General features: G+C 35.4%; 3 protein-coding genes across 6 annotated transcripts; all 3 read right to left on the minus strand.

Moving 5' to 3' along the window:
* Window positions 1-24,267: 24,267 nt before the first annotated feature.
* On the minus strand, window positions 24,268-32,528 carry LOC111913083 (TMV resistance protein N). The gene is made up of 6 exons (XM_023908812.2): window positions 32,340-32,528; window positions 28,343-28,890; window positions 26,823-27,927; window positions 26,503-26,727; window positions 25,268-25,942; window positions 24,268-25,179 (listed from the first exon to the last, which is right to left on the minus strand). Exons 2-6 carry the CDS (start codon window positions 28,843-28,845, stop codon window positions 24,649-24,651), a joined length of 3,039 nt encoding a protein of 1,012 aa, XP_023764580.2. The 5' UTR covers window positions 28,846-28,890; window positions 32,340-32,528; the 3' UTR covers window positions 24,268-24,648.
* A 3,650-nt stretch (window positions 32,529-36,178) lies between these two features.
* LOC111913091 (TMV resistance protein N) lies at window positions 36,179-44,908 on the minus strand. 4 transcript variants are annotated; one of them, XR_006186405.2, is made up of 8 exons: window positions 44,727-44,908; window positions 43,441-44,057; window positions 41,065-42,169; window positions 40,761-40,979; window positions 38,935-39,639; window positions 36,993-38,850; window positions 36,739-36,772; window positions 36,179-36,646 (listed from the first exon to the last, which is right to left on the minus strand). XR_006186405.2 is itself a non-coding variant. In XM_023908820.2 (6 exons), exons 2-6 carry the CDS (start codon window positions 44,034-44,036, stop codon window positions 38,308-38,310), a joined length of 3,168 nt encoding a protein of 1,055 aa, XP_023764588.1. In that variant the 5' UTR covers window positions 44,037-44,057; window positions 44,727-44,908; the 3' UTR covers window positions 36,738-38,307. The 4 variants fall into 4 exon arrangements, 1 of the variants encoding a protein (XP_023764588.1); XR_006186404.2 differs by having other exon boundaries at window positions 36,739-36,853; XR_006186403.2 differs by lacking the exon at window positions 36,739-36,772.
* A 4,558-nt stretch (window positions 44,909-49,466) lies between these two features.
* Window positions 49,467-50,091, minus strand: LOC111913082 (uncharacterized). Its single transcript, XM_023908811.1, has 2 exons — window positions 49,782-50,091; window positions 49,467-49,684 (listed from the first exon to the last, which is right to left on the minus strand). Exons 1-2 carry the CDS (start codon window positions 50,089-50,091, stop codon window positions 49,467-49,469), a joined length of 528 nt encoding a protein of 175 aa, XP_023764579.1.
* Between the last annotated feature and the right edge of the window lie 21,998 nt (window positions 50,092-72,089).

The raw sequence follows: 72,089 nt of genomic DNA on the forward strand, positions 1-72,089 counted from the left end.
ATTATATAATGTATAATGTCATTAAAGCATTTATTGTATTTCATAAAATATGTTTTACGATTGCATAAAATGAACAACACATAATGTCAAAAAAAATGTGTAAACAATGAGCAATACAATGAATTATATTGCAAACTTTATAACAATGAACAATTTTATAAGCCATATTGTTATATCATTATGATAGAATGGTTTCGACATAATACATATTAAACATTTTTATAAGCCATATTGTTATATCATTATGATAGAATGATGAAACATCCCAAAAATACATTCCAACATTTTCGTTTTAAAATCCATTAATAAAACCATATATATCTTTATCATGTAAAAATCATAAGTAATGCATCAAAGTCACATGTCAAGATATATCAGAGTATAAACATCACATGCTAAACAAATGGTGTGTGCACTGCAATCTTCCTGAGCTCCTCTTTTGAAAATTGAAGTACCTGAAACCAAAATTGAAAACTGTAAGCACGAATCTTAGTGAGCACCCCCAAAATGCCGCATGCCATACAATAACACATATAACACATTCCGGGCCTTGCCCACTGCACCGGGCCCTGCCCGACATCGGACTGAAGTTCGGCATAACTTGGGCCCCGCCCGGCATTGGACCGAAGTCCGATATAACTGAACATAACATAGACATAAACATATAACATAATCACATATACTGCATCGAGCTTGCCCGACATCGGACCGAAGTCTGGAACATATAACACATAACATAAACATGCGTGAATCACAAAGATATCAAACTTACATAACTACTTCTTAGGATTGCCCCGACACGGACCGAAGTCCGAAAACATATAAACTGCATCGGGCTTACCCCGACATACAACAATTACATAAACGAGCCGACATTGGTGCCTTAGACTTGTTCCTACTGGAGGAAAAGTCACCTCACACTGCTGAAGTCCTGTTGACAAAACCCTAGCTGCTGGATGACAAATTCTCGAATCTGTCAACATCAAAATAACACCCAATTAATAATTAGATTCCATCACATATACCTAAGTCCATGCTTGGGGTAAAAGAATGCTTACCCCTATCTTAGCTTGATTCAAGCCCAAGGCCCAATCCAAAGGCCCAAAAGTCTAATAATGAACCAAGGCCCAACTATGGAAAATTGGGCCCAAACCCCTTACGTGGGCCTTACCCTAAGTCCATTAAATTATTCTAGTCCATTTGCTTGCTCTTGGATGGTCCATTATTATCCCAATCACCAAAGCCCAATAGGAAGGCCCAACTCAAAGTCCAAGTGAAATTAGGGTTTCACATAGAATGACAATTAGGGTTAAGTGTTTCTCACTTAACCCATTAACGACTTAATCCATTAAGTCCTTTACTCTACTAGATAAATGATATGAAGTAGTTGGGCTTAATACATAGCCCAATCCTGATGGCCCAAAAGTGGGTCCAATAAGTCCAAGGCCCACATATCTAAAATTAGGGTTTTCTAAACCCTAATTAGGGTTTCCCACCCAAAGATGGCCCAATAGGCCGAAAAATAATATTTAAGCCCATTAGGGTTTCATTAGGTTAATTAGGGTTCTCTAGTGGGGTACCACCCACTACCACCTCGGGTAGTGGCGGTCAATGGTGGCACACGACGGTGGCCACCACCTCAAAGTGGTGGTTATGATCCTTTTCATTAATCATTTCGCTAATTACAATTACAATGCTTAAATTCAAAATAACACACACTAACTATCATAAACACACACACACACACACAACCACCCTAGTGGTGGCCGGCGGTGGCACGTGGTGGCAGCCACCACCTCACGGTGGTGGTGGTGACTTCCTTAGTTTTCTAGCCACACAAAACACACACACACACACACTCCAAATTGTAGGCTATACTCTAGCCACCCACCTGGTGGCTCATGACGACGGCAACGATGATTTTACGATGGCAGCCACCACCTCACGGTGGTGGCAGTGGTTTCTTTTGGTTCCCAGTCAAGTAGCAACGACAGAATTAAGCCATTGCTTGGAAATCTGGACACAACCATCACTTGGTGGTGCGTGAAGAAGGCAACAATAATCCTAACGGCCACAGCGGTGGCTAACAATGACGGCTAACGGGAGGAGTGAAGAATAATGGTTGAGGATTCGTTGCTGAAGTGGTGGCAATGCAACAGGAAAGAAGAGGCGAAGAGGTTAAGCAACAACACTAAGAGGCGGCCACAACAACCCTAACAGTCGGCGGCGGACAATGCAACGGTCCCTAGATGGTGGCGGCGGACGTCCGTTAGTTGCAACCGGAGAAAAATGGAGAAGAACTGCGAGTTGGATCAGCAACGCTGAGAGTCATAGCGTCCAACGTCATTCCGACCGTTCGCAGCCCACACTTCGCCGTTCACAGCTCAACTCCGATCTTGATGGTTCTTGCCGCTTACAGTGTCGCCGGCAGCAGGTGGCGACCTAGTCAGATCGGGAAAATGAGAAGAAAGGAGGTGGCTACTGGGGAGTCACAAGGTGGTGGCGGCTGCTTCATCCATGTAACGCCCGTAGAACCGGGCTAGTCAATTTAGAAGAGATAAGTGTCGAAAATGACTTTTTGGTAAAAGATTATTTAGAATAAATAATCTTAACCAAGTTGTAGAGTATGTCACAAGGTTTCCGTACATATAAAGAACGCCGAAATCCGAGTTATAACGAAGAAGTTATGGCCCATCGAAGTTTTACGGCAAAACCGGCACGGCACCGGGAAGCGTAAATAGTGAATTTACGATAGAGCGAGATTTAGCCTTAGCAATCTAAACAAAATTTGTAGAATATGTTAAACTAAGAGCGTCGATAAAAAGAACGCCCAAATCTGACTTCGTATGAGGAAGTTATGATTTTTCTAAGATTCCGCTTAGCAGTGCACGGCCCGAAACTCGAATTTTAGTTTGAGCGGTTTTTGGCTTACGCGACCTAAATGAGAGTTGAAGATCTCATTAATAGGAACTCAACGGTAAAAAGATGGACGAAAACGAAGTTCGTATGAAGGAGTTACGAATTCTTCGCGGTCATTTAACAGTCTAAATGCTTCCTACTGTTAAATTTGAGATCGGTCGAGAATTAGCCAACGGAGTCTAAATGAAATTTGTAGATATTGATTTTACCTACGCGTGGATATAAAGAACGTCGAAAACGGAGCTCGTATGCGAAAGTTATGATTTTTCTAAGTTCGAGGGCTGATACGCGATAGGGGGTGACGTGGCACCACCAGAATTGGACACGTGGCACCACCAGAAGACCACCACATGGACCAACTCGGCGAGTAGGTCCCCCCTACTCGGCGAGTAGACCAGTCAGCACCCCTATAAATAGAGGTGCCGGGTTCCATTCATTCTCACACCTTCAACCTTCTTCTTTCTCTCTCTATACTCTCTCTCTAAGCTCCCTAACCCCCCTAAAAGCCTAGGTAAACCCCCTAGCACCCGAAGGAAGCCCCGAGGCTCCCGGAGTCCCGAGAAAAGAGCCTTTCGGTTCAGGAACGCTGCTCCAGCGAAGCCCAGTTTTGCGAAAAACCCGCTGTAAGTGAGCTGTACCTATCCTATCTTTAGTATAGCTTATGTTTCTGTATTAACAATGACATCCCAAACGTTTTAAAATGAAATAAATACGTTTCTTCGAAAATGTTTTAATAACGTATTTATCGTGTTTTTCTGGGAACAAATTCCGCAACATTTTTATGAAAAGAAGTACTCTGATTTTTATTAAGCATAAACAAAATCGGTCTTTTCTGGCCGTGAAAATGGGGATGTCACAGTTGGTATCAGAGCATTAGTTTAAGCGAACTAGGAATATGGATTTATTTCTAGACTTAAACTTAGAATGCTAAGCGATGATTGTGAGGTGTGAGCACTAGCTTATTTTAGGAATTGTGCCTAAAATGCTTTTATGTGCTAAATACTTGTGCCTGATATGCTGTTAGTTGTTCGGATCTATGGTCTGTTGCCGACCGAATATGGAAACCTTATGTGTTTAGGATTCTAAACGTACGACTACGATATTAGAACTAGCATATAAACGTTTCGGAGTGATAAGGATGATTTAACCGTCAATCCTAAGTAAAGATCTAGTTTCACCTTATTCGGTGTATAGATCAAGATGGCAAGAACCCGTAGCGGAAACGTGAATGCAAATGGGAACAGAAACCAACCCCCAGTGATTGAGCAAATACCGGTGATGGAAGCCGCTGCTGAGCCAGTCTCAATGGCCGGAGTGCAAGCGATGATCCAAGCGATGTTGGATCGTCAAATGGAGGAAACCAGGCATTTGCTCCAGCAAAATTGAGAGGAAGCGACCATTCAGATCGAACAGCCCGAGTTGAACAAAGGGCAGACTGAGGAGGGAAACTACAGTGGGACTGTTGGTCAAGCCAACCCACCAATAGTTAGGCAAAACCACCAGGATGGAGGAAATGATGGACGTGGATGCAAATACAAGGATTTCATGGCGTCCAAACCACCGAGTCTATCTGGAAGCCCGACGCCAGTGGAAGTCATAAACTGGATCTCCGAGATGGAGACGATGTTTGAGAGTTATGAGTGTAGCAACAGGCAAAAGACCGCTCTCGTGGTTCCTCTGTTGAAATCTGGAGTACTAAGCTGGTGGAAGCTACTAGCTGATTCGATGCCCAAAGGAGAAGCGAGCAAGAGGTCATGGGAGGATTTTCTGGTGCAGCTAAAAATGCAGTACTGCTCTGAACAGGATCTTCTGGAAATCAACAACGAGTTTCAGAATCTAAAGAAGGGAAAGATGAGTGTCATCGAGTATGCTGCAAGTTTTACGGAGAAAATGAAGCTTGTTCCTTATCTAGTTCCAACTGAACTCTCCAAGGTCAATAAGTTTGCCCACGGATTACCAGCAGACTTTGGTCCAATGGTCAAACAAGCAACCACTTTGAAAGCCGCCATCTGGGCAGCCAAGAACGTTGAGACCCAAATAAGAGAAAAGGGTCTGGAGAAAGTTGAAGTTGGTGAGAAGAGGAAGTTGGAAGGATCCTCAAGACCTGGTAATAAGGGAAAGTTCTCGAAATCTAACCTGGACGACCGAAGGAATGAAGCCAAGTGGTGTGAGAAGTGCAAGAAGAAGCACTTCGGAAGATGCGATGGTGAAGTGACGTGCTATAAGTGTGGTAGGACCGGTCACTATTCCAGAGATTGTACATTCGACAACAAGAAGTGCTACGAATGTGGAAATGATGGGCATATTTCAAAGAACTGCCCAAAGAAAAATAAAGCAGCAAGACCAGAAACGCCACCAAGGCCAAGGGCATTTCACATGATCCTCGACGAAGCAGAAAACCGTGAGAGGAATCAAGGATGAGGACTTCATATCCAAAGATCAAGTTATGCAGTAGCCATAGTATTGTATGATGTAACCTATTAGAGGCATAGCCTAGGGTGAACTTGAACACCTATGTAATCGTTTCAAGAAATAATATAAAACCTTCGTTTTGTTATCTGATGAGTTGAATATTGTATGATTTGCTGCATGGTGACTTGGGAAACTGCGAGACAATACTTGGAACGAGTATGAGTAGGTGTGAATGGTAGTAGAGGCCTATACTACCGGAAGCACAAGACTCACACTTGGATCAGGGAAAGTCACAAGGTTACCAAGAAGCTAGTAATTGATTTCGTTTTATTCAAGTATGTCGTTACCATTGTTTCGGTAATGACTAAGAAGATTGTTGATATTCCGACCCTAGTGGTCATATCAAATTGAGTCCGACTACGCTAAGTATGATATGTGGTTTAGAAAATCAAGATCGATGTAGCGTCCAACTTAAACCAAACGATTGAAATCAAAGCGATCAATAGAAATATCGCGCTCGTTGTTAAAGACGTTGATAGCTAGAAATGCTTAATGTTAAAGTGTGATTATATCACATTAGAACATGAAGGAATGCATAGTCTGTTTTAGAGTCCAACTCTAAGAGACCTAAGTCTAAGTGTTGCAACGTACGATGATAGGTCATTAGTATATGACACATCGATCCATAGTAGTAGTAAAAGAAATCATCTCAAGTTCGTATCAAGTAAGGATTGAGATTGTGACTTGAAGGTCAGAATTGGGAGTCTAGCCTGAGGTAGAGAGCAGGTGCACGATCGAGTACTCTTACAGCCTATGAGTTTAAGAGATAGACTTGAAGGAATGTAGAAGTTATAATTATTACCTAGGATGAAGAGATGACGTATGGAGTCATTATACGACCTTGTTTCGTTGATGATTCCGGGACGTAATCATCCTAAGGGGGAGATAATTGTAACGCCCGTAGAACCGGGCTAGTCAATTTAGAAGAGATAAGTGTCGAAAATGACTTTTCGGAAAAAGATTATTTAGAATAAATAATCTTAACCAAGTTGTATAGTATGTCACAAGGTTTCCGTACATATAAAGAACGTCGAAATCCGAGTTATAATGAAGAAGTTATGGCCCGTTGAAGTTTTACGGCAAAACCGGCACGGCACCGGGAAGCGTAAATAGTGAATTTACGATAGAGCGAGATTTAGCCTTAGCAATCTAAACAAAAGTTGTAGAATATGTTAAACTAAGAGCGTCGATAAAAAGAACGCCCAAATCTGACTTCGTATGAGGAAGTTATGATTTTTCTAAGATTCCGCTTAGCAGTGCACGGCCCGAAACTCGAATTTTAGTTCGAGCGGTTTTTGGCTTACACGACCTAAATGAGAGTTGAAGATCTCATTAATAGAAACTCAACGGTAAAAAGATGGACGAAAACGAAGTTCGTATGAAGGAGTTACGAATTCTTCGCGGTCATTTAACAGTCTAAACGCCTCCTACTGTTAAATTTGAGATCAGTCGAGAATTAGCCAACGGAGTCTAAATGAAAGTTGTAGATATTGATTTTACCTACGCGTGGATATAAAGAACGTCGAAAACAGAGCTCGTATGCGAAAGTTATGATTTTTCTAAGTTCGAGGGCTGATACGCGATAGGGGGTGACGTGGCACCACCAGAATTGGACACGTGGCACCACCAGAAGACCACCACATGGACCAACTCGGCGAGTAGGTCCCCCCTACTCGGCGAGTAGACCAGTCAGCACCCCTATAAATAGAGGTGCCGGGTTCCATTCATTCTCACACCTTCAACCTTCTTCTTTCTCTCTCTATACTCTCTCTCTAAGCTCCCTAACCCCCCTAAAAGCCTAGGTAAACCCCCTCGCACCCGAAGGAAGCCCCGAGGCTCCCGGAGTCCCGAGAAAAGAGCCTTTCAGTTCGGGAACGCTGCTCCAGCGAAGCCCAGTTTTGCGAAAAACCCGCTGTAAGTGAGCTGTACCTATCCTATCTTTAGTATAGCTTATGTTTCTGTATTAACAATGACATCCCAAACGTTTTAAAATGAAATAAATACGTTTCTTCGAAAATGTTTTAATAACGTATTTATCGTGTTTTTCTGGGAACAAATTCCGCAACATTTTTATGAAAAGAAGTACTCTGATTTTTATAAAGCATAAACAAAATCGGTCTTTTCTGGCCGTGAAAATGGGGATGTCACAATCCAAGAGTAGGGTTAGGGTTTTGATGGGTGCATGTGGGTTATGAGGCATAAATATGGAGGCTGACAGGTTCACCCGTATCCCATTTAAACTTATGCCCAAATATCCACTTCTGGTCCCTCCCTATCAATTCTTTTCAACTGAAATCCAAAACTTACACTTTAGCCCCTGCCCCTATAATATCTTTTCAACTTTAATCCAATATTTACCATTCAACCCCTTGCTTCATGATTTTATTTCAATTTAAATCCAGAATTTACCAAACCACCCTCAACCTCCAAAATTCTTTACAAACTAATCTGGGAATTACATTTTAACCCCCACACTCTCAGTTATAACTTTTTAGCCCCCAAAACTAACTCCTTGCTACACTATTCCGCATTTAGGCTATTATTCATTTACTAATTTGTTTCTTTATTTATTAAATAAACGGGGTATTACAACTCTCTCCCACTTAAATTAGATTTCACCCTCGAAATCATCCCTTACCATACCTTACATGCCAAACCACTCAAGTAACATGGCCAAAATCCCAAGCAACCGTAACCAATCCTCGTAGGGTTCTAAAACCTAATGATGAACAAATTCCTTGCAACATGATCACATCCATCCAGTCTGAAATCTGCAGTCTTAAGATGGTTTGACTCCTTGACAGACCGCCCATACCGAATCATTACCGTTGAATCCAGTCCACTTGTCTCTCAACGGACTACTCAACTTCTGATAACTCGTGGTTCCCACTGGAAAACAAAACCACATATCCAATTATCCCTGCAGATCACTCATACTTGGCCTAGGCTCAGCTAATCCAGCTGTGAGTGACTTAGCATTACTCAACAATCTGTTATGCTTACCATACATGAAATCCTAAAATACCATTACTGCTTAAGACCCAAAAACTGTCTGAAGCACTGATCTGCCTTAAACACTGAACTGCCTGAAACAGTATGCAGCCACATGGCTGCTTCCCAAAATCCACCGAAACCTCCCTGGTCCCAGCTTATCTGAAATGTTGAGGTCCTGCCCGGTTGCTGAGCCAAGAACTGTTGGGTTTTGAGCATTCTAACACTCCTAAGTGTACATGCAACCCTAAATACCTTCGATCTATGTTTTCTCTATTATACATGCAAATAAGAACTTCCAAGGTATTATCCTAATGTAGCATACAAATCAATGATGTAACAAGATAGAATACATACCTTTTGATGTAGCTTGATGTCTTCAAGCTTTAAGAGCTTAGCCCCAATAGTGTGGAAGCCTCAAGTGGAATCACAAATCACCAAAAACACCTTGGAAGACTTTAGAGAATATGGATACTTGGTTCTCTCTAGTGAAATTGGCTAGCCCTTCTTAGTGTACCACACTAGTGCCAATTTCACCAACCAAGGACATCTTTATATAGTGTGGAGGATTAGGGTTAAACCCTAATACCCATGACCTTTCATTTCCTAGGATCCATGGGCTAAACACTCCATGGACTATCCATGAAAGCTTAGCCCAACCTAAATGAACTTGGCCCATTCCATATATATATATAAGAGTCCATATTTAATTAGTTCCTTTTGATCACTTAATTAATTATGAATTAATTCTTGATCAATACTAATTAAATAATATGAATCCATAATAATATATTAGAACTTATAATATATTAATATTAATCATAAACATACTATTCTCAAAAGATTATCCATATAAATTGTGTCGGTGAAGTGCAACCCAAATGGACCATGTCGGGTCAGGTCAAGTACATACCAAATATAGTTATGAACTTAGACATTAATCCAACAGTCTCCCACTTGGATAAGTCTAAAACTATTATTGCGTATGACTTCAGACCTAACTGACAATCGTAGCTCTTAAAGCCGCTGTCGAACTCTGATCTTGTCAACGAACTTGTCCATTAGATAAGGGATCATATATTTCTCCATTCTAGATATCATATGGACTGAGACATGGATTATAATCATTCTCTCTGTCCATTTGTTGTTTCCCGATTTCCGATTTATGACGACTGACTAATTGAACAAATCAAATCAGTCCTGGCCCGGCCGAGCACTTCCATTTGTCATCATCAAATCATCGAGGGGCCCACAGATATCGCTTTTATCCCAAAGGTAAAAGGAATGGATAAACTTCGACTCATATGGCTTGTTCTACTACTTGTTGAATCATACACAAAGGCACGTTTTATAGCACCGAGTTACCAAATGTGTTTTCGTGCAATCAATGTACAACCAACTCATAGTAACAACTCATATCTCTAGGTTTGAAGAATATAAGATATTATCGTCTCATGATCACTCGTGATAAAATCCATGAAGTGATTCCAATAAGCGCTGGTTGAATCTAATACTCAGAACTTATGAGCACTCATGAGTGTTGTAGCCCTTTGTCCAATACCTTAGACCTCTGCAAGCCAACCCATGACAGTCTTAATTCATATCTACTTCCAACATATGACCGACTGTGGATGGTTTGAATAACTTAGTCATTCCGGAAGAATAACCTAGTTTATTCGGGAAGTCAAAACATGCAAAGTGAAACACAATAATAATTGAATCCAATATGGTCTCAGAACTTATGAATATAAATAAAACACCTTTTATTTATCACCATATGATTACACATTATTCATTGTATACTGTTTCAGCTATCAACTTTATTCTTGAATTTAAAACAATAGTTGTCCCATGCTCCAAGCATGTACACTATGTTTTCTAAACACTAGTCATGCCATACACCAAGTATGCATACTATGTTTGTCTATGATCTTTACTTTGTGAACTAGATCAATTGAACATAACTTCAATGATTCTCTTTTCACAGTCCCAAATCCTTACTGCAAATGCAAGAATTCCAAATTCATGCCATTTACTGAAATCTGTTAGATTCTAAACTTATATGCATTGATCCTCTTGTAATGATTATGCACAAAGTCATAAAGACTTGACAACAAACATTACAGAGCATTCCAAAGGAGATCAACTCCTTGGAAACATCCTTCTTGCATTAAGTTTCCTTAATCTTACACAGATTGAAAATTCTAACCTTGAAACATTCCCAAATTCCATTTTGACTATCACTTCTAAACAAGAGTTGCCTCCTTACAGATTATGTCAATATGGTCCTTCCAGAATTATCACTATACTTCCAACTGTCCTTGAGCAACCAATCTTTGGTAAACCTTAGATTGTCCTCGACAATTGTTTAATCCTTTTAGTCATATCAAGTTCTAAACCTTTTTCCTTCTTAATGCCCTAGGCATTTGGAAAATTTTAGAAAGGATGAATATAGCACATGTAATCGATCCTATATCCGAAGCATATGGGACACGATTCATGATGTCTCACATAAAGACTAAACCAGTCTTTTGCTATAACATTTCCATTTCAATTTGCCAAGTTCTCATAATTCAGATTATGAAAAGGGATGCCGTAATCATAATCGAATTTTAGAATGCAAATAATGGACCCATATACAGAATTTCCTTATGTTGAGCCACTCCAACATGAAATTCATATATATATATACATATATATATATATATATATATATATATATATATATATATATATATATATATATATTTATTTATATGTCCTTGACTAAATGATTAAAACCTCACGATCTAAGCTTATAGATTTGAGATGAAGTATAATTTCCTCTCCCTTAATTATAGGAAAACAACTCTTTCCCAATTGAAACTCTTATTTTCTATAATTAACATTGCTAGCTTGCAATACTTATCATAATTATCATGCTCCCACTAACATGATGATTATTAGCATAACACTTATGCTCCCACTAGCTTTGACATGTACTCAGAAATCAGCTGACTTTCTTACCAAAGTTCAGATTTCTGATACTAGATTGTTTTGATAAGACTTTATCAAAATCATACACCTTCCCTTAGATAGCACACTTGTGTGTCTAAACAATTATGAAGAGGGATGCCATAATCATAATGGTTAGACCTTTTTGCCACTTCTCACAAGTCCAGGTTAGTGTGTCGGTAAACCACACACGCTCCACTAACGACTTTGAGAATGCAAACATCACAATTGCTATCTAGCTAAAATCTACTTAGTGAAAGTGTTTCCTCACCATCATTTTCATGAATCGAAGAGAAACCTTATGACACTTAGATTTAATGGTGTATGTGTTCTTATCCCTGTGAATTGTCAAAACCCTAGTCACAAGACAAGGATAACGACAAATCCAAACTCATATGGACTGAACTCAATCTTAATTTCTTGCCACCTGGCAGCTCAAGGGCCTGCCATTGCTTCCAAGTTGTTGTGCAACAAATTGAGAACTCTAAGAGCTCATATGCAAAGCCAACTGGAATGGGCACAGAATATGTCAACACAATAGGTTATAAACCTCAAGTCGTGTTCTAGAGAAGAACTTCAGGTTTATTCTTGATTAGTTCTTGAGACTTTCAAGACCTTTAAGACTCCCACTGTCCTCTTGACCTATAAGACTCCCTTGTCAAATATCCAAGAGATAGTGCGGATTCTAATCAAGACAAACACTTCACACAATTGGCCTTAGTTGGTCTTTGTTTTATCCAAAACATCACAACTTACCAATTTCAAATGTACAAGAGTAGGGAACTTTTACTCTTACATTTGACAAGTGTTTTAAACCTTCTTTAAGACATGTCACTCAAGTTACAATCTTGGAGTATGACTCTAAGACTTGTATTGGAACGAAGTATGACTCATCTTCTTGATTTAACCATTTCAACAATTCAAGTTCCTCTTCTTAGTCATAAGAATGCACTAAGATTTCCTTAGAGAACTAATTTTGATATGGTTTACTAATCATTAAGATGATCACAAAAACTGATACTAAAGTACTCTCCCATCTTTTCAGATTTGAGAAACTTTTATCCTTCTGCCTAGATTGATTCTTCTTATTCGCTCTATCATACATTGGAACCTTTTTCCAATGTCTCAGAGTTACACTTAAGCTTTTAAGTATAATCATATTTACTGAGCTTTAGTAAACTATGACGAATAGTCTTATCGATCTTATGTGGTGGACTTAATCAGTGCACAAGAATGTGTACTTGATCCCTTAGTCCATTACTTGACTCACACATCCATGTGAACAAGTAATTAGTCTTAATTTCCAATACTTGAAAGTTCTCATTCATCATGCCATACAACTTGCATGATTCCAAGTTCTGGTCTAATTGAAACTTGGGTGATGAGAATCTTTCCTTATTTGGTAAGTTTAGACATTACCACAAATGAAAGAATCAATTTCATATTTCCACTCTTGCTCTTAATGGAATCTTTATACGCAACAATTTTTCCTCAAATGCCATTGTAAGGATATTTTAAAATAAATAAAATCAAAAATTTTCTTTTATTTTAAAACTTTGCGGAAAAACTTATCCTTACAATCCACATGAAAACTTGTTGTTATCTATTCCTAAGCAATATCTCATAACTCCTAAGAAGTAGCTCAAGAATCCAATCTTCAAACTTTGCGATAGAAATCCATCTACGCGATCAGATTCAGCATATTCTTTCTTTAACTTTCTTCACTTTTCTTTGATTCTTAAACATCACCATGTGACCCAGTCACATCATGTATCAAGAATCTCAGAATAGAAACTTAACAGAGTTAGATAGTGGACTTTACCTGAAGTAGAGTCAAACTTATTGACTTTAACATCCTTAGGTAAATTTGGCAGCTTCGCAACCAATGCCACTTCCTTTGGCAATATAAACATATGGACCCTTTGATAATGGTACACGAGACTATCACAGACTTAGCTTTTCTCTTTACCATTTGGTCAACCGAGTTGACTATGGCCGATCCCTTTCCATTGGGAAGAGAGAGCTTTACTAGATATCCAATGTCATCATTGTCAATGTCCATAAAGTTTTAGGAAGTTGATCTTAGCAAATAGATAAGATCATTAAGGGTCTTGTCATAATCTGTTTCATAGGTGTTCCAAAAGAACTCACTATGTGACTTAGAAAGTAGTTGAACCACCAACTTTCTCAAGACTTTGACACCCAACTCTCCCGGCTTGTCAATATGTGACTATATCTCCAAGATGTGATCACACCTAGACCTTGCCTTGCCAATAGGGCTTGAGTGACCTTAAACTTTTCAAGAACTTGTGGGTTGGGGAGAATAATTGGAGGAGGAGAAAGAAGTATGATATCCATGGGACATCATCTTCATTAGGAAAGCTTGTTTCAAGAGATTTGGGAAGATCATAAATGTCTAAACCAGACATGTTTTGGGAGATATTGAAGATAGTTGATTTAAAGTCCTTAAAATGACACCCAATATGAAATATTAATGCTAGGACCCAACAAACTATTTTATAACTTAGAAGATGGATGCCGTAATCCAAGCTATAAAGTATTTGAAGGTAGGTGAATGACGATTCACCAATTTCCACCAAGATAAACGAAATGTATTATTAGGTTTTAATTGGTTTGAAACTCCTAGATCTTTGAGATTCATTGAACTGTTCAATGGCATGTTTCAATCTCGAGTGTCCCTTCAGGTTTTGTGACTGGGATGCCGAGGATCACAAAACAAGGTGTGAAGTAACCATGCAAATCACTTGGTACCCTTAATAAATTACCCCTCAATCGATGTACCGGTTAACCACACATGCTCCATCGATACTATGATAAATATTAAGTCACCCTTTACCTACCTTGTTAAATACGAGTTAGTGTGCCGGTTAACCACACACGCTCCACTAACCGACTTAAACAAAGTGCAAAGTGTAATTTCATGGATTAACACCTTATTCGCATTTTTCCTAAGTAACTAAGATTGGGAATTATTAAGAGTTTAGTTACTTAGTATTTATCATTAATACTTTTAATGAAGGGAGAACTATAGTCCTGTCAAACCCGTTCGGCTAACGACCCTCCACCAGTCAAGCAAGCGGTGGGTGAGAGTGGACACCCATTAAGTTGCCATTTTATAGGCAACAACCTTATACCCACCTTATAGACCGGCTTCGTGAATGAGGCGTACTAGCGGTAAGACTGACTTTACTCTTATACATACATATATATATATATATATATATATATATATATATATATATATATATATATATTATTAACTTATAATATTATAAAGTATAAGGGTTGAATTTTAACTTTTAAAATTCTAAGGGCTAACTTGGAATTAAAGTGTTCATAAGTGAAAACTTTTCAAATTCCAAAACTTGAGGTCAAGTTTTGAAACTATTCAAAACTGATTAATTCCATAACTTATGTGTTTAAAGTAGTTTTAATCCAAAAACTCTTCAAGTTCCATAACTTGAGGACAAGTTATGGAAGACTTTAAACTAATAAAAGAATTAACTTTTCTTTATTTTATAACTTATGGAATTAATTAAGGTTACACTTTATTTATTTATTTATTAATGAAGTGACTCTTGAACCTCCATAACTTAAGGACAAGACTCTTTATCTTTTGTAACCATTGCCTACTTTTATGAGTTTTATGAAACTTAAATGTGACTTTTCATATAACTTGAGGACAAGTTACAAAAACACATTTTAGAATCAACTCTTAGATTAATTTGGATTGAAAACAACTATTTCACTCAACTTTTCAATTAATCTAAGTAACTCATAAGAACAAGATAATTCAAATCAAACTTTTTCATGTAATTAGTCTAAACCTTAAACTAATACAAAACATGAATCTATTGACAATTATCTTTGAAATTGGATTAGCATGGACATTACCACTTCAAAAACAAGTTTATAAGTTCAAAAACATCTTAGGGTAATGTTCCTAGTCCAATTCCACCCAAAAAAGTCGAATTTATGTTGTTTGGGGGTCCAACTCGTCGAGTGCATGAACCAACTCCGCGAGTTGGATCGATTTGATCAATTTTTAGGCATGGACTCTCCGAGTCTCCTGATGGACTCGCCGAGTCTGATGATCAGACAGCAACAAATTCATTTTTTTAAGCAGTTTTGCAAGAATAACAAGAAAACAAGCCTAGGCTTTGATACCACTGTTGGGTTTTGAGCATTCTAACACTCCTAAGTGTACATGCAACCCTAAATACCTTCGATCTATGTTTTCTCTATTATACATGCAAATAAGAACTTCCAAGGTATTATCCTAATGTAGCATACAAATCAATGATGTAACAAGATAGAATACATACCTTTTGATGTAGCTTGATGTCTTCAAGCTTTAAGAGCTTATCCCCAATAGTGTGGAAGCCTCAAGTGGAATCACAAATCACCAAAAACACCTTGGAAGACTTTAGAGAATATGGATACTTGGTTCTCTCTAGTGAAATTGGCTAGCCCTTCTTAGTGTACCACACTAGTGCCAATTTCACCAACCAAGGACATCTTTATATAGTGTGGAGGATTAGGGTTAAACCCTAATACCCATGACCTTTCATTTCCTAGGATCCATGGGCTAAACACTCCATGGACTATCCATGAAAGCTTAGCCCAACCTAAATGAACTTGGCCCATTCCATATATATATAAGAGTCCATATTTAATTAGTTCCTTTTGATCACTTAATTAATTATGAATTAATTCTTGATCAATACTAATTAAATAATATGAATCCATAATAATATATTAGAACTTATAATATATTAATATTAATCATAAACATACTATTCTCAAAAGATTATCCATATAAATTGTGTCGGTGAAGTGCAACCCAAATGGACCATGCCGGGTCGGGTCAAGTACATACCAAATATAGTTATGGACTTAGACATTAATCCAACAAGAACAATATCACAGTCACCCCATGCAACTTCCGAACGAAATCCTTGTGTGTCAACAGTTGCCACTAATTATCTTGCCACTGTGGCTCTAACGACCATCTGATCTAACTGATCGAGTCCATGCGTCGAGCCATGAAGTCACCAAACCCCAGGCTAGACACGTTTGCTACCTGACCAGTGGTAGCCTTATATCACAACAACCCTAAGCAGTCTATTACTTCCCTGATCTCATAAATGTAGTGGTGTTCCTACAGCCTTATCACTGGCTCAAACATGTCTAATTCATCTGGGGAAAACCATAAACCAATATGTGGATTTGCCACGCCCTCACTGCTGCATCCGAACTGGTGGGTACTGTTGGAACTTTGACTACAAAATTACAATGTGGGACTTATCCCACATTGGTGGAAGAGAAAACCTTCTCCCACCTTATATGTCTAGTCCCACTTATTTAATTAAATGGGTCAAGTAATGGGTTAAGCATATTGGGCTTGGGTTGTGGTGTTGGATTAGCCTAATTGGACTCAAAATAGGCTAATATCAAGAGAATATTTAATGGTCAAAAGATGGGCCTTGGGCCTTGGGGCTCTTGGAGTCTTCCTGATTAATTAAATAATTTTTAATTGCGAAATTAATTTTTATTCTTTATTTTTATTAAATTCGTAATTACTGAATGACAGGTTTTGACAGTTATTTTCGGTTTTGACAGTTTCCAACTGTCATAACTAATACCTATAAATACCTGTTTCATTCATCTGTGAGGGGTTACATAAATTATTTTTCACACCACAAAATTCTCTTTCAAATTCGTTCTTCCAAAAGATGAAGGGAACATAGAAATTTTGTCAGATTCAAGATCACTTCTTGGATTGATTGTTGTATCCTCTTGATAGATCTCTACCAGGGAAATTTCTGTCTTAGGACACTGCATAGCAGGCCTCAATCTGTGCAATTTCCTGATTATATCTCCTGTGTAATCTTAATACAAGTATGTTTTTTTGTATATTGATTCTTATATTTTAGATATATTTGAATTTCGTTTGTTTTATTTCAATTAGAATTGTTGATTGTATACTTCTGTCATAACAATCTAAGACATAAATCAAAAAGTGGAAGAATGGATCAACAATCCATCATCAAAACACATGTGGAAAAGCTTGAGAAATTCAAAGGCTCAGATTTTCGGAGATGGCAACAGAAGATGTTGTTTTATCTGACAACTCTTCATGTTTCCAATGTTCTCACTGATGATTCTCCCTCTCCTCCTATTGGTATAACCACTGCAGAAGGAACAACACCACCCAGTGAAGCCCAAATGGCAGAACATCAAAGGGCTATGGAAACTTGGAACACAAATGAATATAATTGTAGAAATTATATTCTGAATGCCCTGGATGATTTTCTCTATGATATCTACTCTACCATGACTACTGCAAGAGAGATATGGGAATCACTGGAAAAGAAATACAAAACAGAAGTGGCATGCTCCAAGAAATTCGTGATTGGAAAGTTCATGAATTTCAAGATGGTGAATACCAAATCTGTCCTCAAACAAATGGAGGAAATTCAAGTCATTGCACATGATCTTGAAGTTGAAGGTATGGGTATAAACTCTAACTTTCTTATTGGTTCAACCATTGAAAAACTTCCTCCTTCTTGGAAGAATTTCAAATTATATCTTAAGCACTTGTGTTGAGAATTCGTGTGGAAGAAGATAACAGATTGAATGAGAAGGCATATGCAAATTTCTTGGAACCAAGTGCAAACTTTGTTGGAGAAGCAAGTACTTCAAGGACAAAGCACAACAACAAGAAAGGGAAGCAAGGCTCCAAAAACTCTTCCAAAGATGGCAAAAATCATGGCCCTAACAAGAAGAATTCCGGTCCATGCTGTGTTTGTGGCAAAATTGGACACAAGGCCAAAGATTGCAGATTCAGGAGGGGTCAAGGAGGAAACAATGGAGGAAATAATAGAGGAAACAATGGAGGAAACAATGGAAACAATGGTGGTAATTCTGGTGGAGGAAATTTTGGTCAAGCCAACATGGTTAGCAATTGTGTGGATTGGTGGATTGATACTGGAGCCACAAGGCACATTTGCAACTCCCATACCATGTTTTCCACATACCAGAAAGTCTCGGATTCTGAACCAATGTTTATGGGGAATGGCTCTACTGCAAAAGTTGAAGGAAAGGGAAAAGTGAAGCTACAACTGACTTTTGAAAAAGAACTTGTTTTAAGTGATGTCTTGCATGTTCCTGAAATTACTAAGAATTTGATTTCTGGTCCTATTCTTAGTAACAAAGGTTTCAAACTTGTATTTGAGTCTGATAAGTTTGTTCTCACCAAGGGTGGGGTGTATGTTGGAAAGGGATACCTTAGTGAGGGTCTCTTCAAAGTCAGTGTATTACCTTTGTACTATGGTGTTGAAACACCAAACAATGATGTAACCAATGTTAATGCTAATGCAATAATGGGCACTACTAGCCCCTCTTCTATGTATATGCATGATCCTTCATTTTTGTGGCATTCTTGATTGGGACATGTCAAATTTTAGCTCTATTCAAAGAATGGCAAAACTTGGCATGTTACCAAAATGTTCATTAGATAAAACCATAAAATGTGAGGTTTGTGTAGAATCAAAATTTTCACAACATCCTCATAAATCAGTTGAAAATCTAATGAAATACTTGGCTTAATCCACTCTGATTTATGTGACTTTAGAACAACACCTACAAGAGGAGGAAAAAACTATTATATTTCCTTTATTGATGATTGTAGCAAGTATTGTTATATTAATTTGTTAAATACCAAGGATGAAGCCTTGAATTATTTTAAGAACTACAAGGCTGAAGTTGAAAATCAACTTGATAAAAAGATCAAAATTATAAGGTCTGATCGAGGAGGAGAATATGAATCCAAAGACTTTTCTAAATTTTGTTCTTTAAATGGTATTATACATCAAACAACTGCTCCATATACTCCACAACAAAATGGAGTTGCTGAAAGGAAGAATAGAACATTGAAAAACATGATAAATTCAATGTTAATAACTTCTAGAGCACCCCATAATTTGTGGGGAGAAGCATGTCTTGCAGCAAACTCAATACTTAATAGAATTCCTCATAAAAAGAGTGACAAATCACCCTATCATATGTGGAAAGGGAGATTACCCTCTTACAAAAGGATGGAAGCGTGGGGTTGCCTGGCTAAGGTATAAGTACCTCTTCCAAAGAGGACTAAACTTGGACCAAAAACCATAGATTGCATCTATCTTGGCCCTGCCATGAATAGTGCAACCTATAGGTTTCTTGTGTATAAATCACATGTTGATGAGATCCATAACCAAACCATCATGGAATCAGCAGAGGCTGAATTCTTTGAAAATATTTTTCCGTTTAAGGATAAAGGGAAAGAGGTTACCTGCTCTAGGAAAAGACCTCTAGATGATGGACTGAATGATACCATTCCAGAAAAAGTTTACAATCAAATGAAGAGAATTCTTCAAAGGTTCAAGAAGAGGACTTAGAACCTAGAAGAAGCAAACGGGGCAAAATAGCCAAAGACTTTGGACCTGATTACATGACCTATGTAGTGAATAAAGAACCACAAACTTATAAAGAAGCTATGGACTCCTCTGAAGCTCCTTATTGGAAAGAGGCAATCAAAAGTAAGATTGACTCCATTGTGCAAAATAACACCTGGAAATTGGTAGATTTGCCACCTGGGCAAAAACCAATTGGGCACAAATGGATATTCAAGAAGAAGTTTAGACCCGATGGTACCATTAAGAAGTACAAAGCTCGTTTAGTAGCTAAAGGGTATCGTCAAAAAGAGGGTCAAGACTTCTTTGACACCTATTCACCTGTTACAAGAATTACATCAATTCGCACATTAGTAGCAATTGCAGCCATTCACAATTTGGAAATACACCAAATGGATGTGAAAACTGCCTTCTTATATGGTGAACTAGATGAAGAGATATCTATGAATCAACCTGAAGGGTTTGTGGTTAAAGGTCAAGAAAACAAAGTCTGTAAGTTAGTTAGATCACTTTATGGACTAAAACAGGCTCCAAAGCAATGGCATGAGAAGTTTGACAACACATTACTCTCTAATGGATTTAGAATTAATGAATGTGATAAATGTGTTTATGTCAAACAATACAAGAATGCTTGTGTCATCATATGCTTGTATGTGGATGATATGCTTATAATGGGTACTAATTTGGATGTGATCAATCAAACCAAGTGGATATGTGTTCACTCTTGGTGGAGCTGCTATCTCTTGGAAATCATCTAAGCAAACTGTGAATACTCGTTCTACAATGGAAGCAGAGTTTGTTGCTTTAGACAAAGCTGCTGAAGAAGTTGAATGGCTTAAAAGCTTCCTAGAAGGTATTCCTCTGTGGCCTCAACCTGTTACTGCCATTGGCATACATTGTGATAGTATGGCTGCTCTTACTAGAGCACAAAGTTAGATATACAATGGCAAGTCGAGACACATTAGGCGCATACATATTACAATAAGAGACTTGCTGAAGAATGGAATCATTTCCATTAGTTACATAAAGTCAAAGGAAAATATAGCTGATCCCTTGACAAAAGGCCTTAGTAGAGAGCAAGTTCTCTTCACATCGAGGGGAATGGGCTTAAAGCCAACACAATGAGTCACCACCTGGCGGAAACCTAACCTAGCAACATTGGAGATCCCATGGTCTAGGTTCAATAGGACAACTAGTTGGGGAAGACTCAAAGAAGCACTAACACAAAGGTATGCTCACTCCTATGATATTTATTTTGTGTTTTTCCGTTGATGTTATAGGGATGAATTCTTTATTCTTAATAATGTTGATGGCTTTTATAGTGGAATAAGTAAAGATTGTTCCAGATTAGCATTACCTATGTGAGATGGATGTGAGGTCGCATCTTTGGGAGCTGATATGGCTAAGCTCTCTAAAAGTCTCATGAAGAAAGAATCGTTCATGACCGAAATGAACACAACGGTAATAAATGATCTATGCTTAGATATGATATGTGTGATACTTCTTGTTTTTATTCTACTATAAAAAGTGATTAGTTCAAGACTCTAGTTCACTACCCACAAAGTAGATCCAAGTAGTACTCACTATGAAAGGTTCAAGTTTTACAACACCTATTCAGATGCATGTCATATCTTACTTCCCTTCTTTGAATATCAAAGTTCACTTATTTTCTATTCAAATGTGGGGTATTCTTGGAGTTTGAATAGAAAATGTGGGGTATTGTTGGAACTTTGACTACAAAATTACAATGTGGGACTTATCCCACATTGGTGGAAGAGAAAACCTTCTCCCACCTTATATGTCTAGTCCTACTCATTTAATTAAATGGGTCAAGTAATGGGTTAAGCATATTGGGCTTGAGTTGTGGTGTTGAATTAGCCTAATTGGACTCAAAATAGGCTAATATCAAGAGAATATTTAATGGTCAAAAGATGGGCCTTGGGCCTTGGGGCTCTTGGGGTCTTCCTGATTAGTTAAATAATTTTTAATTACGAAATTAATTTTTATTCTTTATTTTTATTAAATTTGTAATTACTGAATGATAGGTTTTGGCAGTTATTTTCGGTTTTGACAGTTTCCAACTGTCATAACTAATACCTATAAATACATGTTTCATTCATCTATGAGGGGTTGCAAAAATTATTTTTCACACCACAAAATTCTCTTTCAAATTCGTTCTTCCAAAAGATGAAGGGAACATAAAAATTTTGTCAGATTCAAGATCACTTCTTGGATTGATTGTTGTATCCTCTTGATAGATCTCTACCAGGGAAATTTCTGTCTTAGGACACTGCATAGCAGGCCTCAATCTGTGCAATTTCCTGATTATATCTCCTGTGTAATCTTAATACAAGTATGTTTTCTGTATATTGATTCTTATATTTTAGAAATATTTGAATTTCGTTTGTTTTATTTCAATTAGAATTGTTGATTGTATACTTCTGTCATAACAGGTACTAATGTTCCTTACGCAATCTAACAACACTCTCATGTTATCTACCAACCTAGTGAATGTTATGGCTATACCCACAGTCTTACCACACTCTAGCAGTATCTGGCTGCTAGTGAATGTTACGGCTACACCCACAGACTTACAACACTTTCCATATTGGGTGGAACATGCGCTTGACCTAACACTCAACTGAACTCATGTCCTGACTGGAATCCCCAACTTGATTCCCTAAGGCCTGCTATCACGTGACCCCGCTGCATCAGTACCACACCCATGCCCGTGATTGAAGCATCACAGTAAACCACGAAATCCTCTACAACATTCAAGCATCCAGTGTGCCTTAATGAACTAAAGGAAACATATCCTACATGTGTCTGATTATAGTGACTCTTCAGTACAGTTTCATTAGAATCATGGGCAAGCTCACATTGAAAATTTTCATGCAAACCCAACTTGATGGTTATGTTAGGGACGCAATCAAATTTCTTGTTGTTTTGGAAGAACATCAAAATTCCAGAAAAATAATTATACCAATCATGTGGAACAACATATTATAAGTCTTCACCCAGTCGACCCAAAATGCACGAAGTGCAGATGCCCCCCTCCAAATGTCAATGCCTGAAAGGCCGAAATTGATAAAGTAAGCTTTTGGCGTTTCCCTGCCACAAAACAAACACAATCGTTATGATTCACCTGTATTCTTCTTATGTATGCACAAACACACATAATGAAAAATAAAAAGCCAAACCTGGATCATAGAGTTAGTAAAATGTCACCACCAAGTGTACCAAGTTTGTTCTTCGCAAGAAGTGAGAGTTTCCACATCCATTTACAGTTTGAAATATCTCCAAAGCTTTCAAGTGACCAACACTGATCCGCTATAACTAAAAGACGTGTCCAATATTAAAACAGATCCAAACATATATAATACAAGGTGGGTAAACCTAGACTATTTAGGACATATTTACAGAAAGCTACCTTCACAAATACAAAGATAATGTAGGCTTCCTTATAAATTATAATAATATTATAACAGACTAATACACCCTCTCGGTCGGAACATAAGGATTGTTGATGTTGAGACTGGACTTGATATCTTCAAATAGAATCCACGGTAGGCCTTTTGTAAATATATCAGCAATTTGCAATATGAAGGGTATATGAAAAAGCGTAGTTCACCTCTAGCCACCTTTTCTCGGACGAAATGAATATCGATCTCGATGTGCTTTGTTCTTTGATGTTGCACCAGATCAGTTGAAAGATATACTGTGCTAATGTTGTCGCAATATACAAGAGTGGATTTATGAGGTGGGTGGTGCAATTCACACAGCAGGTTACGTAACCAACAAGACTCAGAGACCACATTTGCAACCCCGCGGTATTCAACTTCGGCACCTGATCATGAAATTGTTGGTTGCCTTTTGGAAGACCATGAAAGTAAATTATTACCCATGAACATACAATACCCAGATGTTGATCTGCGGGTGTCTGGCCCAATCAACATTAATGTAGGATAGAAAAGAAGTAGTAGAAGTCTGTGTGAGGGACAAACCATGATCAACGGTCCTTTTAATGTATCGTAATATGCGTTTCATGGTAGTGAAATGGGTGGTGCGTGGAGCATGCATGGGCATGCAAAATTGTTGGACATCATAACTAATGTCCAGTCGGGTAAAAGTTAAGTGTTGAGGTATGAAGTTTCTGATGTTAGAGATCATCAGAATTGGATGAAGTTTTTCTGCCATAGGAGAAGAGAGGGAGAGAATTGTTGGTTAAGAAGAGAGGGGAAGGAAAGATGACGACAACAACATAGTAGGTCACTTGATGTTGCTCTGATACCATAAAAGAGGTTTTTGAATCTTCCGTGCCCTCTATTGAAACGGATCGATCCAAACATATATAATACAAGGTGGGTAACCCTAGACTATTTAGGACATATTTACACAAAGCTACGTTCACAAATACAAAGATAATGTCGGCTATCCTATAAATTATAATAATATTATAACAGAGGTCTCCATAAAATCTTATTAGAGGAGTTTGAATCATGTTCTATGGTAAATGTCTTTCCATACATATCTTTCTTATCCCAAAATTCTGAGGAATCTATTGTGACTTTTGTTGTTTGCATCGGATCATCTTTAGGAATGAGTACAACCCTAAACCTACAGTTATCTCCATACAAAGACCCATCTTCTGAGGAAAACGAAATGAAATTGTATTATGATTTCAAGCATGTGATGTGCCTCAATGAACTAAAGGAAACATATCCTACCAACTTATGATTATGTTCAGGGAAAACTGGTTGGTGGTTGAACAACCTCTGGGAATTTGTCAACCAACTTATGGTTTCCATACAATCTTGATAGAGGATTTTGAATCATGTTTTACGATAAATGTCTTTCTGCTATCATCCCAAAATTCTGAGGAATCTGTTGCCCCTTCTGTTGTTTGCATCGGATCACCTTTGGGAACGAGTACAGCTCTAAACCATCGCCCATCTTCATACAAATACTGATTGTAGGAAAACGAAATGAAACTGTATGTTGAATTCAGGCATCCTGCTTGCCTCAATGAATTAAAGGAAACATATCCTACGTATGTGTCATGAGTATTAGTCTCAAGTGTTTCATTAGACTTCTGACCAAGCTCACATTGAATATCTTCATGTACACCTAGCTTGATGGTTATTTTAGGGATGCCAGAAAATTTCTTGTTTTGGAAGAACATCAAAATCCCAGAAAAATGATTGTACCAATCATGTGGAAGCAGCATATTATATGGCTCCACCCACTTGACCGAAAGTGCAGATGCCCCCCACCAAATGCCAATGCCTGAAAGGCCGATACTGATAAAGTAATCTTTGGCGTTTCCCTGCCACAAAACAAACACATTCATTATGATTAACCTTATGTTTGGGTTTATATATATATACAAAAAGTATGAAAATGAAAAGCCAAACCTGGAGCATGGAGTTTAGTAATATGTCACTACCAAGTGGACCAAGTTTGTTATCCCCCCAAAGTGAGACTTTCCACAACCATTTACAGTTTGAAATATCTCCAAAGCTTTCAAGTGACCTACACCAATCCGCCTTAACAACAGCTATAGTTAATGGCAGCTCCAACAATTCTACAAGGTAATAGCAGTGCGAAACATCCAGCCATTTGAGCTGAGGAAGTTGCAAGAGACTAAAATCCAACCGGATAAACCAATTTGATGACAGATTGAGTTCTTTCAAGTTGGGTAACGCCCAACCAGCAGCAGATCTGATGTTTTTATCTGTCAAATAGCAAACGCTGAGATCCAGCTTTCCTAAGCATCCACTAAAAAACCATCCTTCTGTGTGCATCACGGTGTTAGGTAGAAAATTAGAAAATGAACCGCAGTTTGAGAATACAAGAGTCTCGAGTTTCTTCGACCGGTTAATGGATGAAAATAGCTGAAGGTTTTGACAATCTTGTATCTCTACACAAACAAGCTTTTCCAAATGTCCAAATGATGGATGATCAATCTCTTCTAAAAGCCGCATTCCATAAACATGAAATCTTTCAAGGTTCGGAATCCCATAAAAATCTGGTGTCTTCATCAGGTTTGTCAAGAAATGAAATTTGATAATTCTCAAGTTTGGTAAAAACTGTATACACAAGTGCACGCATAAGACAAATTAACGTTTGCCAACAGTTAGTTCATAGAAAATGGGTGTATATATACATTCATTTCCACAAACAATATGATGAACCATATTATATTTTATAATGTTTGTAAACATGATTGGTTTAAAAAGATTATGTATATATATAAAACCACTTATGACTTAAAAAAAGTGATGGTCAGAAACCATCACAATGGAAAAGAAAATTTGACTTCACGAAAGTAATTAATTTTTTATGATTACAAAGTTATCATTCAAAATTGGTATCTTACAAAATGTGAATTATAAAACAAGTAATGCTGATAATAAAATCATCAATACCCGCTTCACAAATATTATAAGCAAAAACAATAAACTTTTAGTATATGATATATTCGTTCTAACAAGAGCCTTTCAATTTAGGATTACCGAGAGACATTAAAATCTAGCATTTTATGCACACATGTGCTCCTTATTGAGAGAGAGAGAAAGAGATAGGAAGCAACTTAAATTATTAATTTAGTCTTTCACTTTCCTTTCATCCATTAAACAATAAGAATTACCTTGTAACCCTCCCAAAGTTGTTTTACAGTGAGGTTGTGCAATGTTAGACAACAAAGCTCCCTTGGTGGAAAATTTTCTGGCATTATAACCAATTCAGCTTCTGCCTGATGAAAGTTCAAATCAATCCACCGAAGTTTCTTCATGTTTGCAACGACCTGAAGTACTCGTTGTGGTTGGTCAGCCATAGCAGACTCAACATATATAACTTCAATCTTGTCAAGATTCTGGGATGGAGGAACAAAATGGTGTCAGGATTGAGTTAAAAGTGTTTCTTTAAGCATATTTTTATCATGAAATTAAAAGCTAGCTTAACCATTACCATCGTTGCATCCATAGCACATATTTGTAGAACATCCTCCTTCTTCCAAACTCTACTATGTTTTTCAGGATTCTTAGGGTGTCCCCCTCTAACAATGTAGTATGCCATTTCTTCTACCAAATCATGCATACCAAACTCACCATCTTCTGAGACAGTTATGAGAGCCTTTTGTACCAACACCTTTATGCCTATAACAGGGTGAAAGCCACAAGCTTCAAGTATCTCCATTGTCCATTTTTTGTTCTCCCTCCTAAAGATACATGCAATATCAAGGAACAACTGTTTCTCCACAGTCTTGAGTCCATCAAAGCTGATCTTTAGCTTTTCCAAGATATCAGCATCTGGAGTTTCTTTCAATCTATCCAAGGCACTCCTCCACTCATTCATCTCTTTGTCACATAGAAAACGACCGAGAATCCTAAGGGCTAACGGGAGCCCACCAGCATATGAAACCACATCTTTTGAAAGAAGCTCGTAACCTTCTATAGGATTGTGACCTTGGGGTGCATGCTTGCAAAAGAGCTTCATAGCCTCATTATTGTTTAATAAACTAATATTGTGTATCACATCTACTTTGTGTCCGGTTAATATATGTTCATCTCTAGTTGTGATTAGTATTCGGCTTCCTTCACCAAACCAATCACGTGATCCAGCTAACTGTTCTAGCTGCTCAAGGTTGTTGACATCATCAAGGACAATCAAGACCTTTCTATGGTGTAACCTATCCTTTATCATGCGCCTTCCTTCTTCAACTCTCCCTACCTCCATTTGCTTTTGTTTCAAAACACCACACAGAATTTTTTCTTGCAAATTTTCTAGACCATTCTTATCACTGGATTCTTCCCGGACATTTTTTAGAAAGCAGCAACCATCAAACTTGCTAGAGATTTCATAATAAACAGAAGAGGCAAGAGTTGTCTTACCACCACCCCCAACCCCCCATATTCCAATCATAAGCACACCACCAAACCCAATGTGTAACTTTGATATCAAATGTTGCATGCGAGCCTCTACTCCAACCAGGTTGTCATCCCCACTTGAAGTTATTGGCTGCAACCTTTGTGAAATTGTGTCAACAATTTCTTTAATGCACTTAGACTCATGCCTGAAAATTGAATATATATGGATCATTAACACATGCTCACATTGACAAATAGCCTTATCATAAACTTCTACCCTAGAGAATTCTACCATGTGAGTTCTTAGCATATGTTAATCTCCCGCAGAAGTGATTACTATATGGGTTTTATCAAGTGATCTAGTTAAAGCCTATGAAAGCCTAATTAATATCATGCATCTTCCTTCGTAATTACGAAAGCCTAAAACATAGACGTTATTAGATTATTGCATAGCACAAGTATAACTAATTTCATCATTTTACATGACTAGTGTTCTCTAAAAACATGTATTTTATCATCATGAATTTAGCATCATATCTTAATCATAAAAAGTGTAAATGTCTTGTAGTAGAGCATACATATCTTAAACATAAAAAGTTCTCAAATAAAGAAGAGAATTACCCGTTGGCAACGTGCTTGGTTTCCCATCCAGAAATGTTACTTGCACCCACAAGTGCTTTTCTCCATGATTCAACCTTTTTGTTGTTCTCCAACTCATGTTTCACAAATGCTTCTCCGTATCTGAGTTTTTGTTTTCGAACTTCAGAAGGATCAACATCATAAAATATGGGCATCACAATTTGACCTCTTGTATCCTTGCATTTCATGATATGTGAAAGTTCATCTAAGCACCATGAAGAATCTGCGTAGTTTTTAGAAAATATGATGATGGCTATCGGTGATTCTTCGATAGCCGTCACAAGAGATGGGCCAATTGATTCGCCCCGGGGAAGTGTTTCATCATCTTTGTAAGTAAAGATCCCTTGTTGTTCAAGAGCTGTGTAGAGATGATCCACAAACGTCTTACGAGTATCTTCTCCTCTAAAACTAAGAAAAACATGGTACTTCCACACCTCAGAAGAAAAGCCCATAGCGGAAAGAGATGAAGATGAAGAAGATGCCATTGACTTGTTGATTTGTTGAGATAGAATGTATGTGGTTTGAGCACCCTAATGAAACAAGAATTTATTAAGATCTTGTTATTACCTTTAATATGACTGTTCATAACTTCTTACATACCATGGATACAGGTTCGCATTGCACAAACGGAATTTAACTATCACTCCCTCAATAATAAGATACTTTAACTTTCTCATCACCCCTATGATACATCGTCTCAGACTCTTTACCACCATTCTTAATTACTAGGTTCATCATACTACCTTGTCACAAAATGGTGACAAACAATCATATTATAATTTCAAGCCCAATTAATCATACTTAACTCATTATACAGTCACATCAGCAGTTCAAATCCTACAGGGGAGACACATCTGTTACGCCGGGATCTAGATCTCGTAACAGGACATGTACTTGTGCTTCCTACAGCCGTGAGTATTACTAACACCTAATCTCCTATGAGAGGAGACTAGGTTAAACTATTCTAAGAGATTAAAAGCAATTGACTTCAAGCATAATTTTTTCATGAACAACTACCCTTTAAATAGGGGATAAACAAAAGACTCTAACAAGGAAACAAAGATCACCCAAATCGACTCATATACTAAATGATCCTAATTACCAAATTCAAAAACTGAAACAAGATAATTTCCTAAAATAAGATACTTTTTTTTTGAAAGAGCTAAAATAAGATACTTTGCAGAAATTAAAAATACTTATTATCTGTATGATTCATAACATTACTCCCCTCCTCCACATTGAGCTTGTCCTCAAGCTCAATAGTCACCCATTAGCGTCATCTCCCTCATTGTCCATCATGATGCAAAAGAGCTTGGCACATTTATGCCCAATCGAGAATATTTCATCACAGTTGAAGCACAAGCCTTTTGCCCGCCTCTTTGCCATTTCTGCAGACGTTAGTTTTTTCCAGGCCGGATTTAGTGTTTTAGTTTTGTAGTTTCCAACTCCTGCTTTTCCTGCTGACTCTCGTTTTGGCTTGCAGTCGAGGTTTGGTTTCCTGTGGGCCCGACACCTATTGGTTGTCCTGCTTCCGCCACCCTTAGCTCAATTTGTCTGGCTTGATTCATGGCATAGTATAGAGTTATGGGTCTCGCAAATTCAACCTCATATCTTATCATGTTTATTAGCCCCGCACAAAAGTGCCAAATGCTTTGCTCCAGTGTGACCCCCGTCGTCCTACCCAACAACAATTCGAAGCTTTCACAATAGTCTTCTACTGTCCCAACTTGTCGAAGCCGAGTTAATTCCCCTAAGGGATTCAAGCTCATAGGCGGGCCGAAATGGATTTTGCATTCTTCCGAAAACTCGAACCAATTCAAACAATTTTTCATCCTTCTCAGGTTTCGGTACCACCCGCTTGCCCGGCCCTATAGGGCGAAAGTTGCTTGGCGGACCCAAGCCTCCGGCGGTGTTTGTTGTTCTTCGAAGAAGTCCTCACACTTCTGTAACCATTCGAGTGGGTCACCCTTGCCCTCTTACATTGGAGACTCCATCTTGGCGAATCTAGGCACCCGATCGCCACGGTAACCTCCTTCACCAAATTCATCCCAACTTTTATGCATCCGTTCTTGTTCAATATGCCGATTGTGTCCTGATCCTTCGGCTTTGTGGAAATCCCAGCGGTGTTTAAATGATTGTGGTTCTGCATTGCGCCAAGAATCACACCCCTTCCCTAATCCCCGTCCTATTCCCAAGGGGTTTGATCCAAATGACCCCCTGCCTCGACCTAACACCGTGAAGGAACTCGTCATCTTGCCTCCTCCTGGTGCGTTGCCAGTGACGATGCCCTTGCCCCTTCCTTGGCCTAGCTCGCTGCTATCTCCAAATTGCTGGTCCATCTCTTCTTCTTCGTCGCTTGCTTCAGACCCTTGTTTGTTGACCTTGTTTTGGGATTGTGGTAAACTCTCTTCCAGCGCCGCATGCTTGGCCTGCAAGGCTTCGACTTCGATTGCCTCTTCAGTTCAAGGGTAGTTCAAGGCTACTCTGAGTTTGCTGGACCATGAATGCTTCTAGCTTCTTCATCAATTCTTCCTGTTGAGTAGACATCACGAGCGACTCTGATACCAAATTTGTTACGCCCCGGGATCTAGATCTTGTGACAGGACCTGTACTTGTGCTTCCTATAGCCGTGAGTATTACTAACACCTAATCTCCTATGAGAGGAGACTAGGTTAAACCATTCTAAGAGATTAAAAACAATTGAATTCAAGCATAATTTTATTTCATGTACAACTACCCTTTACATAAGGGATAAACAAAAGACTCCAATAAGGAAACAAAGATCACCCAAATCGACTCAAATACTAAATGATCCTAATTACCAAATTTAAAAACTGAAACAAGATAATTTCCTAAAATAAGATACTTTCCAGAAATTAAAAATACTTATTATCCGTATGATTAATAACAATATCATAACAAGTATATACACAACTTATCAAATAGCAACATGCCAACTCTTAGGCATTACTCAACTCATTAGACTTCTCATTTCAATCCTCAACTGTGTTACACTGACACTTATCATTACATTAACAGACACATGTATCATTTAAGACTAGCACATAGGGGTTTTTAAGATAGTTGGCCCAAACTTATTTTTTTATTGCAATGAATATCCATATTCTCAATGGGAAATAAGAATATGTAGCCTGAATCACAAACATGAAAGCATAACCTCCACTGTAAACATAAACATACATAATAGTCAAATAGCCATTAAAGATATAGTTGTAACTAGTAAATGGATCACCTGTAGTTATTAAAGATATAGTTGTAACTTCCAAGATAAATTTAATTACATAGCGCCTCCATGGGAATATGTATCATACTCCTCAAAACAGTAAAATAGCCATGACCTTCATATGTTATATGTTTTATTATGAGGACTACCTCCATGGTATTTCAAGTTAGAACACCGTAGCATTCATCATATGATAACACCAATCTATCTTGTGTCAATGCTTAGACAATAATTATGTTATAGGTGGGCCTCTGTTTACACCAAACGAGCATTTCCAATCACTATCCGGACTCATTTTGAAACAATTAAATACCACAATTGATAATCGATTAGCTTATATAATGCCATACTGCTCAATAAAGTGATAAACACAGCAGCGCACACTGAGGACCAATCCCCTCTCAAAGCATCGTTTTAATTAATGTCTCCACCCCCCTGCTCGATTTTCTTTTTGTATCCACAGCACATATGCACATCATTAGACTCATTTCCTTCTAATTACATTCGTTTATAACACACACACAACATCATATTAACTTCAAAAAGTGATTAACTTACTATAATAATTCAAAAACTTCACAACTTTGACTAAATTAGGTCAAGATACGTTTCTGACATTCCTGATCGACATTGCTCTCAGCTTATCGATAAAATTTACTCAATAACTTGTATAAATCTTCAATTTAAATTATTGATAACTTATACTTTATCAATTTATCATTTTGAGGAACATACCTCAAATTTCCAGCAGCACCCAACTTAAGCAGAGTCCATTTTGCGATCAAGTTACTTTTGTAAGATTATACTTCAATTTCGTCGTTAATTTCTTCTTTCAACTTGGACCGATTTGAGTAGATGAGTACTTTCCTCCTTCTATCTATCTGCCAAGTGTCAACCAGGGTGCGAAGATAATGAGGAAGTAATCTATAAATCGTTTATGTATTTCCTCAGGTATTGGCGTTTCAAACATTAGCCACCACACTTCTATATTTTACATTCTCCCCTCTAAAGTAGAAAAAAATAGGATGTTTTTTTTTATCGTGGAAAATTGTTTTTATTTTTTTAAAAAGTGCTTTTAGAAAATAGTATTGGTTTTCACTTTTAGTTTTTAGAAAATATGTTTAGTTGAAATCGGTGGAGATTTTATTTTTTATCTTAAATTTTTTAAATATTATAAAAATCACTTTTCTAATTTATATACAACTATCAGGGCCGGTCCAATGATAAAGTGAACCCAGATTGAAAAGAAAAAATGGACTGCCAAAACCATAAGTATAATAAAAAATAAATAAATAATAGACACAACGTTATAAAATTCACTATTAATATTAAAAAACAAAAAAATTGTCAAATCATTACAAAAACAACGAAGTTAAAGAAAAATATTTGTCATAACATTTTTAGATAAGTTAGTTTTTTTTATATAATTATACAATATACTCTATGAATTTTGGGCCCCTTAGAGACGTGGACCCTGAACGACTGCCTGGGTTACCCATCGTCAGGACCGGACCCGACAACCAGTAGAGAACCCATACTTTGCATGGGGTAAAATTGTAACTACACAAACATAAGGATTAAAAGTGGCAACAAACCAAACACCATTGTGGCCAAAATCCAAAGTGAAAAAAATTACTGTTAAAATGTTGTTCCACTTTTAATATATATATATATATATATATATATATATATATATATATATATATATATATATATATATATATATATATATATATATATATATATATATATATATATATATATATATATAACACACTAGTTTATAACCCATGGAACCATGGTTATAAAATTAGTTAAATTTTTATAGTAAAATTTTATAATTATTAATCAACTATTTTAAAGAAATAAGTTAAAAAATATTATTAATTAAGAGATGTACCAAAATTTTAAAGTTAGCTATAACTTCAAATTTAACATATAATTACAAAAAATAAATGTTTCTATAAAAAAAAATTTAATTCCATTAATTAAAACCTTCAAGTCATTAACTGTAATTGTTATTTACCTAATATATTTCATAATATTAATGAGATGTTGTATTAGAGTGAGACATGACAAAAATAGATTAAAATCATTCATTTATTAATATATATATATATATATATATATATATATATATATATATATATATATATATATATATATATATATATATATATTAATTTGAAAAAGTAAAAATTTTCATTTTCTTAGAAAACTTTGAAAAACTTAACGAACTAAATCCATTTTCAAAATTTTCGTTTTCTTGGAAAAAATTTCTTAAAAACTAAAAATATTTCTACAACCAAACGCTTCCTTAATAATATTTCTCAAAATTATATTTAATTATTTTTGTTAATTTGACAAATAATTTATACTTATATTTTTATACCCCCAAAATATATTATCTAACTCAGAATGGCAAAAAAAACTTTGCATAACTTCTACTAAAATAAAATTGTGACTAGTAAAAGAAATAGATTAACTCCAAATAGTCGGTAACCTTAGATTTACCGGTTATAAATCATATGTGGCTTAATTGTTTATGGAAAAAAAACACAAGCTATCATGGTCTTTTTATTAGTATTTTTGCATTGATGCAAAACGAAAACAAGAACAAGAATTATTCAAAAAAAGATAACAATTATTGACTCCAAGATGTTAGTGAAAGACAAATTTTTTTACATAAAAGGAGCTAAATTTGCAGGTATTACCAAATTTTAGAAAACTAAAATCGACAATTATATCCTTTAAAGTATACTCCTCAATAAATGCAGGAAATTCATAAAGTAATGAATTTTTTTTTTTATTAAAACATAATAAAACAAAAATTGAAATTGCATAAAATTCGGAGGAAACCGGAAATATCGATGCTTAAACCATCTCCAACCTATCTCTATTTCCCCCTATAAATGAAGTAAATAATAGGATAAATAGTCTTTCATCTCCAACCCTATTTTATTTTCTACCTCATTTTTTATCCCAAAAAATATATTCCAATAATATTCCATATTTCCATTTTTATAACTTATATATATATTGTTAAATACACACATTTACTAGTTAGGTTTTAACAAATATATATTATATTTTTTTATTACAAAAATATTACAAGAGAAATTAAATATTCTCCTACTTTTTGTTCCTATAAATCTTCCTACCCAATTAAATAGTGACATGTGTAACATTTAATGCTCATTTAATGATATTTTAATATACTAATATGACACATGTCACTATTTAATTGGATAGAAGGATTTGTAGGAACAAAAGTAAGAGAATATTTAATTTCCCATATTACAAATATATTAACTTAAACAAAATGTTTATATATAATAAATTTAAATTAATTATTACTTTATTATAAGCATTTAATGTCTTCTTAAAAGCTTTGGATATGAAATTTAATTCCATCCGTTGCAAAAATATTTCCGTCGGGGATCGGTTACTAATTATTGACGGAAAATTCATCGCTAAAGTTTGACGTAACCGTTGGAAATCCGTTAAAAACAATTACCAACAAAAATATGCCGACGCATTTTGGTCTGTTGTCACTCTGTCGGTAATGCTTATTAGCGAAAGATTACCGACATATTTTAATGAAAGATTACTCACGGTTTTGGTTGTCGGTAATGCTATTATTTGTAGGGATGTGTGTTCCATTCAATAGAAACACCATATTTTAAAATCTACAATCAAAGCCCAAGAGACACAATATGGGCTTCCCAGGGCCTACACATCTCACATCCTTCCCAAATCAAGTTTGTGTTATCAAAACCAAGGGCCTAATAAGATAAGGTTGCAAAGAAAAAAGCCAAACTTCTTAGCCTACCACACTCAAATAAAACTACCATCATTTTTTCCAAAAAGTGCTGTCAGGTTAACTCACGCTAACTTATCATTTTTCTCTGATATTGCAGATACTTAGGTGGAAGGTGTGTTGAATAGTCTTATTATTTAAGCAAATGAGCATATTTGAGTCTCATTCTGACTTCTTTACTTTTGTTCCCAAAATTCCCCATGATTGTATCCTTTTCAAGCTGTGAAAGCTCAAAAATCTTGATCACTTTTGTTCTCAAAATTTCTCTTGATTGCATCCTGTGTATTTTGATTGCTTTAGTCAGGGCCGGTCCATTGTTTTTTACTACCCAGGGCGAGATAAAAAAATTATGCCCTTATATATGTATCGTACGATAAAGAAAAAGTACATATAAAAGAATTACAAAACAAAAAATGCAATAAATTTTATAATCAAGCAAAATAATACAAACAAAAACCTATAAAAATCACTTAAAACATTTTTTGAAACGAAAACATCTCTTATTTTACAATAATCAACACTTAAAATTGTTAACCCATTCAATCTTTCTTAAGTTATGGCACTTCAGAGATGAGAGATATGATTTCAAAAAGTTCAATTTTAAAAAACTTTTTTATATAGAAGCAACCGTAACCAACATGTTCAACAATATCCAATATGCAACCAACACATTAGGGAATATATCCACTTTTCATCCAACAAATTTTTCTGCCATATTTGTAAATCAATAAATAAGTCAATTCCATCAATATCATATTCTTCACCATTTGTTAAATTGAACTCAAGTTTTAAAAAAAACATTTTTTCATTTCATCACCTAATGAAACTAATTTGGAACAATCAAACAAAAAAAACAAATATATATTCAAAATATTGCATTTGTTCAAATATACTTTTCAATTGAAAAAGAGCCATATCTACAAGAATGACATTTCTCCTGCTTCACATCACATAAACAATAAAACACAAGTTTAGACAAGATGTTTAGACAGCAAATATTGAACATAAACAGATTTCAAAATTAAACTCACCAAAATCTTAAAATTTGATTTTTGAATCAGCATATACAAATTTGATTGTTGAAACAGTTGAGAAATCAAAAACAAATATGATTTCAGAGCTCACACTAGGAGAAAACATTAGAGAAATTACCCAAATATGATCTCAAAAACAATGGAGAAATCAGATACAAAATTGATTTTGGAGCTCAAACTTTTTTTTCCTGTAATCAAATAGAGAAGAGATCAGATAATTAAGAAATAAATTAGATTTATGAAACAAACCTAAATAAACACATATATCAAATGAGCTCACCTAAATCTAATTTCTGAAACAACCAAACCCAAATCTGATTTATGAAACAATAAAGAAATCAGATACAAAAATGAAAAATCAAATAAGAGTTTGAGCCACGATTCACTCTTTTTCCCTATAATAAAATAGATGTAATCACATAGAAGGCTTTCACTGGAACACCCAACAAGTAAAAATCTTAATTCTAAAACAAATAACAAAAACACAAAACATAAATCACTTATGAAATTAAAATGAGAACAATGAAAACTCACCCAAAATCAGAATGACGCCCAAATCACTGAATCAGAATCGTTGTATCAGAAATCAGAAGACTTGAACCACGATTTTGTGTGAACCACCGAACCAAATTAGAGAAATAAATCATAGAAAAATAAATCGACTGAAAGAGAAAAAAATCATTAGAGATTGGGTGCTTTAGAGAAAACAATGAAAAGGATATCAGTGAAAGAAATTGGGAGGTATGTATTATCGAATATTGACTATAGATAACGGCTCTTCAACAGATGGCAACAAGTTTCAAAGCATTAGACATTTCGATTTTCAATGCGTTGATGAACGATCGATGGTTGTTTGACGTTCAAGTGTTTTCGTTGCCCTCTTCACGTCTGAAATCAAATCACAAATATATGGGATATTTTTTTTGGGCCACTGATATATATAATATAAACATTGTTGGACTTATTTTATGCCCCAATAAATTTGATGCCCTTGGTCTAAGCCCAAGCCACCCAAGTATTGGGCCGGCCTTGGCTTTAGTTTTTGTTGGTTAATAGTTGTTGTGTCAAAATGATGTTGGTACTTGTAATGGCATTGTACTTTATTGTTGTCTATAGCCAATGTAAAAAAAGTTGTATTCCAATGTGGGTTGTTGGGCAATTCCAGTTGTGGTTTTTGACCGTACATATACATTTGCGTACATACATATAAAACATTATATGTATTAAATGTTTTTTTTAACATTTTTTTTTTTTTTTTTGCATTCCAGTTTTGACCAAATCTATAGATATATGACAAATGTATGTATCCTATTTTTTATTCCAAATCCAAGTTACATACATATGCAATAGCATATATTCTATTTCAACCAAATAATTTGCCTACATAGTATGCATGACAAATATATGTAGGATGGATAGGAAATGCTGATATACATGCATATGTATATGACCTATATACATACATATACATATGACATGATATGCATGCTAGATACATACATTTCATATTACCAAATTTGCATTCCGGTTTGAAGTTCCATATGACAAGTCGCCCATGGTTCAGATGTATCATATGAGAAACACAAACATTTTACCATATCATTCTTGATCTAATTATCAGTTTGTGTGTAATCCTTTTTAACAAAAACAACAGCTATGATCAATAAACAAAAACTAAGAATCTGAGACTAAAGTGACTCTTGACTCTTGAGTATGTTTCTCAGCAAAAACTTTGGTTGTCAGTAACCAAATTCATGAAAGTAAAACTGTTACCACAGATTAATGGCCATGCAAAAGATCATTTAGAGGGGAAAAGTGGTAGGTAGTCAAATGACCTCTGGGAATATATCTAGTAAATCAGAGGTCTCCATAAAATCTTGATAGAGGCGTTTGAATCATGTTCTATGGTAAATGTCTTTCCATTAATGTCTTTCTTATCCCAAAATTCTGAGGAATCTATTGTGACTTTTGTTGTTTGCATCGGATCATCTTTAGGAATGAGTACAACCCTAAACCTACAGCTATCTGCATACATAGACCCATCTTCTGAGGAAAACGAAATGAAATTGTATGTTGATTTCAAGCATGTGATGTGCATTAATGAACTAAAGGAAACATATCCTACATATGTTGTCTCTTCAGAATGCGCCTCAAGTGTTTCATTAGACTCAGATTGAAAAATGTCGTGTACACCCAAGTTGATGGTTATGTGAGGGTTCCCATTAAATCTCTTGTTTTGGAAGAACATCAAAATCCCAGAAAAGTGATCGTACCAATCATGTGGAAGCAGCATATTATAAGTCTTCACCCATTTGACCCAAACTACAGATGGTCCCCTCCAAATGTCCATGCAATTAAGTTTGACATTGATAAAGTAATATTTGGCGTTTCCCTGCCACAAAACAAACACGTTCAATCATATATATGATCAATTACCTTTATTCTTCTTATAAAGAATGAAAACGAACAGACAAACCTGGAGCATGGAGTTTAGCAATATGTCACCATCAAGTGGACCAAGTTTGTTATCCCCCCAAAGTGCGACTTTCCACAACCATTTACAGTTTGAAATGTCTCCAAATGTTTCAAGTGACATACAACCATCCGCTAGAACAGCAGCAATACTTGATGGCAGCTCCAATAATTCTACAAGATTGAAGCAGTATGACACATCGAGCCATTTGAGCCGAGGAAGTTGCAAGAGACTAAAATTCAACTGTACAAATCTATTTCCTTTTAGATCGAGTTTTTCCAAGTTGGGTAACTCCCAAACAGCAGTAGATCTGATCATGTGTCCATCTGCCAAATTGCACCAGCCTAGATCCAGCTTTTTTAACCATCCGCAAGAAAACCATAGTCCTATGTGGTTCATGTTGTCAGGTACAAAATTCTCCATATTTTGTTCCATCTTTGAATGGTTAAAAACTATTTCGCACTTTGAGAGAACAATGGTCTCGAGTTTCTTCGACCGGGTAATGTGTGGAAGCATCTTAAGATTGTAACAACCTTCTATTGCTACATAAACAAGCTTTTCCAAATGTCCAAATGATGGATGAATCTCTTCTAAAAGCGCAGATCCGTCAACCATGAATCTTTCAAGGTTCGGAAGCCCCTCAAAATCAGGTGTCTTCATAAGGTTCCTCATGAAAGTAAGACCGATAATCTTCAAATTTGGTAGATACTGTATACACAAGAGGACATAGTCAAAAGTTTGCCTTAAAACACTCATGTGACGAAAGTGTAGGGACAAAACATGGCTATATATTGTGGGAGACGTTATCTGCAAATTTTCTATTAGGTACGAACTATTTTTGTAACTTTTTTAAACACATGGACCGTTTCTGTAAAAAATTGCACAAGGACCTTTTTCGTAATTTATTTTCTACACATGAGCCAAACCTGCCAACATACAAAAATCTTAAACGTAGATACTGTTTTTGAAAAAACAAACTGATAGGGACCTTTTCTGTAAATTACAATTTTATAGGGCCTAAATATGCCAATATTGAAAACATTTTATATAAGGACTAAATGTGCCAATATCGAAAACATTTGTGGCAAAAATCTGAAATGCATAAAGCTTACTATTAATTTCCACAAAATTATAGGGACTAAATGTGCCAATATTGAAAACATCTTATATAAGGACTAAATGTGTCAAAATTGAAAACATTTTATATAAGGAGTAAATGTGCCATTATTGAAAACATTTGTAGCAAAAATCTGCAATGCATAAAGTTTACTATTCATTTCTCATTTGCTTTTATTTTAGTTCTCACAATAATATATATATATATATATATATATATATATATATATATATATATATATTATTGTGAGAACTAAAAAAAATGTGTGAACTTGCGAACTCATAATCAGTTCATAATTTTTCAACACCAAAAACACCATCTTCTCCAAATGGTGCTCATCAGCAGTCATAAAAAAACCAAAAATAAAAAATGAAAAATCATGAAAGCTCTTTTTTGAGCCTAAATATGGCTTAGACGCACAATTTGAAGAAGATTGGTGTTTTGGTGTTGAAAAATGATGACCTCACAAATCTTTTGGTTCTCAAAAGAACCAGACTCTCTCTCTCTCTCTCTCTCTCTCTCTCTCTCTCTCTATATATATATATATATATATATATATATATATATATATATATATATATATATATATATATATATATAGAAGTAAATAATCAAACAATAAAATCGAAAAATGAGCTGATTTAAATAGTTACAGTTTCAGCTTTAAACATGTTTACTACTTTGTTTTCATGTATTAAACAATAATAATTACCTTGTAGCCCTCCCAAAGTTGTTTTGCATTGAAGCCATGTAATGATAGACAACAAAGCTCCCTCCGTGGAAAACTATCTGACATTAAAAATGTTCTCTCATCCGATCCTGGAGGGTTTCCCAAAATAATCCACCTCAGTTTGTTCATGCTTGCAGCAACCTCAAGAACTCGTTGTGCTTTGTTAGTCCTAGAATATATAGCTTCAATCTTGTCAAGGTTCTGGGAGAACAAAATGGTGTCAGGATTGAGTTCAATTTTTCTTTTTTTATAAATAAATATCTTGAAAATCTAGCTTAACCATTACCGTTGTTGCATCCACATCACATATTGTTGCAACATCTTCCTCCTTCCAAACTCTGCTATGTTTTTCTGGATTCTTAGGGTGTTTCCCTCTAACAATGTAGTGTGCCATTTCTTCTACCAGATCATGCATATCAAAAGCCCCATATTCTGAAATAGTTACAAGAGCCTTTTGTACCAACACCTTTATGCCTATAACAGGGTAATAACCACAAGCATCAAGTACCATCATTACCTCTTCATTGTTAGGCTCGCCTCTAAAGAAACATGCGATGTCTAGGAACAACTCTTTTTCTAGGAGAGTAAGTCCATCAAAGCTGATTTTTAGCTTTTCCAAAATATTAGCATCTGGAATTTCTTTCAATCTAGCCAAGGCACTCCTCCACTCATCCATCTCTTTGTCACATAGAAACCGACCAAGAACTCTAAGTGCCAATGGGAGTCCTCCAGCATAAGAAACCACATCTCTTGAAAGCTGCTCATACTCTTCTAAACGTATGTGTCCCTGGGGTGCATGCTTGCAGAAGAGCTTCATAGCCTCATCATTACTTAACAACCTAATATTGTGTACCACATCTACTTTGTGTCCGGTTAATACATGCTCATCTCTTGTTGTGATTAATATCCGGCTTCCTTCACCGAACCAATCACGTGATCCAGCTAAATCTTCTAGGTGTTCAAGGTTGTCGACATCATCAAGAACAATCAACACCTTTCGATGTTGTAACCTATCCTTTATCATGCGCCTTCCTTCTTCAACTCTTCGTACCTCCACTTGCTTCTGTTTCAAAACGTCTGAAAGAATTTTTTGTTGCAAGTTTTCCAAACCGTTATTTTTACTTGATTCACCCCTGACATTTTTTAGAAAGCAGCAACCATCAAACTTGCTAGAGATTTCATCAAAAATAGAAGAGGCAAGAGTAGTCTTGCCACCGCCCCCAACTCCCCATATTCCAATCATCCTTTTACCACCAAACTCTATCTGCAACTTTGATATCAAATCTTGCATGCGAGCCTTCATTCCAATCAGGTTGTCATCCTCAACTGATGTTGGATGCAACCTTTGTGAAATTGTCTCAACAATTTCTTCAATGGCCTTCGACTCATCCCTGCACATAGTGGATATAGAAGGATAAGTAACACGCCTTGACACAGACAAAATGTGGTCTTGTCCAATCTTCCATGTTCCATGAAATAAGGGAAATTAAGGAGTCCTAAGTATTTCTTAATCACATTTCAAATTTCAATAGAACTTGTAAAGTCAGTATCATAAGTATTCCTAACAAGTTTCATGAGAAAGACCAAATAGATCCATGCACAGGAAAATGCAAAAGAGATATAGTGGGCTTGTCGTTAGAAGTGTCAGTGAGATGATAAGTATTAACTTAATATTACAATTGAGTGAAGTCCATCATAAAACTTAGTTTGAGCTTTATATATAATCCTATGACTTAGGATATCTTTAATTTGGCAAAGGCAACAATCCACTAATTATTATCTTTGACATATATGCTAATGAGAGCCGATAGCACAAGAATTTATATTCAGTGAAGCCGTGAAAACATCTCACAATCTTTTATATATGGTACTCCCTCCGTCTCATATTAACAGTCCATGTTTCCTTTTTGGTTTGTCCCAAAATAATAGCCTACTTCTAAAAATAAATGTCTTTTACCATAATACCCCTCATTATCAATTAAATTACCATGAATTAAATGCAACTACCATTGAATTATATTCAACAAAAGGGTAACAATGTCATTTCATTTAATAAAGTTAATGATAATTAATGTTTCCTTAATTTGTGTGTTTTTTGTCTGTGGACAATTATTTTGGGACAGAAGGAGTACTTAATTATATCCCCTATGCATGTGGGAAATTCTTTTCAGATGGATGAATTTTTATCAAAAAATATAAATTAAAACTTATGTCGTATATGCAAAAGATAACTAATACATTTAAAACAAAAAATCCATATAAAATTTTGAGAGTTATATTGAAGGAAAGAAAATAAGGAAAAACAAGATAAAAAGAGTACAAGATACTATACGAGAAGCAAATTTTAAGTTTATACACAAATCAAAAGAATTTGAATAAAATTCAATAAATTATATAACTTGATTTGTTAGTGGTGATGTTATCTGCAGCATGGATAGTAACACCATATTTTCTTTTAGCAAATAATATATTTGTAAGATAACTGTTATGAAAATAACTACAAATATATTGTACATGTAAATGTAAATCATAATCATCACAACTTCAATAATAAAAGGAATGCTCTAATAATCTTTAAAATGCTCAATCCAATACAAGTCTTCACCTACTTTCTTATTTCCAAAGAACATTTAAAAAAAAATAGTAAAATAAAGATATTTACCTGTTGGCAATAAACCATCCAGATATGTTACTTGCATCCACGATTGCTTTTCTCCATGATTCAACCTTTGTCTTAATCTCTGAGTGCTGTTTGGTATATTCTTCATCGTATTCCCTTTTTCGTTCAAACGGTGCAAAGAACCACCCACAAGGGTCAATTATAAATGCCTGAACCAAAGATTTGATTTTGTCAGTGTTCTTGAGCTCGTGTTTGGCAAATGCTTCTCCATATTTTTCTTTTTGATTTCGCACATAAGACGGATCCACGTCATAAAATATAGGCATAACGATTTGGCCTCTCGTTTCCTTGCATTCCATAATATGTGAAAGTTCCTCTAAACACCACGATGAATCTGCATAATTTTCAGAGAATACGATGACAGCAAGTTGTGATCCTTCAATAGCCTTCATAAGGGCTGGACTGATTGATTCCCCCCGAGGAAGTGTTTCATCATCCTTGTAAGTGTAGACCCCTTTTTCTACAAGAGCTTTGTAGAGATGGCCCACAAGATTCTGACGAGTATCTTCTCCTCTAAAACTAAGGAAAACATGGTACTCCCATGGCTGAGATGATGATGATGATGATGAAGATGCCATTGATGTAAAGAAGATATTTACCTGTTATATTTTACAACTTTACAATTATATTATGTATAAAAACAATCCCGTGATCCCAAAGCCCCCTATCATTCCCTTATAATATGATATGCGACTTTAACTTTCTCTCAGACTCTTTACCACCATTCTCAATTACTAGGTTCATCATACTTTGTTGTCAAACAATGGTGACAAACAATCATTAATTCATTCTAATCTCAAGCCCAATTAATCATACTTAACTCATTATACACATATCATAACGTAGCAATATATTAATTCAAAATAGTGTCAACTACTCAATAAACACAGCAGCGCACACTGGGGATCAATCCCCTCTCAAAGCATCGTTTAAATTAAAGTCCCCATCCACCTGTTCGGTTTGCTTTTTGTATCCACAATACAATACACATCATTACACTCATTTACCCCTAATTACATTCGTTTATAACATACACAACAGCATATTAACTTCAAAAAGTTATTAACTTACTCAATTTAACTATACTTATTCAAAAACTTCACAACTTTGATTAAATTAGGTCAACATACGTTTCTGAAATTCCAGATCGACATTTCTCTTAGATTATTGATAAGATTTACTCAATAACTGGTATAAATCTTCATTAACATTTCAATTTCTTTATTGATAACTTATACTTTATCAATTTATCAGTTTGAGGAACATACCTCAAATTTCCAACAGCACCGAAATTAAGCAGAGTTCACTTTGCAATTAACTTATTTTGCAAGATTATACTTCAATTACTTCCTTAATTTCTTCTTTCAACGTGGATCGATTTGAGTTCATGGATAGTTTCCTCCTTCTCTTTAAATGTTAACCAGGGAGCGAAGATAATGAGGAAGTAAGTATAAATCCTTTCAGAGATACGTAATATATTTTTTGATCTGAACAACTTATTAAACAGTACACATTTAGTCCTTATGATCGCTGCTCCAAGTTAGTCGGCTACTCTAAGTTAGCCGGTAAAAATGACTTAATAGGATAATATATTTCTTATTTTGTACACATTTAGTCCTTAATATTTTTTTTGTTGCAAAATAAATTATTTTTGTTTTTGTATTCATTCGGTACATATAAATGATTTATTTAGGTTTTTTTTCACAACGTATTACGTGGGATAGCCATATGGTGGCGGGATAGGTTGAAACGGTCCTGTTATATGTTTTAGGCTAAGAAACCCGATGCAGGCCGGCTGTAAGCCGTAGACACGGAGGCTCGAGAAGAGCGGTTGGGTTAAGGCGGCATGCCGACAAACCATGGGTATTCCAATCTGATGATTGATTGGACCTGTTGCGTGTTGACATTCTAGTCGGATGACTGATTGGTCCAAAGTATTCCAATCTGATGAGTGTGGGCCCGTTATGCATGATAATACGTTTCTTGTATCGGGTATTTTGGGAGAAACTCACTAAACTTTGTGTTTACCTAGTTGTTTATGTTTTTAGGTTCTATCGTCGATCATGGGAAAGCGAATGTAACGTCCCAAAAGTACCGGTTAAAAATTTCATTTTTAATTTAGGTTAATACATAGAAACATCATTACAAAACATTCATAACAATAATCCATGTCTACAAACCTGTAATATCATAGTAATAATTCAGAGTACATCCCAGAAATCCATAGTGCGGAAAACAAGAGTGTGTGTGATATGCCGCTACCGTGCCGGCTCCTTTCCCCTAGCTGAAGAGGTACCTGAAACAACAACTGAAAAACGTAAGCACAAAGCTTAGTGAGTTCCCCCATCGTACCATATACCATACAAACACATAACATACATACTGCCAGACTATTCTGGGGTGCCTGACTACCCGGTACGGCCATTCTGGGGTGTCGACTACCTGTGCGGCCATTCTGGGGTGCCGTCTACCCGTGTCAAGCTATTCTGGGGTGCTGACTACCCTTCGGTCCTGACAACCGATCCTCGGGGACTATTTCACCCCCTACTGCTACTTACGCATATATCATAACATAACAAATTATCAGACATATCTGGGGTGTCTGAACTACCCTTCGGTCATAACAACCGAACTCTACTTCTAACACATATAGCATATCATGCTCGCATATAACATATCATGTAGTAGCAAACCTAGATGATATCACGAAGACATTCATCTAACGTACAACCCCTACTGGTGGGCTGACATTGTGGCCGTAGACCCGCCGCTACTGGAAGGTAACTCACCTCAAAGTAGCTGCTGATCTGATCGGGAACTGACTGTCTATTGCTGCTGCTCCGGACGTCCTCCGGCTATAATTCCCACAAAACGATCAGTCAAACACTACTAGATGTACTTAGGGTAAAATGACCCCTTTACCCTTGACCAAGTCGAAATCCAAGTCAAAGTCAACTTCCAGTTGACTGGACTCGCCGAGTCCGCGAGCAACTTGCCGAGTCCTTCCCTTACTAATCCAGTCCCACTCGCCAAGTCCCTCTCCCCACTCACTGAGTCACCCTTGACTCACCACTCGGGACTATGGGGCCGACTCGAGTCCCGACTCGCCGAGTCCACGAGTAACTCGCCGAGTTCCTCGAGCGGATCCCCTACTCGCTTCCAATCCACACCAGAACACCCCATACGAGGGTTTGGGGTTTTGGGACTACGTTACACGGTTAATTCCGCGTGCAGGTATGAGGGGTTGAACCTTCAACGCTTAAACCCCTCTTGCTCTGTGAAAGTTCATATGACTCGCCGAGTTTGAAGAACAACTCGACGAGCTCTAGGCAATCTTCATAGGACTCGCCGAGTTGTTCATCCAACTCGCCGAGTCTAGGACCATCTTCATAGAACTCGCCGAGTTCCCCTTTGAGACTCGCCGAGTCCCTCGACCCATTTCCCGAGTAGGCCATATCTGAGACATGCAACGCTTCAAAACCACTGATCTATGGTCCTAGGGCATGTTTCCCACGTAAAGTTGCAAATTTTACGTGCATGCATGGCCCTATGAGCTCAAACATGCAATTCCAAGCTCTTTAAGAGGTCCTACACTCAATAGGGACCTCAATCACCTCAACCACAGAGACTTAATGCTACTAGGATGTCCAAAAGATCCAAATCCGAAGTCCTTGCAGAACATTAACCATAAACACGTAGAGATTTAGGTTCTTAAGGTTTAAAACCACTTTTTAGGGACAAAAAGGGGATTTAATGAACTAAAGATCAAGGTAGGAACTTTTCTACCTGAATAGAAGCCCTTCACAGAGTAGATTCCAGATCTTCTTCCCTTCTTGCACTCTTCAACCTTCTCCTTCTTCTCCCAAGCTGCAAACCACCTTCACAAAGCTAAAAATCACCCACAAGGACACAAAGGGGGCTAGGGTTTCGTTCTACAGATCTCTGGGTGTGCTAAGGGAAATGGAGGCTGGGTTAGATCATTTAAATAGGGTGCAAACACCCGGGTTAGGGTTTTAGTCCAGACAGGGTCTACTCGCCGAGTCCCACGAGCCTACTCGCCGAGTAGACAGAGTAGATCCCACGTCTAGTCCCGCTTCTACTCGGCGAGTTAGTCCTTCAACTCGCCGAGTCCAAGGTTAAAATGCAATATATAAGGGGAGTTAATAACCAAGAATACATACCAGGAACCAGGTGCTACAGCGAAGGCATGACTGTACACACTCATCAATAGTATTGAAGATTCCATGTTTCTTATATTACTCTGATTTTCGATAAATGTATTTTGGAATAAGCATTTTTTCTTAATAATGGATTTATAATTAGAGTTTTGCCTTATTTAAAAATGAAAATTTTTTGTTGTAAAAATAAGATGTTACCCATAAACATCAACAACCTCACACACTTCATCAATGATTGTCTCGTATAAGATGTCGTGAGAAAAATCTAAAGAAATTATTCATAAGTACTGAATGAGTAGAAAAACAAAAATGACTTATTTTGAAACAAAAAAATATTAAGGATTAAATATGTACAAAAATATTAAGGACCAATGTGTACAAAATGAAAAATATATTACCCTATTAAGTCATTTTCCCGACTCACCTGAAGTAACAAGTCATAAGGATTGAATGTGTACAGTTTAACAAGTTGAAGGGGTAAATATGGGTGAAAAGAAAACTTAGTGACCAAATGTATACAAATCAAAAAATATATTACCATTTTAAGTCATTATCCCTTTTATATATTCCCTTAGATATTGGAGTTTCAACATTAGACACCACACTTCTATATCTTACATTTTCACCTCCAAAAAAAATTATAGTATTTCTCATAATTTTATTTAATCCCTTTTGTCAATTGACAAATAATCTATACTTATATTTTTATACCCCTAAAATACAGTATTAATTCAAAGGGCAAAAAACAGAAGCACAAAATATTATGGGGATCTTGGCATGATTACCTCTTAATTTCGTCCAAAAATTATCGGTAACCTTAGATTTATGGATGGCAAATCATATACGGTTGAACCGTCTATGTAGAAAGAAAAAACAAGCTATCATTAGCCTCATAGTAAAAACTTCTACAATTTACATAGAATGAAAAAATATATATATTGAAAAGGGATAAGAATTATTGATTCCAAGATGTTAGTGAAAGCCTTACAAAATATTTATATAGAAGGAGCGAAAGGTTGTAGGCATTACAAAATTTTAGAAAACTAAAACTTACAATAAAATCATTTAAACTCCATTCCTGAAATGACTAAACGGAAGAATGTTACGCCTTGTTTTTCATTTTATTATTTTTCTAAAGGGTTTAGCAAATAAAAAACGATAATTATACATTTAGAAAAGATAAGTGAGATAAATAAATAAATAAAAGTGTAAATAAATATTAAAAATATTATTTTAGGTGAATTAATAATTATAAAGGATAAAAATAAAAGATAAATGATAAAAGAATGATTTATATCAATTTTGACATTTATTAAAAAGAAAGAAAATAATAAAACGAATTTAATTAATATAAATGAAATATATAAGTCTAGGGTCAATTAGACATTTCCAGAGATTTTGTTTGTCTCCTTCTCTTTTACATCGGAGTGGCGTGCACCATCTGTTTCCTCTCATTTGGACCTGCTATGTGCTGCAACTTCAAAAGCGATTTGATTCCTACCCTAAGGCTGGAGGGTATGGTGTTATTCTTATCACACTCTTTCACTATCACATAACCACCATGTCATTTTTTACCACAAAAATGTGCTTCTTTGTCACGCCACACACTAGCCGTGGTGGCACACTTTTTTTTCAAAATAATAATAATAATAATAATAATAATAATAATAATAACAATATAAATAAAAATTCAAATTTTATTAATTCAAATAAAAAAATACATAGTAGAATTAAAAATAAAATAAAAAATAAACAATGAAAACCACAAATAATTGAAACAAAAAAGTTCACAAATAAAATAACTAAAACATACTACATAAAGTCTTCATCTCAGAATTCGTCTTCATTGTCTTTTGGTGGATCCAAATTGAGATCAATGTTTTGAATCCCATAAAGGTGTTCCACCAAGTTCATGCGAAGATTGTGAAATGTTTCATTGTTATGTATCTCTGCTTTCCTATCCATGTATTTATCGCCACCAATCTCTAATGGTAGTGTCTCGGGGATGGTTTCATATGTGTCATACGTACATATTGCTCTTCCTTCATCTTCAATAATCATATATGTAATATGATACATGCATACATGACCTCATGAAGTTTTGCCTCCTCCATAAAAAGTGTTGGTTTTTTAGTATGTACCAACATTTCTTAAGCACTCCAAAGGCTCTCTCAACATCCTTCCTAGCTCTCTCTTGAGCCCTCTTGAATTTTTTCCTTCTAGAATCATTTGGATATGTAAATGATTTAACAAAAACAACATATTCAAGATAGACCACATCAACAAGATAATAACCATACTTATATGGCGTTCCATGCACTTGAAAAAAAGAATCAGGTGTCGAAATGTCATATAAGTTATTGAATATCGGTGAACGATTAAGAACATTGATGTCGTTAATCGAACCAGGAGAACCAAAAAAATCATGCCAAATCCACAGATCCTGCAACACCATCACTTCAAGTATGACTGTTGGGTGACCATGATTGTTAGGCGTGTCAGACCCAACAAATAATGGGGTATGATATACTCCAAAAGAATCACACTGTATTGCACTAAAAGGTAGTATAAGGCAAGCATGGTCGATCCACAGAGACACAGGATAATTAGTCTATACCTCTTTGCGCAAGGTACTATGGTCACCGACAGTAATAAGGGGGTTTAGAATGCAATTACTAAACAAACAAATTTAAAACACGAGTAGACAACTAAACGAATGAATTAAGTTCAGATTTTGTAAGGACCCCAACTCCATGTATGACAATCCAACAATGTGAATCAAAGATGACAAGACATTTGTTTCATTCTATCTACGTTGGTACTTGAAAGTGTTAACAAGCTCTAACACTTTCCATTCACCACATTAATCAATCAAAACAAGCTCTTTGATTAATCCTAACCTTACTAACCTAATCTAAACAAACTCTTAGAAGTAGATTAAAAGATTGCATTAAGCTTATTGTGAATGTTCCCAACAACACCCAATACTCCTCATAAGCTTGGGAGCGTAAGAATGTGTGAAAAGATTTACACTAAATTCATTCATAAGAAATCAATTTAATGCTTGTTACTTAGTTCAATTCACAAAACAATTACGGATTTTGCAAAATGAATAACTTGAATGACCTAACCCTAATTCAAATGGCCAATAAGAATCATTATTAGAATCAAACATTCGATTGAAGTAAAATCAGTTTCACTAGATAGAAATTAAACACAAACATCAGGTCATATGATTTGATTCACAACCAAAAAGTCAAAACATGAAATTGGAGAAGTTAGGGTTCTAGCCACACATGGCTAGAACAAGATCACAAGTCTAAAAGATGAAATTAAGTGTAATTACAACTTACAAAAACGAGAATTAATGTTTCCAAATGATTAACGGACAAACCCTTGCAAAAACCTTCGAATTCTCCTCTCCAATGGTGCTCTGATATGTTGTGTATGTGTAAAAATGGCCCTCAACCCGTAATATGAAAGATAGGAAAAACTGCCAAAAGTTGGTTTTTGGGTCGAACACGACCCGTGTTAAAATAGGCTAAACTGACACGGGTCGTGTTCAGCAGCCAACATGGCCCGTGTTGATTTGCACTAAACTGACACAACCCGTGTTCAGCATGGTCAACAGCTTCTTCTTGGTCAAACACGCCCCATGCCCACTTTTCAGTGTAAATTCAACACGCCCTGTGTACCTTTCTGACTCCAATTCCAAACTTGATTTTTCCAACTTTTTCGTTCTTCGCCCGATCATCCCGAAATCTTCACCAATGCTTCCCGACACTTCCCAAAGCGCGTTCCAACCTCCGATTTACCTGAAAAAGACATAAAAGTATGCAAATAAGGTTGTTCTAGAGACTAACATGAATATGATGAAATGCAAGAAAAAGAATGAACAATTATATTAAATAGATGCATGAAATGGGACTAAAAGGTGTGCAAAAAGGTGCACGAATTGCACCTAACAATGATCACCTCACGTAAATTCCCCATGGTGTAACATAGGGAAGTTTTTGATGGGTTTTAGCCATAAGAACATCCTATGTGCTCATGTAAACCCTAATGCTTGGATCTAGGTTTCTCTATTGTACATGCATTCATCCAAGACTTTAAACCCTAGATCTAGCATACTATAATCGAAATCATATATGTAAACAGGGTTTAGATCTTACCTTGATTGTTATGTAGCAATAACAATCTCAAATCCTCCTTGTAATGGCTTCAAAAAGCTTAGAGTCACAAGTGTCACTCCTCTAATGGCTCACAAACACCAAGAGCAAGAGGATGAAGAATGAGAAGAGAAGAGACACCCAAAAACGGATGGAAACCCTAAAGAATATGTTGGCCACGTTTTTGGGTCTCAAGGGTTCTTTAAATAGGTAGGCAATTAGGGTTATCTAACAAGGAAACCCTAATTTGACTGCTTAAGCCCTAAGCAGCCCATGGACCCCTTCTGAACGTGCCTTGGACGAAAATCATATGGGCTTCCCATAGATTTCATCCAACCTATATTCCAAGGTGATCCATAGCCCAATTACAATTATCTTATAATTACTATTCCAGCCCCCTAAGTTTAATTAATCTCTTTTAGCCACAAAATTTAATTCTTAATTAATTATTGACTAATATTAATTAAACAATATGATTTCTCCTTTAATATATTATTCTCATAATATATTAATAAATCATAGTTAATCCTCTCTCTCCATAATTCATCCTATCAAGTTGCTTAGATGAAGGCAACCCAAAAGGACCATGCACCATCGGGTCAAGTACATATCAAAATAGTTATGGACTTAGACACTAATCCAACAGTTTACCCATGCCTAATGAAGACAATCTAAACTTGCTAACATTCTCGGAAAACCATGTACACTAGCATGATGAGCTTGCAATTATAGGATGTCATTGCTTATAGGTTTACATAAATATTTTGGACCGTAAATCTGAATCACATATATGCAAAAATAGTGGAGACTATCTCATGTGATCCTAGTGAACATCCTAAAACTATCGTCTAATGTATTAGGAGGGATTTCATATGCTGGTTGACGAAGTTCGACTGTGCATTTTTGTAAGGGAGTGAAACTGGGTGTACCTCTAGCCGTAGCATTCACTAGCAGTCAGATCGTATTAGAGTGTTGTAAGTCTGCAGGTGTAGCCGTAGCATTCACTAGGTTAGTCGATAGCGTGAGTACGTGGTAAGGACGCGGGAAGGACAGTAGTACCCACCAGTTCGGGTGTGGTAGTGAGGAGATGGAAATCCATATATTGGATTTCGGAATTTACCCAAGCGGGTTAGATTTGGTTAAGCCAGAGATAAGACTGTAGAAGCGCCACTACAGTTATGAGAGCAAGGAAGCAGTGGACGGCTTAAGGTCATTTATGACATAAGGCTACAATTGGTCATGTAGCAGTCACGTTTAGCCGTGGTTTGGTAGCATCAGGATTCGAAGCACAGACCCGATCGATTGGATCAGGAGGTTGTTAAAGTCTCAATGACATGATAACTAGTGGCAACTAGTTCTAGAGAAGAATTTTATTCATAGTTCGTGTGAGGCGGATAAATAGGGAGTCCTTTGGCCCCGCAGCCAGGTTGGAACCCGATTTTCAGATGACTGACGAAGGAAGTGAGACCAGGAAGGTCTCGAGAGATGTTGGAAAGCATCCATGTAGCATCATGCTGTTGAAGGCAGTTCAGTGTTCAGGCAGTCAGTATTCCAGGCAGTTTAGTGTTTCAGGCAGTCAACGTTTTAGGCAGTCAGTGATCAGGTAGTTCAGTGTTTCAGGCAGTCAGTGTTCAGGCAGTTAGTGATCAGGCAGTTCAGTCTTTTCAGACAGTCTTGGGTCTCCAGCGGTAATGGTATTTTGGATTTTCATGGATAGCTTGTGGAGTGGCAAGTCACTCATAGCATGATTATCTAACTTATGGCCAAGTATAAGTGAATCATAGGGATAAGTGGATCTGTGAATTCTGTTTTTATAGTAAGAACCTGGGGTAGTTAGCATGAAAGGAATGGATTCATGAAGAGGACAAAATGAGTTCCAACCTTGCGAGTTGCTCAGGTTATCGGCAGATATGGAAAAAGGGAGGATAGTTTGGCACCGGGAGAGGACCCACTGAATTATTATGGTATATAACTTTCGCAAGTCATGAAAGTGTGTTCCTGTCAGGAAAGGGACAGTATCCCGGGTGATACTTGGTTGTTATGTGACGACTTTGAGGCCGGTGGTCGGCATGGAGTTTTAGGCAAGGCTGCCACGCGAGAAGAAGTTATTTTAAAAAGGCGTGCAGTGGTAGGGTTTGGAAGGACCTGAGTTATTTAGGAATTCGGAGTTTGTAGTGCAAGTGGTTAGTTCGAAAGCGTATCCTGCAGTAGGCTTCAAGGATGAAGCCTAATTTAAGTGGGGGAGAGTTGTAACATCCCAAATTTCAGAAGTCTGAGTTACGGGCTTAAAGTGTAAATTGAAGAAGGGACTCGACGAGTAGGTATACTTACTCGCCGAGTCGGAGCAGGTTTGGATCGCGAATTAAGTGACCAACTCGTTGAGTCGAAAGTTGGACTCGACGAGTTGGTGCTGGAATGAGAAAACCCTAATCTTAGGGTTTGCACCTTATTTAAAGGACTTTATGTCCCTCTCACAGCCTCCTAATCCCCCAGAGAGTTCCAGAAAAACCCTAAATTCGTGTGAGGCTTCATTATTGAGGAGATTGGGGCTTGGAAGAGGAAATTAATGGAAGGGGCTTGTATAGATCTGGGATCTACATCAGTTTTGGGCACATCTTTGAGGTAAGGAGCCCTTATCTTGAGCTATTTCCTTTTTGGTTCATCCTTGGTGGTTGTTTTGGGAATTCTTTAACTTGTTGAGATCTATTTCGGGTTTGGAGTTCAGATCTAGGCTTGTGATGGTCCATAATGTCATAAAGTATCTGTTTAAGAGTTGTTGGTGAAGCCCCTTAGTCCTTAACCCTAGCCATAGTGTGTTTTAGGCCTATATCTCTTTGGTTTCACGTAAAGTTTGCAACTTTATGTGAGGGTTAGATTATAGAGGGGTGGATCTATGGTTTGGAGCCCTTACATGGCTCAAAAAGCCTCTGAATGGATTGAGAACTGGAGAGACTCGGCGAGTCACATGGGTGTACTCGACGAGTTGTATGAACATGTGCATGGAATCGACGAGTTGTATGAACATGTGCATGGACTCGACGAGTTGGAAGAACAACTCGGCGAGTCTGTTGAAGATTGCCTTGGACTCGGCGAGTCTGTTCTTGGACTCAGCGAGTCAGGTCGCAGAACCCCAACCTCTTTTGGTTAAGCTTCGGATCTGTGAGTCAGTTGGTGACTCAGTGAGTTGGTCAAGACGGAATTCAGAGATCGTTCAACTCGACGAGTCCTGGGGCGACTCGGCGTGTTGAGTCGTGTTATGGGAGTTTTCTGAGTATAAGAACTCGACGAGTCAACGGGTTGACTCAGCGAGTAGGGTCAATCAGGAAGGTTGACTTTGACCAGGACTTTGACCAAAGTTGACTTAATTGACCTCGGGAAGACAGTTTAGTCTAAGTGTTGTTATTGGTATTGGTTGCTCAGGGAGCTAGAGGAACAACATTTCAGAGAGTTGTCGGTTAGCAGCCGGAGGGTTACCGGCCGAGTTCAATAGTTCAAGTGAGTTTTCCTTCCAGTAAGAACGGGTCTACGGCCACAATGCCGACCCGGCTAGTTAGCAGTAGTTTCGGGCTTCAGTCTGATGCAGTAGTTCAGTGTGCCTTATGTCTTTGTGATTGAAGCATGTTTTTGTGTTATGTGTTCCGGACTTCGGTCCAATGCAGTATGTAGTAAATGTGTTTATGCTAGTAGTTATGATTATGCTATGCTATGTTCAGCCAGTTAGTCCGGACTTTGGTCCGATGCAGTTAGCCGCACTTCGGTCCGATGCAGGGGGCAAGGCCCCATTTAGTCCGGACTTCAGTCCGATGCAGTTAGCCAGACTTCAGTCCGATGCAGGGGGTAAGGCCCCAGTTAGTCCGGATTTCGGTCCGATGCAATTAGTCGGACTTCGGTCCGATGTAGAGGGCAAGGCCCCAGTTAGTCTGGGATTCGGCCCGATGCAGTTTCCAGACTTCGGTCTGATACAGGGGCAAGGCCCCGGTTAGTCCGGACTTTGGTCTGATGCAGTGGGCAAGGCCCAATATGTGCATTATATGTAATTGTATGATATGTGGTAATTTGGGGGAGCTCACTAAACTTTGTGCTTACAGTTTCAGTTTTGGTTTCAGGTACTTCCGCAAGCAAGGGGAAGGGCTCGGATTGATGGCATGACACACACCACAGTTGCAGTTTATTCCTGGGAGTTTTATTTAGATATTTCGATATGATATTAACTTCAGTTTTTGAATTGATACATTTACTATGGCATTTTGAGACATATGATTCGTGGTTTTATTATCAAATAATTGACGTTGCAATTTTTTAGTAATATTAAAACAAAAAATTTTGGGTCGTATTTTTGGGATGTTTCATTTAGATAAGTCATTTAGTCAGGTAAAAAGTCACATTTTGTTAATGGAACCTTTACCTGATGTTAAAATTGTTTTTTTTGTTGTGTCTAGAGAAGAGTCTAATCAAAGAAATGGATCTTCTTCTGTTTTGTCTAACAAGAACAATTCTTCTTCAGCTTTTTCTGGGAAAATTAATGATAAACCGAAAATTTAAATGTAGAAATCATAGTTTGGTTTGCAAAAATTATGGTATAAAGGGCCACACAATTGAAAAGTGTTATAAACTTACTGGATATCCCAAAGATTTCAAACCTAAATCTGACTTTAAAAAAGTCTCTTCATCTGGAACTGCTTCCCATGTTAATTCACATGCTAGTGAAAACTGTAGTTTTTCAGTAACCTCTTCTAATAAGCTTGATCAACATTTTTTAACAAGTGAACAATATTCTAAAGTCTTGGCTCTTCTTAATGAGAAATAGTCTTCAAAAGGTAATACTGGAAATGCCAATATGGCAGGTATGATGTGTAATAATGTTTCTTTTAAAAACAAAAGGTGGGTTGTTGATTCAGGAGCTAGTCAAACATATGACTGGTTCTGAATCACAACTTTTTGATATGGTTGATGTTTCTAAGTTTAACTTAAAGGTGGATCATCCTAATGGATCCACTGTTAAGATTGACAAAATTGGAAACATGAATCTTTCAAATTCTATCATCTTAACCGATGTTTTTGTTGTTCCTGATTTTCATGTCAATCTTTTATCTGTTCATAAGTTGTGTAAAGGAAAACAATTGTAAAGTCACTTTTGATGAAAATAGTTGCTATGTTCAGGATTCTCTATCCAAGATGACTGGGGAGACTAGTTGTAACAGCCCGGAATTTCAGATATTGATATAATTATGTTTTTGGGGGTGATTTAAGAGGGGACTCGGCGAGTTGGAGCCTAGACTCGCCGAGTAGGATCGCAGACTTGGTCGCGGGTTCGCGACTGGACTCGACGAGTCGACGCTGTTCAGCAGAAACCCTAACCGTTCGGTTTTGGATTGTATATAACGCCCCTTAGGCCGTCATTGTCCGTCTTTTGGTCGATTGAGAAGAACCCTAATCGTTGTGGACGTCTAGAGCAAGGGAGAAAGCTATTGGAACTTGGAAGAACTTGTTAGGCAAGAAGAAGAAGAATTTGGCCAAAGGAATATCAAGGAGGATCGAGTCCTGAGGTTTGGGGGACACAGAGAGTGCGTTTTCAGGTAACACTCGGACCATTTCTGTTATTTTGATGTGTATACGAATCTAGGGTTTATGAAACCCACTTAGTGATTAGATGGGTTATTATGTTATTACCCAGACGTTTATACCCCAGTAATAAGATGTTTAGAAGTCCAGAAAGTCCCATGATTGTATATCTCGGGACCATACGTAATTCAGGAAGCAGTTGCTCATCTGCATGACATGGACTCGCCGAGTTGTTCTTCAGACTCGACGAGTAGCTTGAAGATTAACTGGGACTCGTCGAGTCGTTCTTCAGACTCGACGAGTTGAGTCGGGGTGGCCCCATGATTCTTCCAGGAGGAACTCGTCGAGTAAAAAGGGGATACTCGACGTATAGAGAGGGAATCTTAAGGAATCGGTGAGTCAAGGGCGAGTGGACTCAGAGTCGTTGAACTCGGCGAGTCTTGGGGTGACTCGGCGAGTTAGGTCGCGGGTTAAGCGAAGTTCTGAGTATGGGGACTCGGCGAGTCATAGGGTTGACTCGGCGAGTAGGGTCAGTCAGGGGTTGACTTTGACCTTGTCTTTGACCAAGGATTTGACCAGTGGTTCCAGGGGTATTTTGGTAATTGTTGTTTATTGTTTGAGTTCAGTGCATTGGTGGCTGTCCAGGGGTGGAGATCGTATCAGTGATCGGAGCAGCTTGAGCTATCTGTTCAGTCGGCAGTTTCGAGGTGAGTTATTCTCACTATATCGCTAGGGTTTATGGCACCAAGGCCGACCCTTTTTATCGGATGGAAATCCGGGTAGTTGTCATTACATGTTATGGGCCGGAAGGCATTGCTATGTGGACCGGAAGGTCATGGCCTGGAAAGGCGTATGTATGCATTTAGTATGTTGACTGATTCATAGGGTAATGTTATGCTAGTGACCGGCCAGACCGGTATCTTGTTTAGAGTAATGTTATGGTATGTGATCTGTTGATCGATGGTTGTCTATGAACTGCTATATGATTATTTGTTATGTTATGTATGCACAATATGCTTATGGGCCGGAAGGTAATATGTTATGGGCCGGAAGGCGATTATGTTGTGTGATGGACCGGAAGGTCGGCGTGGGTAGGACCGGAAGGTTTACCCAGTAGGGACGGAAGTCCCCTGAGACACATGGACCGGAAGGTCAGGGCCTGGAAAGGCGTATATGTGGTTGGTATTCTGGGGATATCTCACTAAGCTTTCGGGCTTACAGTCGTGGTTTTATGTTTCAGGTTCTCAGGAGTCTGTGGCAAGGCAAAGGCGTGATCGTACCGTTCCTCGCGTTGGTGTTTTATGATATGAACCTGGGAAATTACTCTGTTAAATAATGTATTGAAAACCTTTTTGTAATAATGTTAATAAAATGGATGATTTTGAAAAGTTTTAATTGTTTTGAAATTTTGGATGTTACACTAGTAAAGAATTTGGAGGTCTTTATTATCTTGAAAATAAAAATAGTTCTCTAGGTAAGTCAAATTTTGTTTATAGTTCTAAATGTTTTGTTTCTAAACTTACTTGGCACAATAGGCTAGGTTATCCTGCTGATAAGGCTTTAAATGTGTTAAAACTGATTCTTAAATTTGAAAATGAAAATGTCATGCCATGTGAAGTTTGTCATAAGGCTAAACAAATAAGAGAACCTTTTCCATTAAGTGAACATAAGTCTAGTAAACTTGGTGAACTTATTCATCTGGATGTATGGGGTCTTTATAAAGTTCTTGCTGCTAGTGGTTTTAGATTTTTTCTTACAATTGTTGATGATTTTACTAGAGCTACTTGGTTTTATCTTTTAAAATCTAAAATTGATGTTTTATTTTGTTTTCGTGAGTTTCATGCCTTGATTGAGAATCAATCTAATGTTAAAATTAAAACGATCAGATGTGATAATGGGACTGTGTTTGTGAATTTTAATATGAAAACTTTTCTTGAAGGAAAGGGCATTGTTCATCAAACTTCGTGTATTCATACTCCACAGAATGGTGTTGTAGAGAGAAAACATAGACATATTCTAAATGTTTCTAGGTCTCTTTTATTTCAATCTGGTTTACCTAGAAAATTTTAGGGAGATGCTGTTCTAACAACTGTTTTTTTTTAAATAAATAGGACTCCTTTTGTTTTAAATGGTAAAACTCCTTTTGAACTTGTTTATAAACATGTGTCTGTTTTTTTATAAAATTAGAGTATTTGGATGTTTGTGTTTTTCAACTAAACTTGATATTAAAGATAAATTTTCTGAAAGGTCTGAAAAGTGTGTTTTAATTGGTTATTCTGATGCTTTTCCTGATTTTCTTGAGTCTCCTTCATTGAGTGATCATGTTCCATGGGATCCCTTTTCCAATGATGAGATATTGTTATATGATATTCTTGATGATTAGCAAGACACTAGGAATTTAGATGGTAACTATCAGGAGGGTGATTTTAATGTTGTTCAACCTATGAGTGTAACTGATTCTAGTCTTGAAGGTAGTTTAAATAGAATTGCAACTCTTCCTAATTAGGAAGGTTCTCCAGGTTGTGAAACACATAGTTCGCAACCTGATCCAGTTATATCTGAATTTTTAGATAACTCTGAGGAATATGTTGTTTCAACTTCTTCTGATAGTCAGTCTTTGAGGAGGTCTCATAGAGAATCTAAATTTCCAAAAAAGTTTAGTTATTTTATTATTAAAGGAAAGTATAAATATGGAATTGAGAAATCTGTTAACTATTCTTTTTTGGATTTTGAAAGTATGTGTTTTGTGGCTAATCTTAATAAGAATGTTGAACCTAATTCATATTATGAAGCCTCATTAGATTCCAATTGGGTTAAAGCTATGAATGAGGAAATGGAAGCTTTATATAGAAATCAGACTTGGATTATTTGTGATTTACCTTCTGATAGAAAACCAATTGGTTGCAAATGAGTTTATAAGATTAAATATAAATCAAATGGTTAGGTTAAAAGGTATAAAGCTAGGTTGGTAGCTAAAGGCTATAATCAAAGAGAAGGTTTAGATTATGAGGAAACCTTCTCTCATGTAGCTAAAATGGTTACGGTTAGAACTGTTATTATTGTTGCTGTCAATTCTGGGTGGAAATTGTTTCAACTTGATATTAATAATGCCTTTTTATATGGTGAATTATATGAAGGTGTTTATATGTCTTTGTCTCTAGGATATCATGATAAAAATAATAATTAGGTCTGTAAGTTGTTAAAGTCTTTATATTGACTTAAGTAGGCTCCTAGAAAATGGAATGAGAAACTATGTGGTGCTTTGTTTGAATTTGGTTTTATACAAAGTATAAATGATTTTTCTCTATTTGTGAAGTCTGATAATAATTGTTTTCTTGCAATTTTAGTTTATGTTGATGATATTATTCTTACAGGTAGTAGTGTTGATGAAATTAATAAAGTAAATAATCTCTTAAAGTTTAAGTTCTTAATTAAAGATTTGGGAAAGTTAAAATATTTTTTGGGTATTGAGGTTGTTGATATTAATAATGGTATTTGTTTATGTCAAAGGAAATACGACATTGAGTTAATTTATGAATTTGGGATGTTAGGTTGTAAACCTGTTAAAATTCCTTTGGATAATAATGTTGTTGTTAAAGACGATGGTTTAGATAAAAATGATAGTTTAATACCTAATATTATTTTGTTTCAAAAATTGGTTGGTAAGCTTATTTACTTAACCATTACCAGGCCAGATATTTCTTATTCTGTGCAAGTTTTGAAGTCTTATTTTAATGTTGCTATAAGACTTTTGAGGTATTTAAAGGGTAATCCTGGAAGAAGTTTTTCTATTGTGAAAACGGATTCTTTAAGTCTTAAAAGTTTTGTTGATGCAGACTGGGCAGAGTGTCTTGTTCCAAGGAAATTTGTAACAGGTTATGTAGTATTTTTTTTGGTAATAGTCTTATTTCATGGAAGAGTAAAAAACAGAAGACTGTTTCTCGCTCATCAACTGAGTCTGAATATCGAGCCCTGAGTATTGTATCTTGTGAAATTATTTGGAATTTGAAAATTCTTTTTGATCTTGGTATTAAGAATAAAACTCTTGTTCCAATCTTTTGTGATAATGAATCAGCTATAAAGCTTGTTCTTTATCCAATATTTCATGATAAAACTAAGCACTTTGATGTTGATTTTCATTTTATTAGAGACCGTGTTTCAAAAGGAATCGTTGAGGTTTTTGAAATTAGTTCTGAAAATAATTTGGTTGATATTTTTACTAAGGGTTTAAGTGTTTCACAACACGAATGGATTTGTCAAAAGTTGGGTCTTGTTGATCCTTTCCAAGGAGTTTGTTAATGCTTTCTTTGAATTTTAAGTTTGAGGAGGGGTGTTCAGATAGTTGATGTCAATTCCTTCAAACTTATAATTCATTGATAATCTTATGTATCATTAAAATGTATTTATTATTTATTTAGGGTAGTTTATGTTAGTTTGTATTTCTCATGTTGGTTAGATATTTGCAGGAAGGGTTATTTGTACAAAGTAGATAAATCTTCTGGGCTGCGGAGTTCTAATTGAAGCTTATCAAGGAGAATGAGGCGTGGGTTTTATTTGATTCATACTTAGGTTGACCCGTTGTATAAATATGTGCCTTGACTGTGTTTTGGTTCATATTGTATTCATTTTACGTTACAATGGCTTCGTCCTTTCTATCTAGATCTTCTATATTCGGTCTGTATCTGTTCCTACTGAAGTTAGGGTTATTTTTCATTCTTGATTTGTTCTATGTTCAGTAGATAGATTAGTCCATAATAAGAGGGTTGAGAGTTATTGCAATGAGTTTTCAACTGTAAGTAAATGAAAACCAACTGATTCTTACTTGAATAAGAATTGTTGATGTTGTGATATTTTGTGTCGTTTGATTTCTATCTGCTTAAGACTTAACCCATTAAGCCATTACAAGTTTAGTTGTTTAGATTGAGTGCTTTACCCATTCAACACATTTGGTAAAAAAAAGAAACAAACCCTAAGTAATGCTTTTTTACTTTTAATTAAGAATTAAACCTTCAGTCTTGAATGTGAATGACTCCCCTGATAACCTTTAATTGGGCAAACTCCAAGCGGAATGCTTTTAAATCATATATCTTCTACTATTGTTTTACCCAATAAAGTGAGTGGAATGCTTTTAAATCATATATCTTCTACTGTTACTTTATCCAATAAAGTGAAATGGAATGCTTTTAAATCATATATCTTATATTGCTTTACCCAGTAAAGTGATGTGGGTATGCCGAGATAATAACTTATTTGTGAGGAAATTAAGAACCAGATGATCTAATGATGATAACTTTTGTGTGTTTGTCATAGTTACCTACTAATTTGGGCAATGCACTATATTTTTACCATAAGATTATTAGTAAAATATGCAAAGTACATTGCTATTGTGGGTAAGGAATTACAAGTGGGTATAACTTAAATTTCATAAAAATATGTTCACTAAAATTATTGTTTAAACTAATGCAACAATGTACCGGCTTAAAACTCTCGTTTAAAACAGAAAGAACAACCATGACTAATAAACAAACCACCAAGGAATTGAGACTAAAGTGACTCTTCAATATATTTCACAACGTAGATTTTGGTTGAAAACAAAGAATTAATAAAAGGAAACTGGCACCAGAGATCATTTAGTGGTAATAAGAGCATCCACAGTGGTGAGTTCAATAAGAGGGTTGAATGAGGTGACAAGTCTAGTTGTCATTCAATGGATGAAACTCTACCATAGTAGATGCCACCTTGGCATTCAATGGATTTGGAGTTCAATGGCCATTCAACTCTTTAGTAGGAAAAAAGAAAGTTTTTTAATCTTATATATATATATATATATATATATATATATATATATATATATATATATATATATATATATATATATATATATATATCCTAATTCTAATAAATAAGTAGAACTCTGTTACGTGTCACTCTCTAAGGACCCCCAAAATCGAGTTTTCCCGCTCATTTATTCATCTATATTTACGTAAATGCCATTGAATCCAAATTGAATCAAAGTTCAAACTGATGCAATAAATCCGGAAATTTTAGCTGTCAACTGCATTCAAAATATTCAAGCATTAATTTTAAATGAATAAAGATTATGGAAATAATTTGAAAAAAATATGTTAATCAATAATCAGATTCGAAATTCACGATTAAATTTGAAAGTTTGTTTATTTTGATTGCAAATTAAATATATTGCAATCATTAAATCCCTAAAAATCTGCAGTATTTTTTCAGCAAACGTAAATATCATTTATACGGTTATTTTGTTTTTACCATTCTGCTCCATAACAATTCTGCTCCATAGAAACCACAGCAAACATATTCTTCTTCATTCTTTGTGATTCTGCAACGCTTCAAGAATTAAATATCAGGTTAGTGTATTAAAAAATCAGAATTACAAATATTTCTATTCCCTTCATGTTCTTATTTATCGGTATCTATCACGTTCTCATTGTATGATTTCTATTCTTCTTCTTCTTTTTTGTAATTCTTCTTAATCGTCTACTTCTTCTACCTTTTCAGTTTAAAAGACGAAAAACTAATGAACATTACAAGTTCATTTTCTTTAAAAAAAAATTAAAAATAGTCTTTTTCAGATGTGCACAGTAACTTTTGTTTTGATGGTATGAAATTTTAAAATTTGTTTGTATTTATCTAAATACAATCTCAAAAAAATATTGAATTTAAAAAATTATGAGTATATTAAGTCAATTGTTATTGTCATGTGTTGATTTTTAATTTTTCTGTTTTACTCATTGTTATGTTATCTGTTAGTGTTAGTATGTTGCAGGGGCATTTTCGGTATAATTGTCGTTTTCATGTTAATTTTATATTTGTGTTCCATCTTATTATATAAACTTTTATTCAATCTAAAACATTATTTCATATGAATTATTTGTTTTTATTTGTATTCCATTTTATTATAAAATGAATTATTGAATCTAAAAATTTATGAGTATATTAAGTCAGTTGTTATTGTCATGTGTTGATTTTTAATTTTTCTGTTTTACTCATTGTTATTTTATCTGTTAGTGTTAGTATGTTGCAGGGGCATTGTCGGTATAGTTGTCGTTTTCATGTTAATTTTATCTGTTAGTGTTAGTATGTTGCAGGGGCATTTTTCGGTATAATTGTCGTTTTCATGTTAATTTTATATTTGTGTTCCATCTTATTATATAAACTTTTATTCAATCTAAAACATTATTTCATATGAATTATTTTTTTTTGTTTGTATTCCATTTTATTATAAAATGAATTATTGAATTTAAAAATTTATGAGTATATTAAGTCAGTTGTTATTGTCATGTGTTGATTTTTAATTTTTCTGTTTTACTTATTGGTTAGGATGTTCTCTACATTCTAAAAGGTTGCTAATTTTCCTTACAATTCTATAATGATTAAATTTCTTGTAGAAAATGGAAATAGGAAATAAGGTTTACCTAAATAACATTGACCAGATAGATGAAAAATCGCATATCAAGGTTCGGGTGCTTAAAATTTGGAACTTTGTCAGAAATAATAAAGTTTGTTCAATTGAAATGATCATCATGGACGAGGAGGTTTGTTGTATTTGATATATTTTTTATTCATCATTCAATATTAGACATGTTTCATGAACATAATAATTTTTAATTTTTTTTAAACAGGGTACACAATACCAAGCTCGTGTCTTCAATCAGAATTTCTCCAGATTTCGTCATCTTTTAAAGGAAGATGAAAGTTATATAGTTATAAAACCCAATATGGCTGCTGTTACTAATGGTTTTAGTTATACAGGTCATAAACAGACCTTAACTTTGGATTGGAAAAGCATCCTAAAAAAATGTGATGATTTCTCGGGTCCAGTCAATGGATTTATGTTTGTTGACTTTAATTCTATCATAGAACAAACATGCCCAAGAGACACATTCTTTGGTTAGTCATAAAATATTAATAAAATCATTTTTTATCATTTGTTTTTTTGGTTATACATTTTATTATTTAAATATTATGATTTTAATTCAATAGTTTATGTTGTGTTATCTGTTGTGTAGATGTTATTGGACATATCGTGTCATTTAGGCCTCTTGAAACTTCAAATACAGTACCATCCAAGCATTATATAAAACTCACTCTTAGCAACCTAGAGTGAGATTATATTTTATTATTTATTTATTATTTATTATCTTTAATTAATCACAAATTAATATTAATATACTATTATATGGTTTATTTAGTTCTGTACATCTGTACATCTGAAGGTTACTATTTTTGGAAGTCAAGCATATCAAATTTCAGAATACCTAAAAAATAACCCGACGGTTAATTTTGTTGTTATCGTGATGCAGTTTTTGAAGCTAAACATTTGAAATGGTTTGTATTCAGTCTTTATATATAGATGTTTATAATTACTGTTTTTATATAATTTTTATTAATTGGATATACATTTTTTTACAGGTCTTGGTGAAGCTAAAAGTCATTTTGAAGTAACGAAAATTGTTCATAAATTCTGACATTTATGAAATAAATGAGTTTAAAAATAAGTTAGTTTCCAATTGTTTTTTATTTTTTTATAATGTATTTTAACTTAAAAAAACACAAAACCTAATATTCATGAATCTAAATTAAACATCACAGGTTGAAATGTCATGACAATTTCGGTATAACTGAAAAAAGCATAACTACACTTCAAAGCTACTCTTCTTCATATACAGATGACTTTAAGGGCAATTTTCCATTAAAAACAGTCTGTGAGATCACCGAACCAATTAAGGTATATTGCATTATTTGATATGTTTTACATTTTATTTTTGCATAATTTATTTTAATAAGTTTTACATTTGATATGATACAGGAAATGAAGTTTTTATTAGTTGCTTCCATTGTTAATATAAGGCAGAATCTACCATGGTATTATGAAGCATGCAAAAAATGTGGAAAAAAAATAATCCCTGTTCCCAAAGCCAATCATTCGTATACCAACCCTGAGGGAATTTCAGAAACTATGGTTGTCGAGTGTACAAATGCACAATGCAAAAAATCTGAATTTCAGTCAGTTATAAAGTATACACATATTTATTTCTATTAATTTTGTCAATCTTAAAACAACACTAACAATGACATAATTTTTTTTTGTTTTAGGTATATAATTCCAATCAACGTACAAGATTGTACTGGAACCATTGGATTGACTCTTTTTGATAGGGAAGCAAAGAGGTTGTTAAATATAAGTGCCTGCGAGTTGAAAAAGATACATGATGCGGTATATTATTCATACCTTAAAATCAGAAAACATTTACTTTATTTTTTTAATTTATTAAAATATATCTTACAGGCCGGAGACAGTGATGCCCTATTTCCAATGCAACTTAACGTGTTGAAAAACCGCAAGTTTGGTTTTGTTGTAGATATTACAGAATACAATGTCAACAACTATAATAACATCTACACAGTTCTCAGAGTTACAGAAGATATGTCCATTGTTTCTGAATTGGAAAGTAAAATAGAACTTATGGTATGTAATCTTTTATTGTTGAAAATTTACAATTCTTTACTGTTAAAGTACATAACGATTAACATATTTCCATTTTATTTTTTAGAGTATTCAATCTGTCTCCTTAAATCAAGTTGTTTTGGAATCCGATGATGTTGTACAGCCTGCTCAAAAGGTTTTTCATTTTATTTTATAAACTTTTAATTATATTAGTTATTTTTTTAGGAATTAAACAGTTATTATTATTTTTTTTAAAATTAGGATGTGATCTCACAAACAGACGAAAGTTTTACACCCTCAACAGTTGATAAGTCAACCGCAACAAGTCCAAGCAAAATATCAGGTGATTTGAAGCGCAACCTCCAAGAAATTTATGATGTTGATTCTGGAGATGATTTAAGTTCATCTAAGGCTAAAAGAAAGTCAACCGCGGAGGAAACTCCACTCTTGATTCCAAAAATGGAAAAGTGAGTTGCTATTGGTTATAAGACACATTTAATATATTTAGATCATTTGTTTTGGTTATAAAGATATTTTGATTGCTTGGTATGATTTTTATTTTAGGGTATTTAGGATGTGAAATATTATTGGTTTTGAATATTTTTGGATACTTTTATTGTTTTAAAGTGGACAAGTTAGTTGATTTTGGTTATAACTCAAATAAAATATATTTTGAAGTTTATTTGCTTGTAAATATTTTTTTGAATTTTTTCTTAATATTTTAAATTTTTTGCCGATATTGCCTATGGGGTTATTATTGTTCAAATGTTACAGCTCATCCAGGTTGTTAATTAGTATAAGGTTTTTATGATTTTTGGCTACCCCTTTTAGTTAAAAACTATAATGCCTTTGTTGTCTCTTCCTTTAAGCATAATGCTATTGTTTATTTTCCCCTTTGAAGTGTATTGCTATTCGTATCTACTGGTGTAGTAGTATGTTTTATTTTAATATTCAATTTTTGTTTTGTAAATAGTTTTTATTTACACTCTTAATTAGCAAATATTGGTTCTTTTATTTAAAAAGTAAAATAAATGAAGTCTAATATGTTATTTCTTGATAAAATTATTATTTTACCCATTTTACCCCTATTATACTTATAAAAGTTTACCTTATTATACAAATGAAAATTGTTTTACATTTAGATTATATTGTTATAACTTGGTACATTTATGAAAGTACAATTTTGTGATAATAATAAATGAAATTAGGATGCTATAATAAGTACAGGTAAAAAGAATGCAAAAGTCTTTTTGAGTCAACAAATAAGACAACAAAAGTCATTTTCATAAAACATGTCAATAGTGTTGACGAATCCTAGAAAAATCAACTTTAATTCATCAAGCACGCAATAAGCTAATTTAAATTATTTTATTTGTTTTTATAACACTAAATTCTAAACACATTAAAGATAAAGATAAGTACATAAATTGGTTGAATAATTTGAAAACATACCTCCAGAAAGAAAGGTCATGACATTTCAATATCAAATAAGTACATAGTTATCATCCTATGCATCTTAGTGGAACAAATGGAACGATCTACATCCTATTAAAACTGAACTATTAAATTAATATACATATTGCCATATAAGACTTTAGGCTATTTTCCATGCCTGTATTTTATCCTTTTTGGAGAAACTAATAAAGCTATCTCGAGCTTGATACTTTGATACTTTTACAGGTGAAATTATATTGTGATTGAGGGTGCTTAATTTGCTTGCACGTGTCTATCAAATTTGTTAATACTTTACCTTATTATGATATCAATAATTAAAAATTGGATTCATATTTGTGCTTTATCTAATTTGTATTAAAAAAAATGAAAACTTTGTTGGTATTCCTCTTAAACTAAAAAAAACTACTCAATAGTCAATACTACAACATTTTACTTTCATTGGTTTCCCTTTAACCAGTAAATATCATTATTATGTTATTTTTTAGAAGGGAACATTCCCTTTAACGGCTGTTTACTTGATAATTTTTTTCATCATATTGATGAATCCTACTTTTTTTCATTTTAAACCATTTAAATCTTATGGTTATACCATTGTACTTTAAAATGTTTTTTGGTTTAATATTAATGGAACATTCCTTTAATGACAATGTACTTTCATTGGTTTCTATGTAACCTCTAAATATCATAAACTAGAGGGGGAGCCCCCGCGATGCGGGGGTCGGATGAAATGTTTTTGGTTTGTTGTTTTCTCTATGTTGAGGAGATAAAACAGATGCAAATGTGAATACATACATAATTGGTCTTTCTTATCTATATTTATGTTGAAGAGAGTTAGTAATGTGACAAAATTTTGACTTTATGTTGAAAAGCGAAAGGTACGGTTTAGTACCTGACAACGGAATAGACAATTTCCAGGAGAAGAAAACTTCATAAACGTGCTTCACATGTGGTTTATTGTGTGTGTGCATTACGGTTTATATATGGAATGACAAAATAGACATAAACGATAGATTATATTTCTTAGAGGTGAATACAAGGCTGAACCATGGATCTGTTCATAAGCATAGCATCAAAAGAGAAAACGATTTAAAGAGACCATGGATAATAAGATGACAAAAGAGTTGGTGATTTTTTTGTTTTTGATCAGTCCATGTATGGTTGATCATCTTCTGGAAGTGTTTTGAGTAGTTTCCTGAGCTCCTGGATGGTCATTTCAGTTTCCTTCTTTAGACTGTAAATCGCCATGATTCTTTCTGATGCCACGTACGTACTGTTGTTGATGAGGTCCTTCATATGTAGGTAGTTGGTGTACTTTGGTCGGCGGCTCATGTTCTCCAGCAGTTCGTTCTTCATCTCCTGGTTGAAGTAGAAATCGCTTTCGAGGTTTGTTAAAGCGGCCAGCTCTTCCTCCGCCTGGCCAATCAGCATATGAATGATGCTTTCCATTTCAGCCGGTTTCATTTTGTGGGAGTGGTTTTGGCTTTTGGTTTTCCAATGGGTAGTGTGATTGGATGTGGTATGGAGATGTTATGGGGTTTGTTGATTTATAGGGAAGGTCGAAGCTGTTGAGTGGTGTAGAGGGGTATTAAATGCGATGCGAAAGGGCGAAGGGTTCTTGGTGTACGTAACCGGCTGCAATCGATTGGTATGTCCATTTATTGTAGGTGATGTAAGCCTATTTAGGATTGACGTGAGTGTTTAGATGTAGGAATGGTGATGTTTATCCGTTACATAATCTAAATTTTTTGTGAAGGTAAAAAATTGAAAAGAAGATAACGCACAATTTGGTTATCGGAAAAATGGTCTAACTAATTTTTATATGATATTTATACAAAGCTGTTGTAATCGATGGCTTCTTTATAAACAGGAACCCATAAAATGACACCCTGTTCTTTTGTAACCTCTTCATGTTTTGCTATGTTTAAAAGTGGAAGATGTAAGTTAAGTTTTAAAATGTAGTGACCATTTATGTAATCTAGATACAAGATTTGAATAATTACATTTAATAGAAACCAACTTCTATGTGTTGTGTTCTTATTGTCTATTATTTATAATATTTATGTAGATTATTTTAAACATGGAACATTTATGTTTTCATATTTCAAAGACATTTTCTTTTAACTTTTTTAACAGGGACCATCTATGTGCAGTTGTAAATTATATCAAGAAACTCATAATTAAAACCACGTAATTATAACTATTGCCTTTCTATATTTGTATATCTCTTCTTTTAGCCTACTCTACAATGACCTGTAACATATAAAAATAATGAGAAAAGATCACAAAGATAAATATGAAGAATGTTTTTATTGATACATATATATATATATATATATATATATATATATATATATATATATATATATATATATATATATATTTGAATTTTGTTATTTATTTCATCTACTAAATACTTTTTCTATGTATTATTATTAATTTAAGTAATCGTGTTAGCATATTTACTGATCATCTATAAATTTCGTATATTCAAGATTCTATTTCCTAATATTCTATACTCCCTTTTTAGATGAATATCTTATATTAAACTAAATTTCAGTTGTAATCTTATAAATCCCAAAAAATCAGGAACAAAATTTTATCCAATAAAGATGCAACAACAAGAAAAATCATAAAATCAAAACCTTTTTCCAATATATATATATATATATATATATATATATATATATATATATATATATATATATATATATATAACTTTACCTCAGAACGTGAAACCGCAAATTTACGTTTTCTTCATTCGTCTTCTTTATTTTTGAATTGGTTCTGCGATTCTTTTTTCATCAAACGTACATCAGGGTGCTTCATTCAAGTTCTAATCCTCATTCCAGTTCACAAATCAACTGCTTTTCATTTTAAACCCGTCTTACTTGCTGCAAGATTTCCATATCACTATGTTAGGTTAGTATTATCAGTTTACACTACACTGGTTTCTCTATGAATTTATGGTTGAAATTTACAACAAACTGTTTCATACAACTTCAAACAAACTTATGTGTTCTTGGTTTTTGAAGATCTTCATATGTTATAATATATACAAATAATAGATCAAAATCTTTTATATCTTGTGAAACAGTTGCAATTAATCGACCTATGGAAATACTAGAACAAAAAGTGTTACCGAAATCTAAATAAACTTTCATTTTACTGATCAGTAAAAAAATATGTTAGAATAGATGTTTATGATCAATAATCAATTTTTAATCATCACGGTTTTGTCTATCACATGATTTTACCTTCATTGTTTCATTGGAGATCTAGGGTTTTAACCCCTGAAATCATCCGAACCCACGATTGGTTGAAATTGGGGAAAGAGCAGATGTTAATCGAATAAACCCTAGGTTGGAAACGAGGTTGATTAGTCATGATGGTCATCATGGAAATAATTGATTGTGGTACTGGAAGAAGGAGAGTCTACCTTCAGATCATATTTTTCAAACCTGACTATGACCAAATCGGACGACGACACGACATCGTAGATGAAATATTCTACTAACCTTTCATTCTTTGTTGATTGCGATCGATTATGGGGGAATCGATGAGATTCTTTGACGGCTAATCTTCGACGACCATCTATGGAAGATTGTAGTCGTTCTAAACAAGCATCCAAATTTCAGAATTTATGTCAAACAAATTGCTTTTTTTCCTTCCTGGTACGAAAACACAAACACAGAGAGAGTAAAATAAACATAGTGACTGATGAATAAGACTTTTGTAGAAAGGTATTTGTTGGTAGATTATTGAAACTTCTTTTGCTGGATTAATTTGTTT

Source organism: Lactuca sativa, chromosome 8, assembly GCF_002870075.4.
Source record: "Lactuca sativa cultivar Salinas chromosome 8, Lsat_Salinas_v11, whole genome shotgun sequence".
Taxonomy (NCBI): Eukaryota; Viridiplantae; Streptophyta; class Magnoliopsida; order Asterales; family Asteraceae; genus Lactuca; species Lactuca sativa.

Bases quoted from the DNA above. Each gene is read 5' to 3' on its own strand.
- LOC111913083 (XM_023908812.2), bottom strand. From the start codon at position 28,845: ATGGCATCTTCTTCATCTTCATCTCTTTCCGCTATGGGCTTTTCTTCT. The intron at 27,928-28,342 runs GTAATTCTCTTC...TTCAATTTTCAG, and splicing joins ACCAAGCACGTTGCCAACGG to GCATGAGTCTAAGTGCATTA. The intron at 26,728-26,822 runs GTAATGGTTAAG...CCTCCATCCCAG, and splicing joins GTGCTATGGATGCAACGATG to AATCTTGACAAGATTGAAGT.
- LOC111913091 (XM_023908820.2), bottom strand. From the start codon at position 44,036: ATGGCATCTTCATCATCATCATCATCATCTCAGCCATGGGAGTACCAT. The intron at 40,980-41,064 runs GTAATGGTTAAG...TTGTTCTCCCAG, and splicing joins GTGATGTGGATGCAACAACG to AACCTTGACAAGATTGAAGC. The intron at 38,851-38,934 runs GTTTGTCTGTTC...GTTTTGTGGCAG, and splicing joins TGCTAAACTCCATGCTCCAG to GGAAACGCCAAATATTACTT.
- LOC111913082 (XM_023908811.1), bottom strand. From the start codon at position 50,091: ATGGTGTTGCAGGATCTGTGGATTTGGCATGATTTTTTTGGTTCTCCT. The intron at 49,685-49,781 runs GTTGGTACATAC...TGATTATTGAAG, and splicing joins CTTTGGAGTGCTTAAGAAAT to ATGAAGGAAGAGCAATATGT.